Below are 72,089 nucleotides of genomic sequence, written 5' to 3'. Positions count from 1 at the left end.
GCTCTTCTTTCTGTAAAAACTATAATGATTCAGTTAAAGCCTTATATAAATAATTCCTGAGCTAGATATTTTTTTCTGGAGATTCCAGGGGGCCTAATTTTCATTTAATTGAATTGAATTGAATTGTGAAATAATTCTAATATATCTGCCACTTACTGTGCTGAACTCCCATTTGGGAACTCAATTGCTTCACAGGAAATCTAAATGAACAGCTAAAGATATCATTTGTTATCATTCTGCTGCAGAAGGAAACATACTGTAAACACACAGCTTTTCTACACAAATCTCACTGAATTGATCTGAGACAGCCTTAATAATAGGTAATGGGAAAAATACAATTTATTCATTTTTACAAAGTTTGGTAGCTATTCTTAAGTTCACTTTCAAGCTCCACAGTTCTTTTAGAACTTTCTCCTTTTTCATACTTTGTATTTTTAAAGAAGAGAGTGGGAACATTTTTAGGTAAAAGAAACCTGAACTATAGGTAATATAACGGTGATATCAAAAATATCACCAACTTTAAACATACGGTATATGTGAAAAACATTAATGCAAATAGCATCCTGAAAACAATATACACATGTATTTTGGGGATCAGCTACTTGCCAAGTGCCCCCTAAAATACAAAAGCAATCAAATGAATATTAAAATGAGTGCCAACACATGCTGTTAGGATAGATAGTTAGATACTACAACTTCAAAAGCTGGCACAGATTCCATGATGTTAGACTATTGAGCCATTTACTTCAGGTTCAGATTAGCTAGTTAATATGACACATGTACAACAGTGCATGAGTAAAACTGTAACAATCCTGTCAAATTACTATACATGTGTATGCCAAGATTCACAAAATTCAAAAATTGTTTCTTTAATACACAACTTTTCTGACTGACAGTGACATCTACTGGACAAAGCAAACCTTTAAATGTGAAGTTTTCATTTTTTCAACCAACAGACTAGCTGGAAAAGTGCATGCAGATGACCGAACAATGAGGATAAAAACATAGTGTGTTAATTTTTTCCCCACTTATTTAAGGAATGAAATATAACAACAAAAAATAACCCAATCGAATTAAAATAAAATACCATAGCAAGTACAAAATGTGTTGTGAGACAATCCAGGTAAAAAAACAGTACTCAACTCCCGCCCAACTTATTCATTACAACATGAGAGCCTATCAAGTAATTTATATAGAGTAAAACGGTACAGTATATAAAATGTAAGGGTTCAGCAGTAGTGCCCAGCATTTTTACTTCAGAATTTCATTAATGAGTTCTGGACAGATTCTGAAACAATTCTGTCCTGATAAAGAACATTTGATTTTTTTTCTTCCAATTCAAGATAACATTGCTAGCCCACTAAGTTATAGAAGGAGGGCTGAGATTTTTCCAGCTGAGCAAAATAAGACTTCTTTCATTTAGTGTGGCATAAATTGTTAGAACTGATGTTTCACAGCTCACCCATTTGGTATTACTCCAAATGTGCTGTTAAATCATTAGGACTGGTTTTAAATCTAAGGCTATCGTAAAGCATTCCAAAAACAGCTGAAGTGGTGATGCAGGCGCTTGATAATCACCTTGAGCCATTTACTTCAGCTTCAGATTTGCTAGGTTGGATCTTGTCCTGGATGCAATTTAGACAATTTTAGACTAGATGTATGTGAAAGGCGGCACGGTGGCGCAGTGGTAGCGCTGCTGCATCGCAGTGAGGAGACCCGGGTTCGCTTCCCGGGTCCTCCCTGCGTGGAGTTTGCATGTTCTCCCGTGTCTGCGTGGGTTTCCTCCGGGCGCTCCGGTTTCCTCCCACAATCCAAAGACATGCAGGTTAGGTGGATTGGCGGTTCTAAATTGGCCCTACTGTGTGCTGTTTGTGTGTGTCCTGCGGTGGGTTGGCACCCTGCCCAGGATTGGTTCCTGCCTTGTGCCCTGTGTTGGCTGGGATTGGCTCCAGCAGACCCCCGTGACCCTGTATTCGGATTCAGCGGGTTAGAAAATGGATGGATGTATGTGAAAGATGAACAATTTTAGTTAACTTATGGTGTGCTTGATGCATATTGAACTAGAATGTATTTTATAAATACCCAAATTCAATTACTTTTTTGAATTTTTAATTGAAAGATAGCTTTCCCATTGTTCCCTGGGATCATCAAGGCCTATGTTCCCTGAGATTGTTTTATATGGTGATAGTGTCAGAATCTTCATCCAAACCAGATAATAAAATATGAGAGATAGATATAGGTGAAAGAGCAGAGGGGTTGTGCAAGTTGTTTTTGATGATGTTTTAATTTTTTTTTTTATAGAATAAAAATTATATTTCTAGAAGAACAACTTGCATACTACTGCAGAACATTCAAGTACTTCATCAATAAAGAGGTGTCTAAATATCATAATCTCTAGTGATGTCTATAGGTTAAATACTATGTACGTTAAAGAAGGCTGAAGTAGGTAATTATCATTTACAGAAACAAAAGATAAGAGCTTCTCTGCCTTAAATCTGTTTTAAAATGTGTTTCCATGAGAACCCTAACTACAAAGAGGACTATTTCATTTATGTTAGGTATAATGCCCAGAGGGGACTGGGTGGTCCTATGGCCTGGAACCCCTGCAGATTTTTTTTTTTTCTCCAGCCGTCTGGAGTTTTTTTTTTCTTCTGTTTTTTCTGTCCACCCTGGCCATCGGACCTTACTCCTTTTCTAATTTAACTAATGTTGTATTATTTTAATTTCTTATTTTGTCTTTTATTTTTCTTTTCTTCATTATGTAAAGCACTTTGAGCTACTTTTTGTATGAAAATGTGCTATATAAATAAATGTTGTTGTTGTTGTTAAAATGATTCCATACCTTCAATAAATGTTGAACCACCAGACTTCTAGCAAATTCACAATAAGTAGTATTGAGTTAAGCAGAGACAAAAGTATACAGAAATGATTTTGAACAAGATTTTCTTTCCATAGCTGACATTCTAGGAGCACTTTCATCAACTTCTGACACTTTCCACTGTTTAAATGTTCACAAATTAGCACTAAAATTGAAAGTAAAATTGGCCTTTGGCCTTAGATGTTTGCAGAGTCACTTTTTAGTGCATGGCTGTTTTGAATTTTAGGTCAATGATGTTACAATTGAAGCTAACTTTAAAAAAAAAGATTTGTTGATATGTTTAGACATACTTTTAAAGAAATATATGAGCATTTTGGGGATATTTACTTTGACAATGCTGTTTCCCCTTGGCTAAGATAAAATAGTGGAATAGCCATCATTAACATGTTATTTTATATCTTTCATCATATTATCACAGTTGTGATTAATTAAATGGTTAGATTAACTTGTAATAATTATTCCCAGGTTTTTAAACTGGCCTGAAACAATCAAAAAATGTGATCTAGCTTGGTCTGGTGTGCAAGAAAATTATCTGGAATAAGCACACTTTAATTCAAATTAAATATGAATCTGGCAATCTTATGAAGTCTTCCTACATAATTTATTACTAAAGACAAAGATAGGCATGAGTCCAAAATATAAAGCGAGTAACCATGTCATCCATACTACTGAGAGACTACTAAGTTTCTGTTCACACCAGTCCCTTAGGAAACCTTTTACTTCTCTTTGCTTTGAGAGACGGATTACTAGAGGTTCAATAGCAATCACAAAAAACATTGATATAATGGATAACCTCCTCTGGTTCCACATTCTAATTTGAAATTATCAATATGGGCTGAGACTTCTGCACTAGTGTAAAGCAATTTAATCAGTAGATATATTGGGGCATACCCACATTTGTACAACATGATGCCTTTTTCTGCATTGAAAGATAGTACAGCCTCTGTAATAGAATACATTATACTGCATTGAGCAAGCATCAAAAATCGGATACTATGTAAAGAAATCCAATTTGGTATTGTGCTACTTCAGAGGAAAAACACTACTTGATTCATTTAGCTAAAAAATTAGAATCATCTTAATATCATTATTGAGTTGTGAAATTGATTTGTATTTTGCACTTTGTACTGTAGCAAATCTTTTGTCTTTGTAAAGAGACATGAATACTCATTCCTACTACAGTATTTGTGTTCAAAGAAATATTGCTGTTTTTAGACAGCATACTGTTATGCTGATCAGGTTAGTAATCACATTTACAGCCAACAGGTGGTGCTATCACTGCAGAATAGGGTCATGCAGAACCCTCAGTTACATAGGAGTAACCTTATAATCAGTTGTCCAGGCCTCAAAGAGGGAATAAGTTTGATCCTCACAAGTACACCTCTGAGGTGAGGGGTTGGTGATGTTAACTGAGACCCAGGAAAAGTTACTACATTACCATAAGTAGTCATAGGCCATAACTTTAAAGGCTTTCCCTCCTCTTGGTCCACAGAGCTTGAAATTGAGGGTTTAGCTGATGGCAAAAGCTCAGCTGGCAAGAACAAGGAAGACCAGAGTGAGTGACAGAGTTATTTTTGTTAAGGATCAGAGTGGATGACAGTGTTGTTGTGGAAGGTAAACAGAAAGAAACATTGGTATAAGAGGATAATAAGTGATTATATTTGTTAGAATATGCCTAAAAGACAGGTATTCATTGTTTTACCATTGTGTACACAGTGTCATTTATTTTGGTATTTAATACATTATATATTATTTAATACATACATCCTCCGCAGGGTGTCTGGGCATTTCCTTAAAGATAGGGTGAGAAGCTCAGTCATCCGTGAGGGGCTCAGAGTAGAGCCCCTGCTCCTCTGCATCGAGAGGAGTCAGACGAGGTGCCTCAGGCATCTGATCAGGATGCCTCCTGGACGCCTCCCTGGTGAGATGTTCCGGGCACGTCTAACCGGGAGGAGGCCCCGGGGAAGACCCAGGACACACTGGAGGGACTATGCCCTTGGGAAGAAGTGAAGAGCTGGAAGAAGTGGCTGGGGAGAGGGAAGTCTGGGTATCTCTGCTCAAGCTGCTGCCCCCGCGACCCACTCTCGGATAAGCAGAAGAGGATGGATGGATGGATGGATGGATTTAATACATTTGTGTTTATAGCGCAAAAAAGTAGCAATAGGAGTTGTAGCAGATGGACAATGTATTGGATGATGGTTGGACATGCAAATGAAAATTTCACTGCAATATGCACACAAGACAATACTACTACTTCTACCACTAGTACTGTATTATGCCTCATATTTAATAAGAAAGGGACATTTGCCTTCAGATCACATCATCTTAGCAGCCTGGTTGTTCACAACATTCAGAAAATTCTCAAATTCTTTAGATCCAACTGATAGACATGAAGAGGTCAGAGCTAGAGCTTATTTTATCAGCACCAGGTACAATACAAGTGGTTAAAGCTTTCGACTCCTGCTCCTGCTAATAACACTATGTGGCCTTGAGCATGTCAGTTCACCTGCTTGTGCCCCATTTAGAAAAGCAAAAAACAAACATAATATACCTCAAATGTTGTAAATTGTCTTGGATAAAGGTATTAGTCAAATAAGTAAATAATAATCCCTGGACAGCGTACAAGGTCATTGCCAAGTTTGTGCATACACAAACCCCCCATCATATGGGGTTAATTTTCGTAACCTGGACTTGTGAGACGGCAGTGCAAATGATTGTGTGGCCAAGGCACCCTGCCTTTTCATGTTGAAAAAACAAAGTCACCTCATAACTACCTTGCATTCACTCTATGAGAGCTAACCTATACACCACTATGCTTCTCTGTATGAAAAATATGCAATATTTAACTTTTTCTTAATTAAATGTATCTTTTAAATATTTAACTTCAAATGTAAGAACAATTATGTGTAACTGAAGGTTTTATATCATAAAGAATAATATTTTTCAATAGTCTGAAGTAGTGTCTTCTGACAAGAATTTTCCAGGGAAATGGGTGCCACAAGAATGGCATAGAGGAAAAGACTAGCAAGAAAACTACAGGGTACAGAGACAGAGAGAGAGAGAGAGAGCGAGGTGGAGAGAAACCCACACTGGCGTTAAGAGTAGTTGATTCTAGTGTAAAATGCAAGGAATGGTAGGGAAGGATGGCAATGAAGTCTGACCATCTTTTAACAGAGTGACGACAGAAAGGGCAGGCAATAGGTGGCAGCTTACAGTTTCTAACTGGAGAAAATTAGATCACACTCCCCTATCACTAAAACATGCTTCATAGGTTGGTTGGGGACTCCAAATTAGTTCTGCATGGTCGAAAGTGGGTGCCCTATAATGCTCCATTCATAGTTTGTTCCTGCCTTGCACCCAAAATATTCACACTACATTATACAGTAAAAAAAGAGTAATATTACAAGAAGTGACTTTTTATGGGCAGAGTGTGGATTTTCTAAGAGTGTGGTATGATTGTGTCATGAGGCCACTGACCAATGGTAATACTTGTAAGAAGTATTGTGTTATTAGAATAATATATACATTTTCCAAAATTGTCTGCATACAATAAAAGTATAAAGTAAATTCACCATATTGTATCCCCCAAAATGTTTATAGGTGTCAAAATGATTGGATCTTGTAAGTGTTCAGTTAACTTAACTTGAAAAGAAGGCGGTCTAACACAAATAAAAAATAGTTTGTTCTCCATCATCATGGGAAAGGCAAAGATTTGACCTATCAAAAAATATAAATTATCAGAAGTGATAAAACAGTTGTAACTAAAATATAGCCTAAATAGTGCAGTAACTGACAAAAATCCAAAGCACCTAAAACAGTAATTAGCTTTTAGCTTCTAAATAGCAAATACAGTAGCTGATAATGTCATAAATTTCAAGTTTAGGCAAAGAAAAAATAAAATAACAAAAATAAAAGCAAAAACACTAAGATTATTGTTTGAGTCTTAATAGAACCCCCATCTAAGGTGTGCACTCTTGATATATTCTTCAGGCTTAGCAGGTTGCTTTTAATAAAACTAACATGGTAATGCAAGAGCATGTATCCCTAGCAGGACCCCAAAATGCTTTGCTAGACCATACTGTGCCAGTGAAACACATACTGAAAAAATACACTCCAAGTCAATCATTTTTTAAATTTATTTAGTTGCCTGATGCCTTGATCCAAAGTGACTTAAAACATTTGAGATACAGTTGGTTACATTTCTTTTGTTTTTTCAATTGGAGCATAAGCAGGTGAGGTGACTTGCTCAGGCTCACGCAGTGTCAGTGGCAGAATTTGAACTCACAACCTCAGGGTTCGAAATCCAAAGCCTTAACCACCATGCCACACTGCCTATTTCATGTTTAGGTTTGGCATTAAAAAGGAGAAGCAGTGGTTGGCAGAGAATATGAAAAATGAAGGGTGGACTCTAAATTACCAGTTTGCACTTAAATATAAATGTCAGAGCTACCTCCTGTGACAAACCTTTTTAAATGTAAATCTCTAATGGGGAGACAGCCTTTACAGCCCGCTCATTAATTGCAATAATCTGTGCATTGATGATCCACAATTTTGCTCATACAGACAAGGCTGGTGCCACCATAAAGGCAAATTAGGCATTCACCTAGGGCCCAGATCATACGGGGATGAAAACCCAGCCGCATCAGTTAGCTACCAAACAGTCGGTTGGCAAATTAAAAAGCTTGGCTTAGAGTGCAAAACAACCTAGCACCGCCACTGCACACAGATATAACTAATTAAAATCTGTCATACTATAGCACATATAATTTCATAATGTTTAACCTTAAAACACTTGAAACTGTATTAAGTTCAGGTAAAATGACAAAATTGGAGGTATAACTGACCATACACCTGCGGTGGGTTGACACCCTGCTCAGGATTAAATCCTGCCTTGCTCCCTGTGTTGGCTGGGATTGGCTCCAGCATACCCCCGTGACCCTGTATTCGGATTCAGCGGGTTAGAAAATGGATGGATGGATGACCATACAGTGAATGGGAGAGGAACCTCTGATCATTTCCAGAGTATTGTGCAAACTGGAGAATATCCTTCTAAGGTGAATGGAAAAAAAATTATAGTACTGGTTCTCAGCTAGTGGGTTTCGGATGAGTCCCTGCTAGGTTCCTGTAATAAGTGCAAACTGCTCATTAAAATTTATGGGCAACAGAGAACTGCAGAGACCTCTACTGTCAGCATTGTGCAAAAAAGGTCAGCTTTACAGATTATTAACGCCAAGAACGTAATTCTAGTGCACATTTTAATTAATCTTTTTAAGTGTTATAAGAGAGATTTTTTATGGGACAATAACTTTAGGTTAATCATTTGTTCTAATTAGGCTTATCTAGCCTGCCTTCCTGCTATTACTTCATTATTGAAGACATAGTTAATTGAATTAAAACAATGAATCGTTTTTTTAAAAGGAGTAACCTTGTCACAGTACCTTTCAATTTATCGCAAATACCAGATGAAAAGTACATTGTGTGGAGTGTGTTGACGTCCAGCAAAGTAATCAGTTAAGCCCTACAAACTTGATCAGCATCTTTAGACTGAGCATTCAAAATGTGTTGGGAAACCAGTAGATTATTTATTTAGAAGCCTGGTCAGAAACAGCAGAGTAATACAGCATTGCTTTCTTCTGCTTTTAAAAACAATCTGAAATAAAGTTATCTTTCTGCTGCTCACATCAACAGTGGCAAAAAATGATTCAGCATTGGTAAAGAGCTAATTATATATTGGGCAATTATCATGCGCCAAAAAATATTAACAGAAAGCACTGCAAGTGAAATACTGTACAAGCCATTCCACTGGCAGTTCTACTGTTTAAGATAGTGGTGAGGCCTCACCTGGAGTCCTGTGTACAGTTTTGGTCGCCAGGCTACTAGGCTGGCAGTGTGGTGTGGTAGTTAAGGCTTTGGTTTTCAAACCCTGAGATGGTAGATTTGAATCCCACCACTGATACTGTTTAACCCACAGCAAGTCACTTCACCTGCTTGTGCTCCAACTAAAGAAACCAAAAAGAAATATAACCAATTGTATCTCAAATATTGTAAGTCACTTTGGTTAAAAGTGTCACCCAAATAAGTAATAATAATAATAATAATAATACATTTTATTTATATAACGCCTTTCCCATGCTCAAGGCACTTCACAGAGTTTAAGAAAGAACTGCAGGGTATACAGTATATAGCATTGTACTAAACCAGATAAATTAATAAAGAAGAGTAAGATAGTAAATTCAGAGAAAAAGCCTAACAGACAACGTAATTGATGGTCTAGCAGACACACAGGTTACATAAGCATCTTGACAGAGAGGTAAACTGGAAGAAGGGTAAGTCAGGTAGAGCTAAAAGCCTTCCTAAACAGATGAGTTTTGAGTTGTTTTTTAAAAGAATTCATTGAGTCAGCTGATCTAATTAATTTCGGTAGGTTATTCCAGAGTCTGGGCGCTATACAGCTGAAGACCCTGTCACCCATAGAGTGCAGATTAGTGTGGGGTAAAACAAGATTGCCATAATCAGAGGACCTTAGTGGGCGGACAGGCACATAGTGATGGAGAAGGTCAGTGATGTAGTTTGGCGCAAGGTCGTTTAAGGCTTTGTAGGTTATTAGTAGAATTTTATCTTCAATTCTGTAAGACACAGGGAGCCAGTGAAGGTGAAGCAGGATGGGTGTTATGTGCTCACTGCTGCTGGTCCATGTAAGGACTCTTGCAGCTGAGTTTCGAATAAGCTGGAGCTGTGAAACAGGGTTAGAGGGGGCACCTGCCAGTAGAGAATTACAATAATTGATGCGAGATCAATCAATCAACATTTATTTATATAGCACATATTCATACAAAAAATGTAGCTCAAAGTGCTTTACAAAATGAATAGAGTAATAGAAGACACAATAAAAGATAAACATAAGTCAACATTAATTAACATAGAATAAGAGTAAGGTCCGATGGCCAGGGTGGACAGAAAAACAAAAAACTCCAAAAGCTGGAGAAAAAATAAAATCTGTAGGGGTTCCAGACCAAGAGACCGCCCAGTCCCCTCTGGGCATTCTACCTAACATAAATCATCATATTTTCATGGAAGGACCTGATGATGATGGTCACGTAGACTTCTGGCTTTCAGTCCATCATTGTTGGAGCATCATGATGCTTTGAGTAGGTGGTGGTGGCGCAGGCCGCCACCACAAAGAAACCGGAAAAAGAAACAGAAGAGAGAGTAGGGGTCAGTACGGATTTTAGAGCCACCATGAATAGTTATTATGAAGAATTGAACATACAGAGTATCAGGATTATGTTAAAGTGAAGTTATAAAAAGGCCATGTTAAAGTAATGTGTTTTCAGCAGTGTTTTAAATTGCTCTACTGTATTTGCCTGGCGAATTCCTATCGGCAGGCTATTCCAGATTTTAGGTGCATAGCAGCAGAAGGCCGCCTCACCACTTCTTTTAAGTTTAGCTTTTGGAATTATAAGGAGACACTCATTTGAAGATCTAAGGTTACGATTTGGAATATAACATGTCAGGCATTCCGATATATAAGATGGAGCGAGATTATTTAAGGCTTTATAAACCATAAGCAGTATTTTAAAGTCAATCCTGAATGACACAGGCAACCAGTGTAGTGACATCAAAACTGGAGAAATGTGTTCGGATTTTCTTTTCCCAGTTAGGATTCTAGCAGCTGCATTCTGCACTCGTTGCAAATGATTTATGTCTTTTTTGGGTAGTCCTGAGAGGAGTGCGTTACAGTAATCTAGTCTACTGAAAACAAAAGCGTGAATTAATTTCTCAGCATCTTTCAATGATATAAGAGGTCTAACTTTAGCTATGTTTCTTAAATGAAAAAATGCTGTCCTAGTGGTCTGATGAATATGCGATTTAAAATTCAGATTACAGTCAACGGTTACCCCTAAATTTTTTACTTCCGTCTTAACTACTAATCCTAGTGCATTAAGTTTATTTCTGATAACCTCGCTGAATCCATTATTGCCAATTACCAAAATTTCAGTTTTCTCTTTATTTAGTTTGAGAAAATTACTATTCATCCATTCAGAAATACCAGTAAGACATTGTGTTAGTGTATCGAAAGAGTCGGAGTCATCAGGTGCTATAGATAAGTACAGCTGTGTGTCATCAGCATAGCTGTGGTAGCTCACATTGTAACCTGAGATAATCTGACCTAACGGAAGCATATAGATTGAGAATAACAGCGGACCCAGGATAGAGCCTTGTGGAACACCATATCGGATATCATGTGTCTTTGAGATTTGATTACCACAACTCACAAAGAATTTTCTCCCTGCCAGGTAGGATTCAAACCAATTTAAGACACTGCCAGAGAGGCCCACCCATTGACTAAGGCGATTTCTAAGAATATTATGATCAATGGTGTCAAATGCAGCACTCAGATCTAAGAGGATGAGAACAGATAAATGGCCTCTGTCTGCATTTATCCGCAAGTCATTTACTACTTTAACAAGTGCAGTTTCTGTACTGTGATTTGTTCACTGAGATGTGATAAAAGCATGGACAAGTTTCTCAGCGTTAGAAAAGGAGACGAAAAGGAGAGGAAGGAGCGAACACATGATATATTACAGAGGTGAAATTAAGAATGTTTCTTAATGTGATTTATGTGGGCGGAATAAGAAAGGGAGGAATCAAAAATGACACCAAGATACTTTGCAGTAGAGGCAGGTCTGATTAGATCACCGCCAAGATTGACTGGGAAGGAGCTCATTTTGTTAAGCTGCACTTTAGTCCCAATTTGCAGGAGTTCAGTTTTGTTGCAATTTAAATTTAAAGAGTTCTGCTTCATCCAGGTTTTAATTTCACTAAGGCAGGTTGTGAGCTGAGAAAGCTCTGATGAAGTTCCACTTTTAACATTGAAATAGAGTTGAGTATCATCTGCATAAAAATGATAACCCTGTCCAAAGCTACGAATAATATGGCCAAGGGGAAGCATATAAATACAGAAAAGCAGAGGACCGAGGACAGAGCCCTGTGGAACTCCTTGTATGACTGGCGCTGTGCTGGACCTGCTGTTGCCAAGACTAACAAACTCTTGTCTATCAGTCAGATAGGACTTGAACCACAGATACCCAGCATGTTCTCCATTCTGGACAGTAGAATGTCATGTCTGACAGTGTCAAATGCTGCACTGAGGTCTAACAGAATTAATATGCTGGTTTGTCCAGAGTCTGCTGTCATAAGCAAATCATTTGTTACCCATAGCAGAGCAGTTTCACAACTGTGCTGTGCTCTGAAACCAGACTGAAAGGGTTCCATCAAATTATTAATTAAGCAGTTGGTGAGATGGGAAGCTACAACACGCTCAAGAACTTTTTACAGAAAAGGTAAGTGAGAAATAGGGCGAAAATTGTTAAGACTGTCAACATCAAGACCAGACTTTTTTAACATTGGGGTTACAGAAGCGGTTTAAAAAGTGAACGGCACAAAGCCAGTGTCAAGGGATGAGTTTATTATTGTTGTAATAGTTGGGATTATGGCATGAAAGCAGGATTTAAGTATTGTGGTGGGGATGGGGTCCAGTACACAAGTAGTCAGCCTCATCTTACAGAGCAGGTGAAAGGTCATTAACAAAAGCAGATGTGACTGGTGAGAACTTAGAGAAGGAGCTGGATGGAGTGAGAAAACAGGGAAAGATATAAACAGATGATGTATTTATGTTAATTGAATTATTTAGATCTTTAATTTTGTTATGGAAAAAGTGGAGGAATTTCTCACAGACTTTAGTAGAAGAGGTAGTTGGGCCAGATGCAGGTTGGAGTAGTTTATTAAATACAGAGAACAAAACCCTTCAGTTATCGTGGCCACTTTCTATTATTCTGCCATAATGGGTGTTCTTGGCAGCAGTTAGTGCTTCTCTGTAAGCTCTTTGGTGGTCAGAGAAAGCCTGGATGTGCACGGTGAGGCCAGACTTACATGACATTCACTCAAGGTGTCGGCCAGCTGCTTTCATAGCAATTCTGAATTATACCTCCTTATGTTTTAAAGGAGCTATTTTATCTAATGCTGAATGAAGGGCTGTGTTATAGTGGTCAACAAGACTATCTAGTGTTGATGGAATAGGTGGAGACAGTAAAAGATCAGAAATGGATCCAGAAAGGATAGAGGGACAGATATTTTTAAGGTTTCTGTAAGAAATTTGTCATTTACAGGCAAGAGGAGGGAGAGATAATGAAACAGTGAAAAGTACTGCTTTATGGTCAGAGACTCCCAAATAATTGCTGTAAGTGTTTAAAACAGATAGTCCAGATGTACAAATCAGATCCAATATATGACCACCAGAGTGGGTGGGAAAGTCAGCATGTTGTGTCAAGTCAAAACAGTCCAGTAAGGATAGGAATTCATTTCTCAGTTTAGATGTGGGGATGTCAATATGAATGTTGACATCTCCAAGAAGAATGACTCTCTGGGAAAAGGAATTTAAGTGGGTTAATAGTTCAGTCAGATCAGATAAGAAGGATGTGTTGTATTCTGGAGGACGATAAAGAACAATGAGTAAGACAGGACCTGATTCCATTAATAGTTTAAGTGTAAGTGCTTAAGTATTTAAGTGTTTAGTAAATGTACAAAAAAGACACAGCAGTACTGAAAAAAGTCCACAGAAGAGTGACTAGCCTGATTCCAGGGCTGCAGGGAATGAATTATGAGAAAAAATCAAAAGAGTTTAGCCTTTTTAGTTTAAGAAGATGAAGAGGAGACATGACTACAGCATTTAGAAATATGAAGGAAATTTAATACAGTTGATCGAGACTATTATTTTAAAATGAATTCATCAAAAATATGGTGACACAGTTGGAGACTTAAGGGTAAATTTTCCACAAAGATTAGGAAGTTTTCCTTTACACTGAGAACCATAGACACATATAAAAAGTTACCAAGTATTGTGGTAGGCAGTAGGACTTTAGGGACTTTTAAAACTAGACTTGATGCTATTTTAGAAGAATTAAGTGGATAGGACTAGTTATCTTTGTTGGGCTGAATGGCCCGTTCTCATCTAGATTGTTTTAATGTTCTAAATGTTCTAATATAACTGTTAGACGATGAATTGTTTGTTAACATGAGTGAGGACATTGAAATACAACTTTTGGATTGTGTAACATTGAGCCACCTTACTGCTATCCAAACTGACTAATCAACTCATGTTTCAAAAACTGCATTGCTACTTATGTTTGTGCAGTGCAACTGGGAAGGTGTAACACATGACAATTTATTAATGCGCAAACAACTCCTGATACGGATCACAGCAAAGGAGGTTTTCCATTCCTGTGACATTTACTTGATAGATAGATAGATAGATAGATAGATAGATAGATAGATAGATAGATAGATAGATAGATAGATAGATAGATAGATACTTTATTAATCCCAAAGGGAAATTCATAGAGAACAGACTGGATTGGAACAACTGTGTTGGTGTCTGATGATGTGGCCCGTAAGATGGAAAAACATAGTGGGGTGGTCTGAAAAAAATTGGAGAGAGCACCTGAAGTAACAAGGCACCACTGCTTTTCACAATGTGAATGAATACCTGGCAGCCAAGGAGAGGTAAACAACGGTGAACACATTGCTGTTAAAAAGATATAGTGATAAGTTAGATAACATAGTGAGAAATAATGGCTTTGATTCTCAATGATTTTCATTTTTTGTGACCACTTTCAATCAGAACGTATTTACTGCTTACGTCACAGGGAAATTATATGGCTGTCATGAGGAAAAAAAATAAATTTAAATTGTGAAAACAGATATTTACATTCCATGAACAGAAGCAAACAGTCTCTACTTACAAAGCACTATATAGACACTGAATTTATTGGCAAACTGGCATACATGACAGACATCTTTGACCATCGAAATACTGTAAGTTAAATCTAGCCTTTCAAGGGAGAAACAGCTGTGTGTTTTTGACAGCTGACAAAATCGAGGCATTCAAGTGGAAACTTGTGATTTGAGAGAAAAAGGTCAGGGAAGGCTTTGTTAACATGTTTTAAACCCTTGTTATTTATTTTGCAGAAGTTTCCCACAAAAGCATCAGACTGCATAAAGTTGTCAGGGAGCATTTTATCTATAAAAGTTTTTGATTATTTCCCCAATAGCTGAGGTATCAGAAACACATGGATTTGCATTCCCTTTTCAGTGGACCTAAGTCCACAACATTTGTGAGAACAAATCTTAGCAAATCAGGATTTTCAACTGTAACAGCAACAAAAACAAAGAGTAGAATTAGACAGACAACAGCAAGCTTGTGTTTGACTCTGTCAGTCATCATTCCCCCAGTTTCACTGCAACTAGATATCATAATATCTGTAAAGCAGTCACAAGTATCACATTGATATAAGTAACAGGTTTCTGTTCTTAATTAGAAATACAATGTTTCAAAATGATCAGGTGTAAAATGATGAATGTACACATTTTTTATTCTGTATGTTGAGGGGGTTGTGATTGATGTACTCATATAAAAAGTGGTCTGTAGTGGGCAAAAGATTGAGATTCAAAGATTTATTCCATTCCTCGTATATCGCCCCGGTCCTTGGTTAACTATCTTCATTTGCTCACAAGCCTTGGAGTAATAATCTGAAGTAAAATTTAATTCCCAAACCTAAACAAAAATTGTCAATGAAAAATAAACTGTTGTCCACTATCTGAAACAACTGAAGCAAAAAAACCATGTGCGCTAATTATCTCATATATGAGTATCTTCGCCAGCTCTAGGGCTGAAGGAACTTTTCTTAAAGGGATGAAGTAGACGGCTTTTAAAATTCTATCAACTAGAGCTGTGGTATTCTTTTGAGAGGGTAGGAAAAATATGTTATAAAAACAACAGAAAAATGTTTCCATAGTCTAGCTGGAAAAGGCAAAGTTTGGAGTGAATCAGCTAAACAACATTTAGGTAATTTTTCTCTATTTCACTTTCACATAACATGTGAAACATAGTTTTCAATGTCTTGATTAATAGTTGCTTACTAAAAACTCCTAGCAGTTCTAAATTCTTTTCCAGTTCTTATGCCTCTGATATGCGCTGAGAAAAATCATCAATCCCAAACAGAACTTATATGTGAACAATATTGGAAACATTTCAGAAGCCATAAGGAAGTCTTTGATGTATTAATGTAGTTTCATACGCCTTTAATAGTAATCCTTCAAAATGTGTTAAATTATGAGAATTTACTACTGCTACAAATTTAATCTGCTTCGTGAAACGCCACCTTATCATGGTGGATCTATGTTGTCTGGGGCAATTGCCCCTGGTAGGGTCACCCAATGCAAATTGATGCTGGTGAGGTACCAGATTAAATGATTTTGAATTATTCCTTATAAAAATTCAAATCAAGGACCCAGTTACCTTACACAGAAAAGGGAGACCGGCGCCTTGCTGGGCCAAAGCGGGGAGCTTGTCAGCGAGTGCCTTGTGTTTGGGCCTTTGCCCATGGGATCCGGCCGGGCGCTGCCCAAAAAAACAAATGGCCCTGTCCTCCAATGGGCCAACCACCTTCAGGAGGAGCCATAAGGGTCTGATACATTGTGACCTGGGTGGTAGTCAAAGGCAGGTGCCTTGGTGGACCAATCTCTGGCTACTGAAACTGACAATAAGGACATGGAATGTGACCTCTCTAGTGGAAAGGAACCCAAGCTAATGCAGAAGGTAGAGAGGCACTGTCTATGCATAGTTGGCCTCACTTCAATGCCTTCCTTTGAGGAAGCAGAGTCAGTGGACTAGGAAGACAACTCACACATCACTGGAATCAGTGAGGTAGTTAAAAAACTCAGCAGCAAGGCTTCAGGAATGGATGATATTTGCCCTGAGTTCTTAGAGGCTCAGCATTGCATGGAAGTCAGGGACAGCGTCTATGGATTAGTAAACTAGGGTGGTGATCCCCAACTATAAAAAGGGGACCACAGGGTGTGTTCCAATTTTAGGTAGATCATACTCCTCAGCCTGTCTGGGAAGGTAAATGCCAGGGTTCTGGAAAAAAAGAGTACGACTGTTGGTCAAGCCTCAGATTCAGGAGGAACAATGAGGATTTCATCCTAAGTGCGGAACACTGGACCAGCAGTTGATGGACCAAGAGATGGAGGGATAAACATTTCACAGCTGGAATGACAACATTATGTTTTTCCTGTTCTGAAATCTGAAGTTGAACAGGTAATATTCCTTCCCACAGGTCAATATGAAATGATGAAACCGAAGCAGCTGGAAAATAAGGCCATTATGGCCTGATTAGTATTGCATATTTTACCATTCAAAAGGGTATTGACCAGGGGCCTCATGCATTACACCGTGCATAGAATTAACACTAAAACATGGCATATGGACAAAAGTTGATATGTGCGTATGCACAAAAAAATTCAGATGAAGAAAAACGTGCATAAGCCAACTTCCACGCACTTCCGCTACATAAATCCAGGTCTGTGTGAAATGTAACGCTCGTGCACGCGCCTGCCACCCCTCCCAGACTCCTCCCATAATTACACCTCTTTTATTATGCAAATTAATGTAAATATTCCCTTAAGTTCAATGTTCTGTGAAAAGACAATGGCAAAAGTACGGGGAAAAAAGAATATCAGGGAATGCCAAGTGGAGGCAAGGAAAAATGTACTATTTGTTGTTTTAAGCAGTTGTATAAACAACAAAAGGAAGTTGATCAAAAGTTCAAGTTCAGGAAGTTGCACAGTGCCCGACATAAAAAAGAAGTGGTCAGATATCAAAGTCGCTGTGAAATAAAATCTTTTAATTTAATAGTTTCTCAAATCCCATTGTGACTAAAGTAGCACATTAAATACTTTGAATTCTATGTGTTCTTCTATGTGCGTGAATCACTAATTGCTTCTTAAATGGGCTTTCTCTTATGCCGACAGGACACAGAATACATTACATTCATGATATTACAACTCTCTAAACAATTTAAATACTTAGATGTATACTTGATATCATTTTCATGATGAAATGAATTAAAGCATGTATTAAACATAGGGCCACAGTGGTGCAGTGGTAGCGACAAGCTGGCACCCCATCCAGAGATTGTTCCTGCCTCCTGCAAGATGCTTTCTGCGTCATGCGTGAACTTCGATTAAATAATTTATTGCAGCAGTACTGTCTCTTTCAAACGTACTAACCCCCAGTTCCTGTCCTTCATTTCTTTCTACAAGTAACGAATCGACACATAATCAGCCCATTAATAAATGTCAAGCCATCTATAAGCTTAGAATGCTGATTCTTCAAAATTTTTGAGGAACACTGAAATATTTTCATAGTACATGTTTAATTATTCCATCCATCTATCCATCCAGGGTCGCGCCAGTCCCAGCTAGCATACAGCACGAGGCAGGAACAATCCCTGAAAGGGCCACCAGTTCATCGCTACCGCTGTCCACAAGTTATTTAAATGAAGTTAAAAAATTACCTGTATAATGTAATATATATACTTTACTGAATTTCATCTAAAAAATGATATCAAGGGCTCCAAGAAGATAGTGCCTAGAAATCTAAATCAACTTAGAAACCAGTGGTCATCATCTGTAAATACTCTTCTATTGAATTGAATTGAATTCCTTTGTTATTGTATGGTACAATGAGATTCAATATGCAAATCCTCCATAAACTTATTTTCTTATAAAAGGTAAAATAACAACAAAAGCAATAATAATAATACGTAAAAAAATGAAAAATATATAATATGAAAGCATAAGTGGCTCAGTTTGTGCAATATTACAACTGTAATGCAAGTTTACAATGAGGTAGTTGTACTTAAAAGTACAATCAGTTCTACCAGCAGCACTTAATGGACTGATTTAGTGCGTTTATATCTCTTGGGATGAAATTATTTCTGAACCTTGAGGTTTGTGCAGGAAAGGCTCTGAAGCATTTGTCGAATGGGAGAAGTTCAAATGGATTTTGCGCATGGCTGAGACAGCATGTGCTTGAAGCAGTACCCCGATAATTCTCTCTGCTCTTGACACAATCTGCTGTAGAGCTTTCTGATCAGCTGCTGTAGAGCTGTGATTCCACACTCAGATACAGTGGGGTAAAATACTCAGTGGAGTACCCGAGAGTAACAACACTAAAGCAGCTATAGTATTTGGAATAGTTTGGCCATTCCGTGAACCATTATATGGTTACAGGATGATTACAATCAGATGCCTTAAACCAAAAAACGATATGTGGTTCATGTCAGTGTCGAAAACGTGCGTAAGCTATGGTTTGACCTGGCGTGAGAATGTGCGTGGCTTTAGTTTAGTTTAGTTTGTATACATCACGATGTGAGCGTGGAAATGGGCGTACACAACATTTTTGTGCGTACACACCGTTTATACATGAGGCCCCAGGAGACTGATCTTGGGCACCTGCTTCAGATATCCATGCAGTAGGAGTTACTCTTAAAAGCAAGCCTCGTTCATTTTCTGTAATAAATCAGTGTTTTTGGCTTCTTGAGATTCTGTGTGTTTCATTTTTGGAATTTTTTTAAGTTGGTTTTTGTTTTGAATTTATGAATATTGTTTAAATATCATTTTGTATTTTATTTGTTGAATGGTCATAACTATTCTGCATACTGTATGCCACACAGCTATATTGTTACCATTGCTGTCTATGTTGCTGATCACATGACACAGAGGATATTATATCATAACTGTGCTGAACAGAATGTGGTCATTACTTCTAAAAGTGTAGGGCAGGAATGTCTGAAGCTTCTGGCCTCCTAGGGAGACATGAAACTTACAAAAAGCAAAATAATGGGGGGATAGCTGAAAATGTTACCTATTAAAATGGGACAGTCTGTCTAGTAATGTGTTCTATGTATTCCTCTGACAATAATGTCAAAATAGATAAAGTTTTATCAAACTGTAAACTGGGTAATTTAAACATAACCTTATAACAGTAGTAAGTTTGTTTTATTCAGTAAAAAACTCAAGCAAGGTAAATACCTTCCATTATTTTAGCTGAAAAGTATGACAACACACTGGCAGGTTCATTCCATCTTACAGAGTCACAATAGTATTTTACTTTACCATTCTTTAATGTCCTGTGAGATTCAATGCTACATTTTACAGTATTTATAATAGTAAAATTTGCTGAAACATATTAGACTTTATCAGGAGACATACACTCAGCAATCACTGAAAGACATTTTATTGAACTTTTCAGTAGCAAAAATCCTTTCATTTTTACAATTTTTGATCTTGGAACTCTTGGATGTGTGAATCTTTACTTTTAGTGCTATCATGTACTGAAGAGAGGTGCATTACAGCTTTAGTCATGTAGGACCAAATTTGTTCTTTTATGGCATACTTTTATTGCTTTTTAAATGCAATAATATACTTGCAGTATAAGAGACAGTGTCAGTCAGTCAAATATCTTGACATATTTAATTCAATTCAGTTTATTTTTTATAGTGCTTTTCACTAAGTACAGGTGCAAAGTGTATAGATTTTACAAATTACTAAATACAGAATTTCTACACATTAAGACACAGACTTTTTAAAAAACATGAAATACAAAGCAGAAACTGTTTAAAAGGAACCTATCATATCTGTCTAGTAATTAATTGCTGAACTATGGCTAGTTAATAAATAAAACTCGAACATTATTTGATTTTAGATCACTTTTCCACCTGTTGTGAATGATATCTGATTTCATTCTTTAAAAATAGCACATGATAAATGATGAGTCAGACCATAAATTACTAAAAATACTAAACATATACTTTATTTTGAAGCAAGCGAAAGGTAGCTGGAGTTCATTTCTCATCAATGACAACAGAAAATAACTCCCAAGAAAGATTTTCAATTTGCTATTTTAAAGGGTTACAAATTTTTAAGAGGCTTTTCAAAAGTGTAAGCATTTATTTTATTCATCAACACCTAGCCTAGTGCTGACCTAGGTATAGCCTCCAACATTACAGGAGATGGCACCAAAACAGTGAGGTGTTGCTAAAAAAAAAGATTCACATTTACAAAGCAGAAAAAAATTAAGAGACTTAAAATTTATTTTATTAGTTTTCCTGTTTTGCACCTTATCTGATAGCACTAAAAAACTGTGAGCATCTTTACCTCAAAGTGCCTCTGAATATTGTATTAATTGAAGGCACCTTCAGTTTCTTTGTAAATAAAATGAATAGCTTTTTCTTTCACCTAAATAAAAAGTATTTCCTCTGCTATGTTTCTATCATGTCAGATTACAGTTTTACATTTTGTTAAAGATAGATAATTGTGTAGTACTAGCAGTTGTACTAAATAAGAATAACAAGCTGAGAGATGTGTTCCGAGAACCTCTCCTCTTGGCATAAACCACCACCCAACCTGCAGCATATAAAATTTTCTGGAGCTCCTTGAGTGAACCAATAGAAAATGGTACATCTCACTGCGTACAGAAAAGATGTGAAACATGTGCTCACATTTACACCTCAGATCAGATAGTTATACAACACTACCAACAAGAACATATAAAGCAGGGGTGGGCAAAGTCAGTCTTGGAGGACCACAGTGGCTACAGGTTTTAGTTCCAACCCAGTTGCTTAATTAGAAAACAATCCTTGCCAATAAGCTAATTCCATGGCTTGTTAGTGCTTTAACTCTGCCATGTCAGGTCATTCGCATATCCTTGAAATTTGTACTCCTTTCTAAGGATATCATCTGAATAATTTGAAGCTTAAAACATGAGAAATTCTCAGTCGTTCACTATTTTCTCTTCAGTTACCTTCCAAGTATTTAATTAACCCAAATTGTGCATGATAAATATGTACAGGTGCAATTGGAAACAAGCTAAATGGAAAACTGCTGGTTTCTTTTGTCATTTGCATCTTTTTGCTAATAAGGAGCAATTAAAAACTCAGAATACAGCCGTTTAAGACTAAAATAACTAATAAGGGTTCAAAATCTTAAACAACTAAAATGGAGCAGAAGCGTTACTTGCACAATAAGCACTTCTTTATTAATCAATTGGGTTGGAACAAAAACCTGCAGCCACTTCAGCCCTCCAGGAACAATTTTGCCCACCCCTGGGATGAAGGGATTATTTTCCATGCAAATTGTCTAATGTGGTATGTGGTCTGCCTAATTCAGTGCATGAAATGTCCCTACACTGAACACTATGTGGGAGAAACTGGACAAACACTGCATCAAAAAATGAATTTACACAGGTTTCACATTAACCATGACAATACAGATGTTCATGTAGGAACTCACTTCAGCAGCAATGGACAATGTAAGAATTATTTTAAAAGGCACATAGATAGATAGATAGATAGATAGATAGATACTTTATTAATCTCAAGGGGAAATTCACATAATCCAGCAGCAGTATACTGATACAAAAAACAATATTAAATTTAATAGTAATAAAAATACATGTAAAAAGCAGACAATAACTTTAAATAATGTTAGCATTTACTCCCCCGGATGGAGTTGAAGAGTCGCATAGTGTGGGGGAGGAACGATCTCCTCAGTCTGTCAGTGGAGCAAGACAGTGACAAAAGTCTGTCACTGAAGCTACTCCTCTGCCTGGAAATGACACTGTTCAGTGGATGCAGTGGATTCTTCATGATTGACAGGAGTTTGCTTAATGCCCGTCGCTCTGCCACAGATGTTAAACTGTCCAACTTTACTCCTACAATAGAGCCTGCCTTCTTAACAAGTTTGTCCAGGCGTGAGGCGTCTTTCATCTTTATGCTTCCTCCCCAGCACACCACCGCGTAAAAGAGGACACTCGCCACAACTGTCTGGTAGAACATCTGCAGCATCTTATTGCAGATGTTGAAGGATGCCAACCTTCTAAGAAAGTATAGTCGGCTCTGACCTTTCTTACACAGAGCATCAATATTGGCAGTCCAGTCCAATTTGTCATCCAGCTGCACTCCCAGGTATTTATAGGTCTGTACCCTCTGCACACAGTCACCTCTGATGATCACAGGGTCCATGAGGGGCCTGGGCCTCCTAAAATCCACAACCAGCTCCTTGGTTTTGCTGGTGTTAAGGTGTAAGTGGTTTGAGTCGCACCATTTAACAAAGTCTTTGATTAGCCTCCTGTACTCCTCCTGCCCACTCCTGATGCAGCCCACAATAGCAATGTCATCAGCGAACTTTTGCACGTGGCAGGACTCCGAGTCATTTTGGAAGTTTGATGTATATAGATTGAACAGGACCAGAGAATGTACTGTCCCCTGCGGTGCCCCTGTGTTGCTGACCACAATGTCAGACCTGCAGTTCCCAAGACGCACATATTGAGGTCTGTCTGTAAGATAGTCCACGATCCATGCCACCAGGTGTGAGTCTACTCCCATCTCAGTCAGCTTGTCTCTAAGGAGCAGAGGTTGGATGGTGTTGAAGGCGCTAGAGAAGTCCAAAAACATAATTCTTACAGCACCACTGCCTCTGTCCAAGTGGGAGAGGGATCGGTGTAGCATATAGATGATGGCATCCTCCGCTCCCACCTTCTCCTGGTATGCGAACTGCAGAGGGTCGAGGGTGTGGCGGACCTGTGGCCTCAGGTGGTGAAGCAGCAGCCGCTCCATGGTCTTCATCAGATGTGACGTCAGAGCAACAGGCCGGAAGTCATTCAGCTCACTAGGACGTGATACCTTTGGGATTGGGGTGATACAAGATGTTTTCCAAAGCCTTGGGACTCTCCCCTGTTCCAAGCTCAGGTTGAAGATGCGCTGTAGAGGACTTCCCAGTTCCAACGCACAGGCCTTCAGCACCTTATGGACAGCTTCAAGACACAGCAGGAGAGAAAGGAATGGGAAGTTAAACTGATGCTAAGATTTAACACATTACAACATGGATTGAATAGAGACATCAGTGACAAGACATGACCAGATATGAGGACTATTTACTCCGAGTGACCCAATAGACTTGATTACAGATCCACATTGTTATGAAAAACTCATCAAAAACTTCCACTTTGTTGGACAGTTATCTTATCAGATGATCTTGATCGTACATTGTTGTCCTATCTTACGTTGGAAAGGTCTGTTAATATTCAACACTAAAGATGTCTCACACTAGGTTTTTAGAATTGTGTTTGTTTCCTGGTGTGTATATAGCACTAGGGTGTTTTACCACGTTAGCCATTATGAAAGCAGTGAAAAGTCAAGCCAAATGACACCTTTTATTGGTTAACTAAAAAGATTACAATATGCAAGCTTTCGAGGGGCCTGAATTGCCTCGAAAGCTTGCATATTGTAATCTTTTTAGTTAGCCAATAAAAAGGTGTCATTTTGCTTGACTTTTCACTACTGGTGTATATACAAACACAGGTAACTCCAGTTTCAGCATTAAATCTGAAGAAGGGCCTGGGCTGCCTTGAAAGCCTGCATACTGTAATCTATTTACAGTTAGCCAATGAAAGGTGACATTTTGTCACTTCTTATTGCATAACTAATTCTGAAAAATTCATTAGCTGCCAAACAATAAGGAGATGCAAAATGAGCCAAAACATGACCAGCAAACCATCAATATCTGAAAATAAAAAAAGATGAAGGTCTCAGGAATGTTGATCTCCTAGGGTCCCTAAAACAGTGCTCTTAGAAAAGAGAAAATCAACAATTTCAGAAATGTATGCTATTGCACAATGAGAGAATCGACAAGACATGGAATTAAAAAAATAGGTTTAACAAACAACAAGACTCAGTGTCTAATTAAGCAACTGGTTGGAGTGAAATTGGTTGGAGTTTGAGGCCCTGACTTAGTTGGTCTTCTGTTGGCTGTTTGGGTGCCATTTAAGGAAAGAAATGAAGCAATTCAGGGGAATGATGAAGAAATTCTGGGGAACAAATCTTAAAAAAAAGTCAATCAAAATTAATTCAAAAGAAGTTAATTTGCAGCAAAAACGGGTCACTAATTAAGAAAACTGGTAGAATGAAAACCTGTAGCCACTGTGGCCCTCCAGGACAAGAGATGGGGACCCCTGGGCTAGGCTTGTAGGACTGGAGCGCTTGTTCTCATGGAAGTTTTTCTAATATTGACACCCACTGCATGCCCAGCCTACCAGGAAAGGTGTCTCTGAATTGCCTTCCCAAGGTTTCTTCCATTTTTTTTCCCCTACAAGGATTTTTTTTGGAATTTGAATTGTGACTAGCAAAAAAAAAAAAAAAGAAAATTGTTATTTTGTAGGTATATTTTCCAGATACGCGATTCTGTTGAGTGTGGATAAAGCAAACTAGTTACAGGCTACATACACATTTACGATATGTTGAAAAATAAGTTTATAAAATAATGGATTATTAATGTTGTTTTTAGACCTAAAACGAATATTTTTCTACCATTTGCCTATATAATAAAAGCAATTATACTTTCCCGATTGCCCCGTTCGTAAAATGCAAGCGTTTAAAGCGACCGTCCGCTTCCAGCCGATTTGTAAACAAACAAACTTACTGAATTATTTATGAAGTTGGTGTGAATAATTGCGAGAGGCGGGGTTGTTTTTTCAAATTCTGTGAGTCGACGTAAGAGCAAAGATGGCGGCGCTGAGCTCCGTCGAGTCCTCGGTCAGGCCGAAGGCCGTGAGGCGAGGACGTAGAGCCGGCGGCGCCGCCCGCGAGCTCACGCTAGAAGAGGCAATTTGTCCGGTATGTCTGGAGATATTCCTAGAGCCCGTCACCATGCCCTGTAGGCACTCAGTGTGTCTACCATGCTTTCAGCGTACCGTGGAGTTAAGCAGCCTACGCTGCCCACTCTGTCGGCTGCGGGTGTCCAGCTGGGCGCGGCGGCGGACCCGGGACAGGACTTTAATCAATGCCGAGCTTTGGGAACTGGTGCGTCGCAGCCACCCGGAGCGATGTCGTCGGAGGATGGAAGGCCAGGGTGGCGAGGCCGTTAAAGAAGGTGAGCGCAGAGCGCATAAGGTGAAATGTACGTGTTTAGATGTACTCCTGTATGTTATATAATGATGCGAAGAAGTACGTGAACGCGAAGACGCTCCGCTGGCCACTGTGCGACTGCTAGCGGCACCTGACAAAGCCGAGAAAAGTTTGGAGGCGGTTTCACTCCACCTTACCTAGGGTCGCACCGCACCACCCCGCTCGGCATACACCAGCAGTAAAGGGGCGCCAGTAGCCCCTGATGCCTTTTTACACCTGCTTCTGTGGGGTTTGGGTAGCCCCGGGAGCTTCGTTGTTTGTGAATGAAATGAAATCAGACTGTCCAGATTGCTTCATTGCTGTTAGGTTTGTGGCCACATCGCGCAGGATATCTAATTGCAACTTATTTACGAACTGTGCTTATATACAGTTAAAATGCTTACGCCATGAACTCAATAGGGTCTCTGGCGCTGTCACTGACCGCGGGTCTTTTCAACAGCGTAACGCGCTCGCCGCCTTGTCAGTTTAATGGAAGGGGCAGAGCAGAGTTCGTGTTATCGGGTGTTTGTGACTCCCTCCGACGAATGTTGACCGGACTCGACCGTCGTAAGGCTCAAAGTTGTGAGGAACGGACAGAATTTAACAATAAGTAAGTGTCGCCTAAAACAGGGGTGCCCAACTGCGAATCTGGAGTGACACAGTAGCTACATGTTTTCATTCTAATGCCAGGGGTGGGCAGTCTCAGTCCTGGAGGGCCTTAGTGGCTGTAGGTTTTCGTTTCAACCCAATTGCTTAATTGGAAACCACTCCTTACCAATTTCAGACCTTAATTTTATGGCTAGTTAGGTTCTTTATATCATAGGGTTTTTCCTTTCATAGATATCATCCAAATGATCTTAAGCCTTAAGTGGATAATTTTCAGTTTGTTATATTTTTCTATTAAGTGTTTTATTAAACCAAATGGTACATGATGAATCCACACAGGTGTAAATGGAAACCCGTTAGTTGGATAACTGGGCTCTTATTTGCATCTTATTGTTAATAAGGAGCCATTAGAACAGTGAATGTAACTATTTAAGACTGAAATAAGCAATTAAGGGTGGAGAACCTTAACAAGTGAGACCATCATCAGCAATGATTGACTTCTCATTAAGAAACTGGTTTGGAATAAAAACTTGCAGCCCCAAAGGCCCTTCAGAACAGACATTGCCCACCCTTGAACCATTTTCTTAATTAGTGACCAGTTTTGGCAGCTAGTTAACTATTTAATTGATTTGCTATTTAAGACTCCAGAGTACGCAGTGTTAGTACTGGAGGGCTGTAATGGCCACAGGTTTTTGATGTAACCCAACTGCTTCATGAGAAGTCATTTATTGCTGGTGAAGCACTTATTGCTCAAGTGACATTTTTCTGCTTCATTTTCATTGTCTCGCTTGTTAAGCTTTTGAACCCTTAATTGCTTATTTTATAGTCTTAAACAACTGCATTCACTGTTTTAATTGCGACTTATTAGCAAGAAGATGCAAATGACAAAAGTTTTCTCTATCCAGCTTGTTTCCATTTATACCCATGTATTCAGTTTGCACTTTTTCATTTATTGACATACTCGGAAGACAACTGAAGAGAAAGTGATGAACTGAACATTAAGTGTCTGTTTTAAGCTTCAAATCATTAGAAAGGGAAAAAAAATCTTTGATTTAAGAACAATCTGACATTGCAGAGTTAAAACGCTAACAAAAATGGCCTCATTGGTAAGATTGTTTTCTAGTTAAGCAACTGGTTGGAACAAAATCCTGCAGCCACTATGACCCTCCAGGACTGCTGTTGATCACCCTTTAATTTAAAGATTGAGACAGAAAAGGTAGGAGAAATAAAGGTGAACATTTATGGTCTGGGTGAGGTTCCAAGCTGACAGTCAGAAATTGGAAGGGTCCTATATGACAGTATTATACTAAATAACAGCCAGCATGGGTTTATGAAAGGAAGATCCTGCTAAACCAATCTTTCAGATTTTTTTTGAACAGGCAACTGGAATAGTTGACAAAAGCAAATCATAAGACATAATTTAGTTACACTTTGTAAAAATCTTTGATATAGTCCCTCGCCAAAATTGTTTTTTTTTTTTTTCTGAAAGCAGAAGCTGCAGGCATTAGAGGTGACTGGCATTCATGTGGTTTCCACTTTGACGTGTGCCACCTACCTAAAGATTATTGGAGGCAACATACACCACTTTATGACAGTGATATTCCCTGATGACATTGGACTCTTTCAGTAGGGTAATGTTCCCTGCAATGAATGCAAACATTGTTCAGGAATGGTTTGAGGAGCATGAAAAAGAGTTCAAGGTGTTGACTTTGCCTCCAAATTATCTATATCTCAATCTGCTTGAGCATCTGTGGGATGTCCTGGAAAAACAAGTCAAATCATGGAGGCGCTGCCTTGTAACTTACAATATGTAAAGTATCTGCTGCTAATGTCTTGGTGCCAGATACTACAGGACACCTTCAGAGGATTCGTTGAGTCCATACCTCAGTGGGTTTCAGCTCTTTTGGTGGCATGAGGGAGACCTGCACAATATTTACTTAATCTGATATGCTTAGCTAATCTCAGAAGGGAAATTGTCTTTTCACATGACCTGTAGGGGTGAGAGTACAGGGTCAGCCATTGTACATACAGCATCCCAGAGCAATTTTTCAGTTTAGGGGCCTTGTTCAAGGGCCCAATGGAGTAGGATCCCTTCTGGCAGTAATTAGATTTGAACCAGTACCGTTCCAGATACCAGCACAGATCCTTAGGCAGGTGGTTTTAATATTGTGGATGAATAGTGTATGTTCTTACCCAGGTAAGATTTTCGCTGGAGACTATGGATGAGTCAGTATATTTGGGAACGTATTAGAGTGCTTGTTTAAATCAATTATCTTTGTGTGGTGCACAATTTTGTGGACAGTTAAATGCCTTATTTTAACACTTTATCTGGCCCTCTGTCTACTCAACATCTGTTTTAAGTAACTGGTTCCAAATGATTGTATATTAGTGCATCGGGTTAAAAGATGCCCAGTAAAGATATTACTAATTTTAAACCCTCAATAAATGAGAGTGTGGCTTCAAACAAACTGCTCATAATTATAACAAATGGATTGAAATCTTGTTTTAATTTAATAATACATTTTATAAACTAGTATTAATAATACAGCTCTAATAAATGCACTTGGTAAAGGACTAAGTTTTCCATGTAGATTTATTCCTCAATTAAGAAGCAAATTTTAAATATATACAGGATAAAATGTAATTACACAACTCACTTCAATGGCTTTTCCCAGATGATGCTCCTTAACCGTTACCACTACTGCACAGATTCCTATATCCATATATAGTTTGGGGGGGAAATCCCAATGTATAGATGGTATACCATAAAGAAAATTTTGCATCCCACTGTTGCCTTGGTTTCCAAATCCATTCCTGGTAGACCCCAGTAGCTACAAACCTTTATCCTATCCAACTTCTACTTTTAATTTTGCTGTTGCCTTAATGAAAATATAAGTTTATTTTTTCATGTTGAAGTTATTTCTTCACAATCATGGTGTAGATTAGTTTACCACATGAAATTGTGTTCTAAATTGGAGCATATTTTATAAATTAAAAAAAATAACTATCATGCCCTTGTTTTATACGGGGCTCATTAGAACCAGGGTCCCAATGTGGTGAAAAGCCTTAAAACGTAACGAATATAGTACAGAGAGTACAGATTTACATCTTGTGATTACACATACTTTGCAATACAGTTTATGTATATTATTTTAAGAAGGCTTTACTTCACTACACATCTCTCTTCTTGTATACCATGATTGTGAAGAAATAACTGACTTGAAAAATAACGTAAACTTTAACTTATCCTTTTAGCAGGCCATTCTTTACAATATTAATTCTGTATAACTCACATTCAGGAAAAAATTATATCAGACTTGACTGACACCCACAAAGATACTTCCATCAGTAATGGCAGAATTGCGCATTCTCATCTTTAATACCTCACTTTGCTAAAGGTGTAAATAACAAAATAAATTAATGGTTATTGTCAACAGTCAATCCTGTTTTCTGCATGCTGGAGAACACTTTGAGTCGCTAGATATTAAATGTCAATGTCTTTACATTGACATGCTTAAGTTCAGTTACAAAAGATGCTATATGTATATATACTGTGTAAAATATATATTAATAGGACTATTCGTCTCCAGGGGAAACTTTGGCTTTTTACAGAAGCTCAATATAAACATACACACATACTACAGTGTGAACACACACCGGAATGCCAAAAAGGAACGAAACTAAAAAGGAAAAATTTCTGTCTTGTCAGTTATGGTCACAGACATTATTCAGGTGTATTGCTGTTGGTATAGTAGCGTTCTGCTGAATAATTTGTTGGCTGAAAATACTCTGTTAGTGTATCAGAGTATATTCAGCATTGTTCATAATTTCACCTATTTTATTTTAATTCTCTCCTTTGCTACCACTTCATGGGATCCAGAGTGTGTCTCATAACCAAGCCTGAACTTTTAATTAGCTTGTTGATTTAGTGTCCATCTCTTGAAGTAATAGAAAATCGTACTGGCCATTATTAAGTTGTAGAATATGTGAAAGTTGTCATTACCCACATTTAACAAATGCCATCTCCCAAGATAAAAGAGCCTCCTCTGCCACTTCTTATATAATTCCTCTGTTTTATGAGACCAGCTCAGCCTGTCATTGATGTGGACCACTAAGTACTTGTAGCATTGGACCACCTCTCATCCATTCCCTGAATGGTGATCAGACATAGAGGCTTTTTGGTGTGGTGAAAGTCAATAAGCAGCCAGAGGTGTACTGAGTGAAGGGTAAAGGAGACAGGACTGTTCATTGTAGTGCTCCAGTGTTGCTCACATCCATGTCGGAGACACAGTCCATGAGCCTCACATACTGTGTTCTGCCAGACATTCTGATCCAGGACACCATAGGCTCATCTATCTGCTTATCTCAGAACTTGCCAGGGATAGCTGGATGATATTGAAGGCTCTGGAGAAATTAAAAAACATAATCCTCACAGTACTGTTTGCTTTGTCTAGGTGAGAGTAACTCTTGTGGAACAGATAGATAGATAAATGCATCCTAAACTCCAATCTGTGTCCAAAAGGCAAACTGCAGTGGCTCCAGGTGATCTCCTACAAGTAGACTCATATAGTCCTTGACAGGCCCCTTGAAGGTCTTCATGAGATGAGATGTAAGTGCTACTAGTCTGTAGTTATTAGGTGAAGAGGCTCCTATGATCTTTGGGATTGAAACAATGCAGGATGTTTTCCACAGCAGCTGCACTTTTTGGAGCTCTAGGGGAAAGACTGAATAGGTAACAGAGGATACCAGAAAGCCTGTTGGCACAGGCCTTAAGAACTTGAGGATTGACTCCATCTGGTCCTATAGGATTTCCTGTGTGTAGTTTCCTCAGTTGTCTACTCATTTGGTCTTCATTTATGGACAGTTCATATTGATGGTCAGAGGTGGCTTTTTCACTGGCCATTCCAATTGAAACAATAGAAGTTGTTGATATAGTAAGGATTCTGTGAGGGTAAATGGTCACTGGAAGAAGGTGGCAGTGGGAGGAAAAATCTATTTAAAAAAATGGTTCAGGTCATTAGCTTTGTCCGCATCCCCTTCTAGCACCTGAGCCCTGGATTGCATGAGTCCAGTAATTATTCCCAGTCCATTCAATATGTCTTGTGTTAATCTAATTATTTTTTCCTCTTCTGTTTTAGCTTTTTAAGCTTACTTTCACTCAGCTTTTTCTTTAGCACTCACTGTACATTCTTCTGATCCTCATTGTCGCCATATTTGAGAGGTTTCTTTATCTCATTCAGGACACTCTTTAGCTCCTTAGTGTGTTGCTTTCTAAACAAACATCATGCCCTGGATTACTGTCTTGAGTGTACCAGAGTGTCAACACAAGCATTAATATAGTCTGTGATGCGGTGATTGAGTCCCTCAATATCGTCCACCTGTGTCTTGCACATCCATTTCCCAGTTTGTTATTTGTAAGCATTCATTCAGAGCCATTTCAGACTCTGGGCTCCACTTCCTTACTATCTTGGTGGTAACAGGTTGTGGCTGGGAATAGGATGAATCGGGTTTTGGTCAGTTCTAACCCAAGTTTGCAAAGCCATTTGGCTTGTTTTTACTCTCGAAGGAATGGCTTTGTACTTACACCGATCCACAATCCACAGGTCTTTATGAAAATATTGTAACAGGGTCCCCATGGTTTCTGGCAGTTCTGTGCTGACAGCAGTGCTGGATATCTTCCAGTTTCAAAGGAAAGCAAGGTTAAGGCATTTTCTGTTGACTACATGGATGGTGCATGAGGGAAAAACCATTTTGTCTCAAAATTTCTAGTTGGTAGAGACCTTTGGTTCAACTTATACATTATTTCATTGACATTGATCATTTGGACCTGTTTGTTGTATTTGCTTTGTCAAACACTGGATTATATGTTTACAAATATCTCATGCTTTTAATTGAAAAGTGCTTTATTACTATGTTAGTTTTTTAAGTCATTCAAAAATATTATAGCTTCACTTGCAAAAGGAATGTTTTATGCTCCAAAAATGCTCCTTTTTATTTATTCATTTATCCAGAAGGCATACAATAACAGTGTAATACACATTTTTGTGAAGTATCTATAACTAAGACTTTTGAACAGTATTGTATACAGTGTAATACATGTACATATTTGTGTGTATGTATATACATGCTTTATGTTTTACAGCTTTTGTAATGGTTAAAACCTTTGCACTTACATATACAGTACATTCTTTTTCTTGTCTGTAACAGTCTGCGTGATCTCTGTGTATATCAATTTTTTAACATCAACTACCATACAAACTAGCTAAGACCTGTTTATGCGGTGTGCAGCTTTGTTCATCTTTACCAGTTCCAGAAAGCACTCTTTAATGGCAGTTGGGCTTCCTCTGCAGTCTTGATCTGCTGCTACAGAGCTAAACCTGACATATATTCTCGCCATACTAAATAAACACTAAGGTGAGATCATCTATGGATGATCCCGTGCTGAATGCATATTGTAACTGTCTTTAGGGCAAATTCTATGTTATTCTCATTCATTTCTTCTTTAGTTGACTAATTTTAAATTGGGTGTAAACAATAAGCAGGCCGGTATCTTAGCTTAATATATTGAACAACAGGGTTGTTTTTATATTTGCAAGTATTTTGCATGAAATAGTAGTCTCAAAACTACCTCTGGCTTGGGAATGCTTTGTGGTGATATAGTGTTGCTGACCTTCCATTGAAAACACAAACTTATGGGAATTAGGTGGACAGAATGCACAGGCAGTCTTGGCTAGAAGAGTCACTCTGGTAAAGGGTGATTTGTAGATCCCCCCCATAAATAAATAAATATTAAATAGTGATATGTACTGTAATATACAATGACAAATGGATTATGTCCTTTAATACAAAGATGGCTTTTCAATTAAAATACAATCCCAGGTAATGCACAGGCAATCTAAAAAAGTTCCAAGGTTTGTATTTTTATTTTCAGCAAACAAATGAAAATTAATGCACACATAAATGAACTATCAATTTTGAATACAAAATGATGCAATATTCGTATACTTGTTTTTATCCTTAGCAGTATTTCACTTAACATTTTTTGCAAAAAAAAAAAGTTGAATGCTGTTTCTTATCTATCTATGAAATGCTATTATTAAAATAAACTCTTTTTTTGTTTTGAATGTTCAGCCACTGTCACTTTCTGGCTGGGCTCATTGTTCCAAGAATCCAGAATGTGAATTATCATGCCTATTAATTACCTGATACACGAATTACACTGATACTAATTAACGTCCACTCAGTTGGTTTTATTTCTTCATGAGCCAATATAACCACGTCAGCTCTTCACTAGTTTTGGCTGTGCCTGTCTTTCACTAGAATTTCTATTAGCCACCTCTGGCTGTATGAGCACGTGGACTGAAGTAGAGACCTGCCTTCTCACTGAACTCAACTTAATTATTTGCAACATGGGTCATGAAGGTGAGGAATAAAATTTAGGATCAAAGTAATCTGAGTATATGACTCGACTTGTACACTTTGTTTTCAAAATACAGCTTGCTATTTAAGATAGACTCTGCCAGCATTTGAGCCAATGAGAGTGAAGATAGCAGGATACACCTGAAGCACACCTGCCTTTTGGAGTTGTGTGAATTGTCAAAATCAACAAAAAAGTGGCCAAAACAATAAATAATTTCAAATAATAATTTTTAACTCTATTAAAATTAAAAAGTAAAATTTATCATATGGCAGTTCTTGTGAATGTTCATAGATAATTGAAGAAATGGTCTTCCATTTGTTTGCTGTGACCTCTCTCTCTCTCTCTCTCTCTCTCTCTCTCTCTATATATATATATCTATCTATATATATCTATCTATATATATATATATATATATATATATATATATATATATATATATATATATATATATATATATATATATATATATAAACTGCTCAAAAAATTAAAGGAACACTTTGAAAACACATCAGATCTCAATGGGAAAAAGAAATCCTCCTGGATATCTATACTGATATAGACTGGGTAATGTGTTAGGAACAAAAGGATGCCACATCGCTTGATGGAAATGAAAATGATCAACCTACAGAGCCCTGAATTCAAAGACGCCCCAAAAATCAGAGTGAAAAAATTATGTGGCAGGCTAGTCCATTTTGCCAAAATTTAATTGCAGCAACTCAAAATTGTACGCAGCACTTTGTATGGCCCCTGTGTTCTTGTATACATGCCTGACAACATCGGTGCATGCTTCTAATGAGATGACAGATGGTGTTGTGGGGGATCTCCTCCCAGATCTGGACCAGGGCATCACTGAGCTCCTGGACAGTCTGAGGTGCAACCTGGTGGCATTGATGGACCAAAACATAATGTCCCAGAGGTGTTCTATTGGATTTAGGTCAGGAAAGTGTGGTGGCCAGTCAATGGTATCAATTCCTTCATCCTCCAGGAACTGCCTGCATACTCTCACCACATGAGGCCAGGAATTGTCGTGCACCAGGAGCCACTGTACCAGCATAGGGTCTGACAATGGGTCCAAGGATTTCATCCTGATACCTAATGGCAGCCAAGGTGCCTTTGTCAAGCCTGTAGCGGTCTGTGTGACCCTCCATGGATATGCCTCCCCAGACAATCATTAACCCACCACCAAACTGCTCATGCTGAATGATGTTACAGGCAGCATAATGTTCTCCATGGCTTCTCCAGACCCTTTCACTTCTGTCACGTGCTCAGGGTGAACCTGCTCTCATCTGTAAAGCACAGGGCACCAGTGGTGCATCTGCCAATTCTGGTATTCTATGGCGAATGCCAATCGAGCTGCATGCTGCTGGGCAGTGAGCTCAGGGCCCATTAGAGGACATGGGGCCCTTGGGTCACCCTCATGAAGTCTTTCTGGTTGTTTGGTCAGAGACATTCACACCAGTGGCCTGCTGGAGGTCATTTTGTAGGGCTCTGGCAGTGCTCATCCTGTTCCTCCTTGCCCAAAGGAGCAGATACTGGTCCTGCTGATGGGTTATGGACCTTCTATGGCCCTCTCCAGCTCTCCTAGAGTAACTGCTTGTCTCCTAGAATCTCCTCCATGCCCTTGAGACTGTGCAGGGAGACACAGCAAACCTTCTGGCAATGACATGTATTGATGTGCCATCCTGGAGAAGTTGGACTACCTGTGCAACCTCTGTAGGGTCCAGGTATCCTCATGCTACCAGTAGTGACACTGACTGTAGCCAAATGCAAAACTAGTGAAGAAACAGTCAGAAAAGATGAGGAGGGAAAATGTCAGTGGCCTCCACCTGTTAAACCATTCCTGTTTTGGGGTCATCTCATTGTTGCCCTCTAGTGCATCTGTTGTTAATTTCATTAACACCACAGCAGCTGAAACTGATTAACAACCCCTCTGCTACTTAACTGACCAGATTAATATCCCATAAGTTTCATTGACTTTATGCTATACTCTGATTAAAAGTGTTCCTTTAATTCTTTTGAGCAGTATATATATATATATATATATATATATATATATATATATATATATATATATATATATATATATATATATATATATATATAAAATCCTGGCATGGAAAGCAAGACGACGAAGTTCGCAAAAGATATTTTAAAGACCTGCGAGACAAAAAAGACTGGCCACGGAGCGTCTCGTGGGGACCGTAAACATGAGACGATTGTCCCAGGGCAGTCTCGTGGGGACGTGGAACATAAGATTCTTGCAAGACACGGCCTTCTTATCAAATAAGAGCATGGACAGCCAGCAAAACATTCAGTCATGTAAAGTCACGTGGCAGGCACACACCGATCCTGTGCTCTCAGCAACGAAGAAAGAGCAGCACGAAGAAAAGAGACCCAAGGCGCGATACATATGTAGAGAAAGGTACAGCATATGAAAGCAGTAACAGTCGAAAGTATTGTAGCGTCCCAGCCAAGCTGAAGCCTTTTTTGTTTTAATTGACTGTTGGGTCCGATCGAGGAGGGCAGAGTACATCACCGAAGACTGTTAGTTGGGTACTGATTGATGTGGTAAGGGGGAGGTGAGACCCGTGTGGGGTGGGAGGTGTTTTTAGTAGCTGGGTGCTGATGGATGCGGCAAGGGGGAGGCGAGACCCGTGGTAGGAGGGGTTGGAGAGGGTGCTAGAAAGTTGTGTTTGGGGTTACGCAGTCAGCGATTGTTAAAGTAGAACTTTTGTGACACTTTATTACGTCAGTCGCTACAGTATCAAGAAAAAGATATTACAGATTGCATTGATACAAACAAAAGGAAATTAGTTTAAGTCAGAGAATTTCTAAAACGGAGTTTAACCTGCATGCATTTATTGGTTACTTTGCAAAAAAAAATTATTAACTGCCGATGGTGTGGATTGTTTTGTCTGTGCTGAAATTCTAAACGGAGAAACCTGTCCTAAATTATGGTACAAAGTCATTAAACACAAATCTCACAGACCTCATTTAAATGATTCAGCATATTGTGATACAAAAGATTCCAAATATTGTTTTTACAGAAGTTCTGAAATAACTAAATCTAATGAAACAGCAACAATTCAAATAAAAAAAAAAAAATCTTACTAGTGTGTATCCGGAAAACCAAACAGGGGGGTTGGCGCGCGAAACAAGTAGGGGGCAAAGCCCTCTAGTGCTTTTTTAAAATAAAGTTTTAGCATGCAGTAGGCTGTTACTAGGCTACTTCAGTTGTGTTTCACAGTAAAAGGACAACTAAGTTGACATGTATAATAAATACAAAAATGACAGGTGAATTAAAAATCTATAATAAACAAATATTTGGATTTTGTTAGGATATAGCTGCATACAACCAGGCTGAAATACCACAGATTTTGCACAGTCTATTTTAATAATTCATTGATTGAGAGAAAATTTTGATGCAGTGGACCTGAGGATAAAAGCATTACAACACTTGCAGCAGTGGGTGAAACCAAAAAAAAGACCAATGCAGCTCTCAACTGAAAAAATCATTATCAACCTAAATGACCACTCCATAAATATAATTTTCAATGAGTTTAAAATATTTGACAATTTCCATTATAATTTTATCTCTTAAAAAGTGAGCCTATTTTGTAGGAAAGTAGAAATGATCAGTGTCTGCACTTGCGTCCTCATGGATTTCCATTTTCATTCTACTTTAAGCTGTGGAAGAAGTGTTATGTCTGGTTAGTCAAGTTGTTAACATGTTTTTCTTTTCTACATTTTGACCATTTAGTCTCAGTGCAGTTTTATATAAGAATAACCACTTAATGGCTGATAGAGTCAGATTAAGGTGATGATGTCTAATAGACACTGGAGGGTTTGAGTCAGTGGAGTATGTATGGGTGAAGAGTGGAAAACGTCTTAGAAATTCTAAACCATTCTGAGGTGCTTTGTGGAAATGTTGCTCTTAGCAACTAGTTTATTAGTCGTTTTAGTGGTCTGTGTTAATGTTTTTAGTTACTCTGTTGTGGACTTAGACAGTAAATACACAAACCAAGCAGACTTTTTTCAGATGTATGTAGGAGTTAGAGATTAGAGGTAAAGGAACAGAGCTTTGTAGGGGCATAGTTGATCATGAACTGAGATTTAATCTAAATCCTATCACCAATGTGAGGTTAGTGGAGTGGACAAAGCAAACAAGTAGTGTGGAGAACATGGGATGAGAATACTTCATCAGCTTTTTGAGTGAAACTGAGAAGTTACATTGAATTTGCCGAGAGTCCTCAGTAAATGGTCTATCCTATATGGAAAATTAATCTGATCAAGGAGTTAAGCGGCATAGATTGTGGCCTTATAGAATGGGGTCACTGCAGAAATATGTTGATTTGAAGGAGTTTTCCAAAAACATGCTGATGTTTTTACAAGTACCTGGTGATTTAAAGGGTGGAATTATAAAGTATAGTACTTAGGGAGGTTGAGAGAAAATGATCAGTAGTAGCCTAAGTTAGGTACAATGGTTAAGTTTAAGATAGTGATAATTTATCTGTTAATAAAATGGGGAAAGAGGTCTGTGCTTACACCTGAGCATTAAAACAAAGTTAATGAGTGACTTCATGAGATGTAAGTGGTGGAACAGATCTTAAGAAAAGAACAGAGTGCTTAGAACGGTCCCTTAATGCAGATTTGAAGAATGCTTACATGGAATTGAGAATAAGATCTCAAAACCTTGAAGGGCCAGTCAGTAAGGTAGGACACCGGCTAGTCCATCACAGTATTCATGATTTCAAATTGATGGCAGAAAATTACATAAGGAGTGAATGACATCAATAAGAGAGTTGCAATTACAAGAATATAGGAGATGAAATTTCCGAAGTGTAGCCAAGTGCATAAATCGCTAAAAGAGGAGTACTCCCAGTAGAATGACCTATATGAAAACAGTATTGAAGAGAATTTTGCATTTGTTTCTGCAAAAGAAACCAGAAGTGTTATTGTTGAACATTGCTGTCCCGTGTTTTTAACTGAAATCCCAGAAGGAATTTTGGATGATATTCTTTTGTGTGGAACCAGTTAAAATGAAAGTAATTGATGTATGGAAGTTTTGATGTATTTTGTAGAGTGGGTCTTCTGTTGCAAGAGAAAAAAAGGTAGAAAGAGAAGAAACATCAGAAGAGTTTTGAACTGTTTTGGAATATAAGCTACTCTTAAATTTAATTTAAATTGATTAGGAGAAATGGATGATTAGGTTTGAATAGCTTGATGACTCTGGAGAGGAATTAATGGCTGGGAAGAGGTGAGGAAGATTCAGTTGTGAAGATATAATAATTTCCTTGCCAACAGTTAAGGTGATGAAAAGCAAGAAATGGGAGAATAGTACTTTTTTGGAAGGGAGCATTCTTTTTTTTTTTCTCTCTCTCTCTTTAATCCTTTTGTTATCATAAGATATCCAATATTGGAAGTAGTATCCAGTTATAAGTTTATTTTGAGCTGTTCTTTAAGTATTTAGTAGGACAGGGACAATTACAGAGATACAGAACATAACCTTGATCAAACTATTTGAGCCCTTCTTATAAAAATCCAGATTTAAAAATGTAACCAAACTAAGTTACATTTTTTAAAGAATGCAGAAGATCTCATTCTCCTCAGATTGTGGACTCGCATGGAACAATGGTTTAGATATCTGGTATTGCCAGTGCTTGTAAAGCAACAAATAAGTGTTCAAATGAAAACCTCTTAAGTTATGACTTTAAACTGCTTTTCTTACATTTGTGAGAATCTGGGCTAGAGAACTTCTTTCTTTTTCATTTTCCTAATGGATTATGCTATATAATTACTTGACATAATACAAAGCAGCTTTGCTTTGTGCAACATTAAAAAGAAACTCATAAAAAAGGCTACAGAAGTGTGCAGCTGAATTCACAAAAAACTGTTTTAGTGTAGTTTTCTATTGTAGTTTTCATTTTGTATGACTGAAATTGGTCTTTTGTTAATCAGATTTGGAATTGGTGTATTGTTAATGCTATTTTCTTTTGATTAGTTATTTTAGCAGAAATGATACTCAACTCAGCATTTTTTCCCCCTCCAGAGCTTATATTCCGTGCCCCTGTACACATTAGTAAACCTGGAGAGATGCGGCAAGAATATGAAAAACAAATTAAAAAGGTAAAGTAACTTGCTGTCTTTTTTTAATTGATCTAATTACACAGTATATGTTTGGCTCAGGTAAATGTATTTTATTTTGTTATAGACTGTTATTGTCAGTAATATAAATTTGTGTTTGAAAGTAACAGTAACATTTATAACAAATTGAGTGTTTAACAGGAAAAATTTGGTTTGACTTACTACAGCTCTGTTTAAAGGGTAAAAGGCAACACCCAGTTCCTACATGCACAGGCATGTATCAGCAGTGCTTTATGTATGAGCACAACTCAGTCTAAGGTGCTTTGTACTAGTCTCTTAACAGTTGTGAGATTCAGCCTCTCAAGTCACTTGTCGGAATGACAGAATGTCAAGCTTGTGTCTGTTTGGTAAGTCATCTATAAAAAAAAATATATATATATATATATTACCTGTAAATAGGGATGCACCGATACAGTAATTTTGGGCTGATGCCGATATTCGATAATGTCTATGTACTTGTCTGCCAATGCCGATATAGATGCCGATATACATGTTTATAAGATACAGAGAAAAATCAGATTTGATCTGTCTGGACAATAATTACAAAGTGAACATTTATATAACAATTTTGCACACCACATTCAATCATTAAAAACAAATGATATCTGCCATATTTGGCTGGCTACCTGTTGGTTATATGGGAGACAGTTTTGCACGTTGTTGCTTTAAATAACTTTTCTCTTTTTGATGGAACAAATACAACAAATTCAACAATAATCGAAAAGATGAAAACTGAAAAAAATGGTAAAATGTACAATGACAATGAAATAAGCAATACCACTTAAGAATAACAACTTTTGCAGATTTACAGTCATTAAAATGGCTTCTGCTCAACCACATTTGACTGGCTAGCTGATCCTTTGTTTTACAGTCTGCAGTATTAAATACTACATAATACATTTTTTCTTTCTTTTTGATGGAATAAATCTAACCAAGGGCAGCTTCCAGTGTCCTCTCTGCGTGGAGTTTGCATGTTCTCCCTGTGTCTGTGTGGGTTTCCTCCCACACTCCAAAAACATGCAGGTTAGGTGCATTGGCGATTCTAGATTGTCCCTAGTGTATGTGTATATATATATATGTGTGTGTGTGTGTGTGCACCCTGTGGTGGGCTGGGGCCCTGCCCGGGGTTTGTTTCCTGCCTTGCGCCCTGTGTTGGCTGGGATTGGCTCCAGCAGACCCCTGTGACCCTGTAGTTGGGATATATAGCAGGTTGGAAAATGGATGGCTGGATGGATGAAAAGCGTATAACGGTAAAGAAATACATTTTTTTTCTGGAGGCTTATCATTCTTTTCTATTTTTATGTGCTATCTACTTAAAAAAAATATGGTAACAATATTGAACATATTATTTTTAAGCGGTTTTTAAGGCTTGATTTTTTTTTAGAAGAATTTACTTGAATAAATCATGAAAAAATCCTAAATTATTTAGCCAGATGCATATTATTTTTAAGTAGTATTTACGGCTTGATTTTTTTCCCTAGCAGAATCTACTTGAATAAATCATGTAAAACATCCTAAATTATTTAGCCAGAGACATGATGATTTTAACATTATTAGTGGAATAATCGTTTTTAGTTTAAGCAGATAAAACAAAATGTACTCATATGTATTAAGGAAAATTACTTAATAATATAAAAAACATTTTATAATGAAATGAATACATAATGCATTTTGGTGTTAAACATGCTTTTATTCCATGTTACACTGGTATCAAAATATTAAACACTTTGTAAAATAGTGTATATAACATTTACAGCAGTTTTAAGAAAAAACAAAAACAATTTGTAAAACAGTTTGTAACTGACCATTTATGTCATTGAAATCAACTGTTTAGCATCAAACCAGATAACCTGTTGTAGAACAAGCTGCAGAACAGTCTCAAACCTCAACCTGGGTATTTTCACCAAAACTTGGTAACAATGGAATGTGTCTCTCACAATCTAACACACAATTTTTTTTTTGAGAGATCCAGTTCCAAGAAGATCTTCTGAAAGGCCTGACGCATGTTCCTCAGTTGTTTGGGATAGGTGAGGTTTAGTGCATATGTGAATTCAAGAAGAATTGTGCAGGCTCTGGTCAGATTTCCCAAGCCAGTCATGACTTGCACACCCTCCAAGACAATGCTAAAGTCCTCCTGGTCATCCTTCTTGCAGACAGCAATTTTCATTACATGCTGCAGTAGACTTTGCTGCACATCCTCATTGTCACACTGTAAAACAAACATAACATATTTTATTATGAAGATATGTTATTTATGTAGTTAATTTGTGTAAGATGTTCAAACAAGCTTTTCCTCATAAGAACTTAAAATGCAGATACCTCAAGGAAGTATAGTAAACCATTTCTAGGTTCATATCTTTGTAACATTGTAAAACACTAACTCCCCAAAACTACAACAAACTCAGTTTTCAGAAATGTTGACATTGTTTAATTTATTTCATTTGTATTGCTGACACTAGTGCAAGACTTTTTTTACATGAGGAACGTATTTATGTTTAAGATGTATTTCTGTTTTTGTAAAGGAAAACAAATGCTAAATGCAGTTTTCTGAAAACAATAAATATCTGAAATAGTTTTAGACACTTGCATTGTACTCCTGGATGAGGTCTTCCTCCTTTTCACCCAAGTAATTGACCAAGCAACGGAGGACAACATCTCTTGTCTGTTCTATGTTTTGATGTGAGGTCTAAGGCACCAAAAATGTAGAAATTAGCAACATTACCCGATAATAATGAAGCAAATATCCATTAAATAATAATAAAAAATACCAATTAAATAACTGCTGTATGGCACCCATTTTCTTCTTCAAAATCTGTCCGAGTGCTCCTCCTTTGCAGGAAAATATTGTGAAAAGTTTAGGAGTGTAGTAATCCAACATCTTAATAAATGTTGGCTCAAGGTGCAGAGTAGTAATTCTCCTAAACTCTTCATTAATCTAAAAAATGAAACACACAAACACTGATTATAATTATGTTCAGTTGACAACCACGTTATTATCTGTGATGGTATTTAATGACAAAATGTAAAATCCCTACCTGGAGAATGTCAAACGGAGCAGGCCAGCGATCTTTAAACTCTGCAACAGTCGGGCACAATTCAACCACCTCATATCTTCGGAGAGCAAAGGTTTTTAACATTTTTTCTTTCACCACAACTGCATTGTCCCTCTTGTCAAATGAATGCTGTGTGGACTTGCTTATCACAAGCACCTCTGCCTTAAGATCATTGGAAGAATGGGGATTGTGTTTTCTACTTTTGTGACTCACAAAAGTCCCATAAACATTTGTCTTAAAATCGCATCCAGAAAAAACACATTCTACTGTTTCATAACTCCTAAGATGTTGACCTAAATGTTGAAAATAGTTCTTTTCGGAAGAATGTGGTGTATTACAAATTTTACAGTTAAAGGAAAGCACTGTTCCTGACTCCAGAGTTTCCTCAGCTAAATGATTTCTACTCATATGTGTGCGAAGGGCACCATGTGTTTTGAAAGAGCATGGACATCTGTAATGTGGACAAGGTGTAGTATGGCTGTGTGTAAATGGCCCATGCTGTAGTCTATAGTGCCTTGAAAGACCCGCTTTTGAAGATGATGTCCACTGGCAAACCTTACACCGCCATAGCATGATCTCAAGCTATCTTTTCACATTCTTAAATGCAGCATGCTTAAACTGAAAATGTAGCTATAAGATAGTAGAAAAATACCACTTCTGTTGAAAACTCAAATGCTTTTAAAGATGGTGCATCAACGACTCTCACGATGATCTGTAAAAAAAAAAAAAATATATAATAAAAAACTGAATCAGATTTGTAAAAAATCATTCACTTGACAAAACTGCATCAGGTAAAATCAGTTGTATAATATATTTTAAAATTTTAAGCATAGACACTGACATAATTTAGTTTAAGTAGTTACTTGCACCACAAGCTTCATTGTCATCTCCGAAGTTGCTGTTAAAATTATTATTCATAAGGAAAAGTAGTTATAAGGGTTTACATTTAATGTAAGGTTTGTTGAATATTTTTATTACATATTTTTAATCACAAAAATCATGAAATTGGAATGGTTTAAGCCTAGAAACCCAATACTGCTAAACAAGTCTAAACATTTTTAAATATCGTTAAAGACTAATTTTAAATAAATTTGCATTATAGTAATTAAATCTCAAATGTGTTCAAATAACTTCACTCAGGTCGAATTTTACATAGATTAATCAAAGAGAAAATGTAAATTGCTATAGATATATCTTACTCTTTGTGGAGACTGATAATGCCTTAATTATTGCAAAGATGTTTGTATTCTTCAACTAGTCAAAAGCATGGGTATGTCCATATCGATTCCTGGAACGTCATCGTGTTGCTTCTATGGTGTTTGTGACTTGTTCTGTTTAAGAGGGCGCCCTCTAACGTCGAGGATGAATGAAAAAAATGCATATATTGCGTGAAATGATTAAATGCTAATTTAATACATCTTTACAATTTGAAGCAAATATATAAACACATCAACACTCTTAAAAGTTTTTAAGTATAATCATAGAAACTGCCCCATCTATCAAGCTCGATACATAGCCATAATTATTTTTGCTTTAGCGACCAACATGTCCATTCTAGCCTCAGCACATGCATGTGAGGAGTTATGACTAATGAGCTCGAGTTCAGATTTTCACATCAAATAACATTGCATAATTGTAAACCTTTATTTTAAAACACCTGGTTCAACATAGTCACTGTTTCACATGCCAAAATGATCACTGTCGTTCAGATTCAAAAATCAGTGTAAAACAATTCCTGTACTAGCGTGAATAAGCGGTGTCCTGAGGAGTTTATTTAAGAAATCAAAATAAAATGTAAAAATTAGTAAGGGGCTTAACTTGCCTCTTAATATTTTCCACTGTTCGTCTGCTCCTTCAAAACGCCGTCTGATCACTGCCGTTGTTGAGATTCAAATGAAGGTGACTCAATCAAACCCGGATAATTGGACCAATTCTCTTAAAATAAATATGAAGCCTTTTTTCCTCAAAGTTTTAGCCTAAATGGTTCCTCAAAGTAAGCCTAAAAATTGCACTCATTTCCTAAAAAAATAGGTAAAATTTATTTCTTAATTTTATTAGTGAAATGTTCTCAATATATTATAAGAAATGCAGAAAACCTATTTTTTTAATTAAATATGCACATTATTTTTAATGAAAATTACAAGCCTCATGATTCATTTTTTTACAGTGCAGAGCATCTCTGCTTTGTCGCAGGAAATTTTGTTTCTCTTTTCATTGATCACATTAGAAGCCAAACTGAATAATCTCTCGCTGTCCACACTAGTACATAGAGCTGACAGGAACTTGAATGCTACTTTGGCAATGGTAGAAAACCGATGCCAGTTGTTCTAGTATTTCAGTGGATTTTCATTCCTCGGGATTCGTGCTTCAGAAAGAAATCCCTGCACCTGCTGAGTAGCATGCATACATATACAGCATTATATTCTGTGTCATTTTTCATATCTAAAAGATAGATCTGCATTTTGGCTTTTACCAGGGCTGTCAGATTAAGATTAGAATCCTTACAATAAAAATAAGTATATGGCATTTGAATTGAATGCATGTCTGTATTGTATTTGCTGTTTTTTGAAACATTTTATTATTCATATTTTTGCTTTTCACTGTAGATCATGATCTGCTTACAAGTTGCTCATTATTGCTTAAGAGACTCGGGTGAAAACAGTGGCTTCCACAAATGTGATTGGCTCTCCCACAAAAAGCAACGCAAAGAGAAATAAGACGCGCACCGCACTGGCACTTTCTAACGACAATGTTCAAAAGAAAAACAAACAAAATTGGCAGTGATTGTTCAAACAAAGTAAATGCAGTCATTTTTTTTTCTTTTTTTTCCTAGAGGTCAGAGGACCTTATATCCCTGTCTTTTTTTTTTTTTTATTTATTTTTTTTTAACAGTAAATAAACTGAAGCATTGTGACCCTTTACGTGTTTTACAAATGAAACAAGTGTATTAAATGTTACTTTGTGGTGGTGTTTTTTAAATATTTTGGGTATTACAATCAATTATTTAGCAGACAGCATTTTTCAAAGTAAGAAAAAAAAATGTAAATTGAGTGTGTTTATTTACAAAACTATTTAGTTAACACGTACCAAACAAAAATATGAAGCAAAGAAGCATAGGCTATAGTTGGCTCAGTTGCTTGATGAAAACTAGCGATCTTTAAAATTGGTGTGTTTAACACAGAAGATGCTCACCGTTTAACTAATGACTAATAACAATATGGGTTAATAATTCAGAAACACGTATAGGCTGATCCTAAAAAGTTATGTGCAAAAACAGGTCTGTTAAATCCCACAATATTGTCCAGCACGTCTTAAGCAACATGAAGCCAAAGTTAGTGCGAGGTAAAACCAACAACTGCTCATTTACATTCGATTGCCGTTTTTCTTTCTTGCCTTCCAAATTTTTTTTTATATATTCTAATTATATTAGCCCTAGTTATTTACCTAAAGCAATGTTGTAAAGATCTCCACAGATTTATTTATATATATATATATATATATATATATATCTATATATATATATATATATATATATATATATATATATATATATATATATATATATATATATATATATATATATATAAATAAATAAACTCACCTCTGTTGTCATCTGGCTGTTTTCCTGAGGCATAAATGTGTTCTCCAAGAATTTCGTACATTTCGAAGAGTGTGCATGCCATCTCGTCATTTACAGTATCTTGGCCCTTTTCTGTTGTGGACAATCTGTCTGTGATTCACTCGTTTGAATTTTTTTAGATGCAAGTTCCTTCTTCATAAGAATGGAGCGTGAGATCGACAGGCGGATCGGTGCGGCATCCGCAGTGATGCCGGCTCTGCATCGGTCTGTCGTGGTGAAAAAGGAGCTGAGCCGTAAGGCAAAGCTCTCAATTTACCAGTCGATCTACGCTCCTACCCTCACCTATGGTCATGAGCTATGGGTAGTGACCGAAAGAACGAGATCGCGAATACAAGCGGCTGAAATGAGTTTCCTCCGCAGGGTGTCTGGGCTTTCCCTTAAAGATAGGGTGAGAAGCTCAGTCATCCGGGAGGGGCTCAGAGTAGAGCCGCTGCTCCTCCGCATCGAGAGGAGTCAGATGAGGTGGCTCGGGCATCTGATCAGGATGCCTCCTGGACGCCTCCCTGGTGAGGTGTTCGGCACGCCCAACTGGGAGGAGGCCCGGGGAAGACCCAGGACACGCTGGAGGGACTATGTCTCCCGGCTGGCCTGGGAACGCCTTGGGATTCTCCCGGAAGAGCTGGAAGAAGTGGCTGGGGAGAGGGAAGTCTGGGCCTTTCTGCTTAAGCTGCTGCCCCCGCGACCCAACCTCGGATAAGCGGAATAGGATGGATGGATGGATGGATGGAAGTTCCATCTGCGCTTGCAACATTTTGAGTGCCTGTGAATTTAATTCTGCATCGAAATAGCGGTCTTTGTATCTCGGGTCTACAATAGTTGCAACACATTACATGGGTTCTGTGTAAATCTCAATGAAACTATTGTTTACAGCCTCCAAGAGAGCACTTTTACTGGTTTTGACTCTGAAGTCGGTATGAGTGCTTTTAGTCAACGGTCATTTTAAAGCATTAACTGAGGGAACGTTAGAAGCCAAGGCTTCAGACTGGCAATTTTTTTTTTGTCAGTTGTTCAAATGGAGCAAGGAGTGTGATTGTTCTCTATCAGACCCCACTGATTAGGCTTTAGAGTTGCAGGTAACTCAAAATTGGAGGCATAAGCCCCAAGGGCTCTTATCTGCTCCAGCAAGCTTTGCAGCATATAGAATGTGCTGTTCCATCTAGTCGAAATGTCTTATTAAAGCATTTTTGGTTGCAAATGAAGTTCAGTTTATATAGTTCTGAGATGCGAGTTGGCTAATTGTGAATGCTTAAAGTGACCGACTATTTTTCTGCTGATCGCTTTTGTATCCAAGACACTGCGCTCACACAGTACACTGTTGTTCACAGCAAGCTGCAAAGTATGAGCCATACATAGCAAACTTGGGATCCTGCATTCCTCCATAGCCTTTGCAACGCCGAGTGCGTTGTCTTGTAATACTACTTGAACATCCTCTTTGGGTATTTTCCATGTTTTAAATGCCACAGAGTGCAGCACCCGTGTGTGATCCAGAACATTCTTGGGCGTGCAAGATTGCTTTTTGCAATTCAAACTTGCGGTCAATCCACTGAGCAAATAAACTAAGCATACTAATAGCACTCGTATGAGATGTCCATGTATGGTAAAGCTTATGGCTGTGACATCTTCAGCAAGGAGTTTGTGCACATGACTTTCCACAATCTTATGTAACTCTGGAAGCGCTATGTCAGTAAAATAACGGCGACTGTGTATCTGGTAACGGGGTTCAAGATGCTCAAGCAGCCTTCAAAATCCCATATCTTCTACAACAGAAAATGGCTGATCGTCTAGAGCAATAAATTCCATCACCTTTGTAGTAATTGTTTGAACTTTAAGGTTATCTTTATCAAATTTCTTTGATTTTTCAAGTAACTGTTCAACAGGTTGAGCAACTGCAGTTTTTGATTTTGTGCACGGTGGCGCAGGATTCTCCTTTTGCTCTGAGGAATTCTGTATATTTGTCAGGATGGCGTGTCTTCAAGTGTGTAGTTTAAGTTGATGGCATTGAAATTTCGCACTTTTGTCCCAAAACTTTACTTGAACAAGTGTTGCAAATTGCATATTTTATGTCGTTCTCACTCACTTTGAAAAACTTCCACACCACAGACATTTTCTCACAGTAGCCCAGCGTCGCCTAAACGTCTGGCACATCCGGAACACAGTGAATGTGTCATCCAATATTGGTCCGAATTATCTGTCAAATTTAGTCATCGGTCCGATACCGATATAATTTTAACCCATTATCTGCCAATACAGAGAGAAATCCGATATTATCGTGCATCCCTAACTGTAAATAGGAATAGGAAGTAAACTGTGCTTTTCACTCAGTATTCAGTTTTTTAATTTGGTCATTTTTAAGATGCAATATGTAAACATTTTTCTTTGACTTGCATTTTTTTTAAATGTGCATGTCATTATAGTAGAATGCATATGTTAATTTTTTTTAAGACTTTTGAAAAAGCATTTTTATCCTATTTTACATCTTGTATTTTGTAACTTCACTATGCAACATTTAAATCTGATCAGTTGTCCACAAAAGTACTTTTGACTAAGTATTTTAAAGCTTGACTGTTAATGACGATAAGTCTTTTTTGATATTAATGTTGTGATAAATTAAAATAACATCAATAAAACTCAGACCTTAATGCTTTTTATCTTGGCATTCTCAAATTTGCTTAACATAGTGTCATATGAAGTTTTTTTCCTAAAATTATCCAAAGACTGAGGAAGAACCATGCCAGGATGGAGTACCCATCAATTCCAAGCCCTAGTCATACGTACCTCCACACTTCTAACTAAGCCAATGTACTCTCCAGTTAATTAAACCAGCATATCTTTATAAATAAAGAAGGAAACCCTAAGCAGAAATGGGGAGAACATTCAGACTTCCCCCACACAGTGATTACATACAAGAATTGAACCAGGGATGGTAGATTCAAGAGGCATCATGACCAACCATTGGTCCTCTGTGTTGCCTCAATTACCTCTACAAAGCAATGTTGTATGAGTTACCAACATTATGCCAACATTCTTAGCACACATTATGCAAGCAAAACATGACAAGTGGCATACATTTTAGAAATTTTGATGAAGATACTTAATCTGTTGTTAAAAGCAGAAATTATACTAAGTCTCTACTAGCAAGTGAGCAAAACTAAAACTTTTACTGTGCTGCTTCTAAGTTAAAATGTGACCCTCTAGGTTTTCAGTTTTGAAAGCTAATTTTATACATGAATATACAAAGTGTTCTATTATTTTGGGAATAATTCAGCTGTGAGTTTCACTGGATTTGGAATTTTATGATTTTCAGGAAGTCCTTTGACAGCTTATCTACTCTGCTGTGTATTCCAACTATATCCTTTATATTATTAGTACTTCTAATTAGTACTTCTTGGCAATCAATACTTTCAACTCGGACTGAAAAACTTAATTTCCACCTTCTCTGTAAAATTGCTGCTGTTAACTCACAGGGGGGTTTTCATCGTAGTTGAGAGTTGGGGTAAAGAGGCTATGCTCAGTGCAGACTTGGGTGAAAGTTTAACATCTTTTTCTCAAAGGGAGAGAGGGAAAGGGTTGGATGATGTGGAGATAGTTAATCAAGAAGTACAGCAGATTAGCAAGGAGGAAGTGAGGACAGCTATGAAGAGGATGAAGAATGGGAAAGCTGTTGGTCCAACTGACATACCTGTGGAAGCATGGAGGTGTTTAGGAGAGATGGCAGTGGAGTTTTTAACCATATTGTTTAATGCAATCTTGAAAAGTGAGAGGATTCTTGAGGAGTGGCAAAAAAGTGTACTGGTAGTGATTTTTAAGAATAAGGGTGATGTATAGAACTGTAGTAATTAGAGGGATAAAATTGATCAGCCACAGAATGAAGTTTTGAGAGAGAGTAGTGGAAGCTAGATTAAGAAGGAAGGTAATGATTAGTGAGCTGCAGTATCGTTTGTTGCCAGGAATGCATTACAGATGCGATGTTTGCTCTGAGGGTGTTGATGGAGAATTATAGAGAATGCGAAAAGGAGTTGCATTGTGTCTTTATGGACCTAGAGAAATCATATGACTGGGTGCCTACAGAGGAGTTTGTGGTATTGTAGAAGTCAGGAGTGGCAGCGAAATATGTAAGAGTGGTTGGTACAGGATATGTATGAAGGAAGTGAGACAGTGGTGAGGTCTGTGATAGAAGTGACTGATGCATTTATATTTGAGGTGGGATTACATCATTGATCTGCTCTGAGCCCTTTCTTATTTGCACTGGTGATTGACAGTTTGGCCCTGTGGACAATGATTTATTTGGGTGATGTTGTGATCTGTAATGTGAGGAAGGGGCAGGTTGAGGAGACACTGGGGAGGTGGAGATATTTTCTAGAGAGGAAAGGAAGATGGTCAGTAGGACCAAGACAGAATACGTGTATGTGAATGAGAAGGATGTCGGAGGAATGGTGAGGATGTAAGGAATAGACATGGTGAAGGTGGATGAGTTTAAATACTTGGGATCAACAGTACAGTATAATGGGAAGACAGGAGAAAGAGCTGGAGGTGACAGAGTTAAAGATATTAAAATTCGCATTTAGTGTGACGAGGATGGACAGGATTAGGAACGAGTACGTTTGAGGGTCAGCTCAGGTTGGAAACTTTGGAGACAAAGCCAGAGAGATGAGAATTGCTTTAGTTTTGGCATCTGCAGGCGAGAGGTGTTTACTATATTGAGAGAAGGATAATAGGGATGGAGCTGCCAGGCAAGAGGAAAAAAGGAAGATCCTTCTGATCTCTTGGTTTCCTGTTGATGTTGTGTTTTTTTTTTTTATTTATTTATTTTTTTTAACTTGTAAGCATTTCCTCTCGAGTTAATTAACTACAAGATATCTCGAATACATACAAAAATCTAAAAAAACAACACTGCCAGCGGAGCACTGTTTCATATGTCCAACTAGACTGATGAATATTCAAAACATAATCCAAAATGCTTGTTGAATTCAATTCAAGATGGTTGGTGTCTTGGAAGGCCATGCTTTACTTTTCTTGAGGCGAATGATTTTCTTTTCCTTCTGCAGTTTATTCTGTGGATAACTGCATAATTGTCAAATTGACCATTTCCTTTCAATTAAGCCTCTGACTCTCTTTTTGTGCACACAGTCATCCTGTCCCCACTTAATGTAAAATGTCTGTTAGTCTATTCTCTTTGGAATTCCTTTTAGCATTTGAGCAATGTTAAAGCACAATTTCCAACCAATACTTGTTTAATACTGATTAAGTATGTTGGTGAATTTTTTTTATAAGCATACATAAATTTCTTTATTTTTAAAGCTATCATTTAATTGGGTGGCAATGCATTAAAGCACTAACTGTAAATACTTCATGCAAGATATTTTTCATTATAAGTGTATAGGGCGGTATGGTTTTTAAGTCTTCTGCTGCCTGTTTATCTCTTTATTGTTCATGAAGTGAAGTGTTCTGCCCTTCCAGGTACTTACAATAGTGGTAAACATTCTGAGCCACCTTCTGTTGAATATAATGTTACAGTTTTTTAACCATTGTTTTAGTTTAGTGTGATAACTGACTATTCAAAATGCAATTGGTATTATACTGTTTTTAACCCATCATGTAAAATATTCAGAGGTCTGGCTTTTTTTTTTTTTTTTTTTTTTTTAATTTTCATTTTTTAGCATGAAACAGCTTTATGATGTCTCATACTTGTAATCCTTTACTGGATCTTTCCTCTACATTTCTTATACATGGTGAAAGCAAAATATAAACAGCAAAAATTCAACAGAAGATGTGACGAATGTGTAGTCATTTTTGCCCTGTGCAGCAGCTAAAAATGAAATAGTGGAAGAAATACTTCACAAACAATACAGTGCATCCAGAAAGTATTCACAGCGCATCACTTTTTCACATTTTGTTATGTTACAGCCTTATTCCAAAAAGGATTCAATTTATTGTTTTTCCACAGAATTCTACACACAACACCCCATAATGACAACATGAAAAACGTTTACCTGAGAATTTTGCAAATTTGTTAAAAATTAATAAATTGAGAAAGCACATGTACATAAGTATTCACAGCCTTTGCCATGAAGCTCAAAATTGAGCTCAGGTGCATCCTGTTTGCCCTGATCATCCTTGAGCTGTTTCTGCAGCTTAATTGGAGTCCACCTGTTGGTAAATTCAGTTGATTGGACATGATTTAGAAAGGCACACACCTGTCTATATAATGTTCCACAGTTGACAGTTCATGTCAGAGCACAAACCAAGCATGAAGTCAAAGGAATTGTCTGTAGACCTCTGAGACAGGATTGTCTCGAGGCACAAATCTGGGGAAGGTTACAGAAAAATTTCTGCTGCGCTGAAGGTCCCAATGAGCACAGTGGCCTCCATCATCCGTAAGTGGAAGAAGTTCAAAACCACCAGGACTCTTCCTAGAGCTGGCCGGCCATCTAAACTGAGCGATCGGGGGAGAAGGGCCTTAGTCAGGAAGGTGACCAAGAACCCGATAGTCACTCTGTCAGAGCTCTGTGGAGAGAGGAGAGCCTTCCAGAAGGACAACCATCTCTGCAGCAATCCACCAATCAGGCCTGTATGGTAGAGTGGCCAGACGGATGCCACTCTTTAGTAAAAGGCACATGGCAACCCGCCTGGAGTTTCCCAAAAGGCACCTGAGGAACTCTCAGACCATGAGAAACAAAATTCTCTGGTCTGATGAGGAAAAGATTGAACTCTTTGGTATGAATGGCAGGCGTCACGTTTGGAGGAAACCAGGCACTGCTCATCACCAGGCCAATACCATCCCTTACAGTGAATCATGGTGGTGGCAGCATCATGCTGTGGGGATGTTTTTCAGCGGCAGGAACTGGGAGACTAGTCAGGATAAAGGGTAAGATGACTGCAGCAATGTACAGAGACATTCTGGATGAAAACCTGCTCCAGAGCGCTCTTGACCTCAGACTGGGGCAACGGTTCATCTTTCAGCAGGACAACGACCCTAAGCACACAGCCAAGATATCAAAGGAGTGGCTTCAGGACAACTCCGAATGTCCTTGAGTGGCCCAGCCGGAGCCCAGACTTGAATCCAATTGAACATCTCTGGAGAGATCTTAAAATGGCTGTGCACCGACGCTTCCCATCCAACCTGATGGAGCTTGAGAGGTGCTGCAAAGAGGAATGGGCGAAACTAGCCAAGGATAGGTGTGCCAAGCTTGTGGCATCATATTCAAAAAGACTTGAGGCTGTAATTGCTGCCAAAGGTGCATCGACAAAGTATTGAGCAAAGGCTGTGAATACTTATGTACGTGTGATTTCTCAGTTTTTATTTTTAATAAATTTGCAAAAACCTCAAGTAAACTTTTTTCACGTCATTATGGGGTGTTGTGTGTAGAATTCAGAGGAAAAAAATGAATTTAATCCATTTTGGAATAAGGCTGTAACATAACAAAATGTGGAAAAAGTGATATGCTGTGAATACTTTCCGGATGCACTGTATTTATTCGAGTGTACAGCTTTTGTACTTTTTTGTACTAGTAGCTCTGTAAAATAAGTATAAACAAAGAAATTTTAACTGCAATACAAACCCACAAATTGTTTTATTTTTTTAGCTGGAGGAAGAGAAACAAGAAGATCGTGCTTCAGAAGAATTGATTCAGAAAATTCTAGAAGATGACAGAAGACATTTAGATAAAGTACGTTACCATCAGATCCTGCAAAGAAAGGAGGAATGGGATTATCTCCAGAATTCCCATGAGCCTGTAAGCCTTTTTTTCTTGTGTTCCTGGAACATACTTGGTTCTTTAAGCCAATGACACATTGTAACAAATTTTAGTATTTTTTTCTGTTGCCCTGATACTGATAACATTTTTTGTAAAGTAGTTTTTGCAAGTATTGATAAGTAAAATTATCAGTTAATGTGTAAATATGAATGGCTTTAAAGGATAAGTTTGGTGTTTTTGAAGATCAAAGTTTTCTTTCACTTTTACAGCATACATTTTTTTGTGTTATTTAGGTGTTTTTAAATAAAGTTTCCTGAGCAAGTGAATGTATGCCATGACTGTGGCAAAGTAACTATTACTTCAAAAATACCAAGCTTATACTGTTATAAAGTGATTTTAAAGGTATGAAAGTATCCATTCTTTCAGTAAATTTATTTTAAGCCCTCCTGTGGTATTCTCTTAATTAGTCTTAAAACTGTGTCTTTTACAAATGTGGTTTAAGTGTATTATGTAAATAAACATGTTGCTGAGTTAGTGTCCGCTGATAGGTCTGCATGTTAATGTCTATTTGAATATAATGTAAGTAACACTTATTATTTCCTCAGTAATAAAAATTTTAATTCATGTGGCCAAAAATTCTGTTGAACTTTTAAGGTATGTGTAGTTTTATCAGACTCTGAGAATGAAGAACCGGTTGGTGGAAAGGGGAGACATCTGTCCGCTTTTGTGCGAAAAGTTAGAAGTCCATCTTCCTCTGGCAAAAGGTAAATTTCTTCCACAAATGCTGATTTTTGAAGAAAAATATATTTTATATATTTAAAATGTATCGTATACAGAATATTTCAAAAAAGCAATAACGTGTCAGCACAGCATGAATCAACAGAGTAGGTTAGGAGAATAAATTAATTTTCTCTCTGGCTTTTCAGTGTTATAAAGAGAATGACACTCTTGATTGATTTGCAACATTGGGATAGTGGTGGTTTTACAGCAAAACATAAATCAATTTTCTAAGCAGATTTCATCCATTGCAGATGTGTATAGAGCCTAAGTTAGCTCCTACAAATTGTTTAAAGGCAGAAAAACATGGTTTGGAATTCATTCCATCATGGAGAATACTTATATTATGTAGACTTTATTATTCTGAAGCGAAATTGGTGTTCAGTAGGAAAGTACAAGCATAGGACATTTGTAAACAGATACAATAAAATAATCCTAGAGAAAACCTACCACAACCATTGTTTTAATCGGTACTCTCGCCCGTAAGATTTCCTAAAAAAATAAGGTTAACTTTAACAGTACCAAATAATAGTTTCAAGTTCTGAATGGTCTCTGTAAAAGTTAGAATTCATATTTCTTACAGCTCAGAGGATAACAGTTTCTTAAATCTTTTACTCTTGACCCTTGAGAATCTCTGCAGCCTGATGGCAATAAATGAAACTTAGGAAATGCAGAATAGCTGCTGCCTAACGTGAATATAAGCATCACTCACTTATAATGGGCCAGTCATTAACTACCTTACACAAAGAAAAAAAATTGAATTTTGAAAGAATGTGCACGCTTCATACAGACAGTGATTGGGATCTGTGTTAAGCCTTGGTCTCTACAGCTGTATGGCAGCGCAATTTAAAAAAAATAATGGGCATAACAAAAAAATCTGAATTGGCATTTGCCAAAAGTTATGCAATACGTTTTTGGAATTACTAATAAGGTTTTCAAATCTTTTTTTTTTTTTTTTATTTGGTAAGCAGTGCAGTTGCATATTTTGTAGTATTTGATTTCAGGGTTTTGTAAGTCACTTAATGTAAATTGCCTTTTGTAAGTTAATTATTCTCAAAATAATTGTACAACTAACATACAGCCAGGCTAATGTCATAGTTGCACAGAAGTATTTAAGGTTTCTTTATTTAGTCATACATGTATTTACACAAGAAAACATGAAATGTGCCTTCTCAGTTGCATCTAATAACAGACAGAATGAAATAAAACAGTCAAATAGAAACAAGAAAGGTTAAGGTAAAGCAGTTGGATTGGTCTGTAGTCATTTAAACAGCTTGGCCTAGAAACCTTAGATACAGGAGTAATGATTGATTGTTTCCACAGATTAGGTACTATACCACAGGTCAGAGACCAGTTAAAAAGCAAATGAAAAAACTGGAGAGAGCTGCTTAGAGCAAGACTTGGAGCCGATCTGATATACCGTCTGGTCACACTGCACTGTTTGTTTTGGCCTGCCACAGGCCTTTCTCCACTTCAGTTAAACTGAACCCCATCACAGCAGAATTCCTGGTGTTTTTATAAAGCATCTCCTTTATTTCTGAATTTTGAGTGCTGAAATCACTTGTTTCAAATCTGGCAAAATCCATGGCTTACTGTTTGGGTACAACTTGACAGTTTTTTCCTTAATGATCATAGACTCACAGAATTTCATATATTCGCTGACAGCGTAAGTGGCCTCATTCAGTGACTGTGAGGATGTCAGCACATCCCAATTTGTACTGGAGAAGTATTCCTGCAGTTCCTGTAAACTGTCCTTGCACCATTTTTGTGTTATTCGTATGGCTGTTTTTTCTTGTTTCAGTTTGTTTGTACTTCGGGAGTAGGTGAACTAAGTGGAGTCTCTCTAAAAGATTTCACAGTGACAACATACATATTTAATATGTGTTTGAGGTATTTGAGTAATATTTTGTTAAATGGTACAAGTTTTGTTATCTAATGACATGAGGGCTTACAAAAGAACTGTTTGTTTTGTGGAATGAGTAATTTATTCTAATGGGTAAACAACACCTACTGCTTCATAACTTTGAAGCCTTTACTGGGATCCCAATATACACTATATTGCCAAAAGTATAGGGAAGCCTGCCTTTAGACACACATGAACATTAATGACATCCCATTAATATGGAGTTGGCCCACCCTTTGCAGCAATAACAGCTTCATCTCTTCTGGGAAAGCTTTACACAAGGTTTAGGAGTTTGTTTATGGGAGAGTATAAACTCAAGGCATTGTTTGAGTGAAATACTAATACATGTTTCTTTTGTAATAGCCTTCTAAGTCGTATATTATTCTGAATCAGTTTGCTGCAATGTAACCTCATTTTCACTTGCTGAACTACAGCAGACATAGAAGCAGGGTGAAATGGCTAGAACAGGATTGTGGTTTTTTAAACTGACACAGCAATAGTTTCCAGTGATTTTTTATTTATTTATTTTTTTTAAAAAAGCTTATGTAATTTGCGGTCTGTCTGGTGGAGCAAGTGTCACTGTGAGAATTCTTTTAGTCTGTTGCCACAGCAGGGCTGATTTGCTTTTGTAGCAGTTTGTTACAGCTCATTTCACAAATGTTTAAAGCCTTCATTCCAAACATTTTCAATGTTTCTTCAGTAGGTGGACTATCATAGTAGCCCAGTTTACAAGGGATCACATTCTATGCCTCATGACCTTGAAAGCAAGCTATCTCAATTTCTGTTTTCTGCATAGTTTTACATATTTACCAGCCACTTGAATTGTATTCTTTTCTAAATGTTAGATATAAGAGTGAATCGCCTTAACAGTTGGCTGCAGGCACATAGTGTGTCTGACCTTGAACTTGTATTTTTTATTTCTTTTTCCTAGCTAGATAGTCATTCCAAACTGATTTAGTATAATGTAAGCAATAAAAAAGTCTATATACTATAAAATCTAACATGCTGTCCCAAGTTTTTTTTTCCTTTTGATATTTATGTATGTTTGTTGTAGTTAAACATGTGTGTTTTGCTTATTTAAGGAATTTCCTGCAGTGACCCTTTTGTTTCCTATGGAAGCTCCATATAAAACTATCCAGAAAAGTACAGTTACAAAAAAATGCTACTGGTACCAATTGAGCTGATTCACTTTTACATTTGGTAATACTGGCAAGGTTATCTTGTGGTATTTTCTTGTACGATATTACACCTGCAAAAGATTGCCAACATTTTTGTGTGTTAATGTGGTAAAGCAAGCCTCTGACTTGTAAACATTAACTGTATTATTCAGAACACCTGTTCAATTTCTCATTAATGCAATTATCTAATCAACCAATCACATTGGCAGTTGCTTCAATGCATTTAGGGGTGTGGTCCTGGTCAAGACAATCTCCTGAACTCCAAACTGAATGTCAGAATGGGAAAGAAAGGTGATTTTAAGCAATTTTGAGCGTGGCATGGTTGTTGGTGCCAGACGGACCGGTCTGAGTATTTCACAATCTGCTCAGTTACTGGGATTTTCACGCACAACCATTTCTAGGGTTTACAAAGAATGGTGCGAAAAGGGAAAAACATCCAGTATGCGGCAGTCCTGTGGGCGAAAATGCCTTGTTGATGCTACAGGTCAGAGGAGAATGGGCCGACTGATTCAAGCTGATAGAAAAGCAACTTTGACTGAAATAACCACTCATTACAACCGAGGTATGCAGCAAAGCATTTGTGAAGCCACAACACGCACAACCTTGAGGCGGATGGGCTACAACAGCAGAAGACCCCACCGGGTACCACTCATCTTAACTACAAATAGGAAAAAGAGGCTACAATTTGCACGAGCTTAGCAAAATTGGACAGTTGAAGACTGGAAAAATGTTGCCTGGTCTGATGAGTCTCGATTTCTGTTGAGACATTCAAATGATAGAGTCAGAATTTGGCGTAAACAGAATGAGAACATGGATCCATCATGCCTTGTTACCACTGTGCAGGGTGGTGGTGGTGTAATGGTGTGGGGGTTGTTTTCTTGGCACACTTTAGGCCCCTTAGTGCCAATTGAACATCGTTTAAATGCCACGGGCTACCTGCGCATTGTTTCTGACCATGTCCATCCCTTCATGGCCACCATGTACCCATCCTCTGATGGCTACTTCCAGCAGGATAATGCACCATGTCACAAAGCTCGAATCATTTCAAATTGGTTTCTTGAACATGACAATGAGTTCACTGCACTAAAATGGCCCCCACAGTCACCAGATCTCAACCCAATAGAGCATCTTTGGGATGTGGTGAAACGGGAGCTTCGTGCCCTGGATGTGCATCCCACAAATACCCATCAACTGCAAGAGGCTATCCTATCAATATGGACCAACATTTTCTAAAGAATGCTTTCAGCACCTTGTTGAATCAATGCCACGTAGAATTAAGGCAGTTCTGAAGGGGAAAGGGGGTCAAACACCGTATTAGTATGGTGTTCCTAATAATCCTTTAGGTGAGTGTATATTGCAAGACTTCCAAAAGGCAAATCATTAATAAGAAATTATTTGACATTATTCTATCCTACTGCATGGAGTTCTCAGTTGTCCCTTGTTTTCCGTGAAGCCAAGAAAATATTAGTGTAGGATAACTGGCATGTATAATCCATCCATTCTCTTCTCTTCCGCTTATCCGAGATCCTGATCAGATGCCTGAGCAACCTCATCTGACTCCTTTTGATGCAGAGGAGCAGCGGCTCTACTCTGAGCCCCTCCCGGATGACTGAGCTTCTTACCCTGACTTTAAGGGAAAGCCCACACGCCCTGTGGAGGAAACTCATTTCAGCCGCTTGTATTCGCAATCTCGTTCTTTCGGTCACTATCCATAACTCATGACCATAGGTGAGGGTAGGAACATAGACCGACTGGTAAATTGAGAGCTTTGGCTCATGGCTCAGCTCTTTTTTCACCACGACAGACCGATGCAGAGCCCGCATCACTGTGGATACCGCACCGATCTATCTGTCGATCGATCTCACGCTCCATTCTTCCCTCACTTGTGAACAAGACCCCGAGATACTTGAACTCCTCCACTTGGGGCAGGATCCTGCTCCCAACCCTGAGAGGGCACTCCACCATTTTCCGGCTGAGGACCACGGTCTCAGATTGGAAGGTGCTGATTCCCATCCCAGCCGCTTCACACTCCGCTGCCAACCGATCCAGAGAGAGCTGAAGATCACGGCCTGATGAAGCAAACATTACAACATCATCTGCAAAAAGCCGTGACCTAATCCTGAGTCCACAAAACCGGACCCCCTCAACACCCTGGCTGTGCCTAGAAATTCTGTCCATAAAAGTTATGACCAGAATCGGAGACAAAGGGCAGCCCTGGCAGAGTCCAGCTCTCACTTTAAACGGGTTTGAATTACTGCTGGCAATGCGGACCAAGCTCTGACACCGGTTGTACAGGGACCGAACAGCCCTTATCAGGGAGTCCGGTACCCCATACTCCCGGAGCAAACCCATAGGATTCCCCGAGTGACACGGTTGAACGCCTTTTCCAAGTCCACAAAACACATGTAGACTGGTTGGGCAAACTCCCATGCACCCTCCAGGACCTTTTTAAGGTAGTAGAGCTGGTCCACTGTTCTGCGACCAGAACGAAAGCCACACTGTTCCTCCTGAATCCGAGGTTCGACTACCGATGGACCCTCCTCTCCAGGACCCCTGTATAGACTTTTCCAGGGATGTTGTGGAGTGTGATCCCTCTGTAGTTGGAACACACCTTCCGGTCCCCCTTCTTAAAGAGGAGGACCACCACCCCGGTCTGCCAGTCCAGAGGCACTGTCCCTGATGTCCATGCGATGTTGCAGAGACGTGTCAACCAGGACAGTCGTACAACATCCAGAGACCTTGAGGAACTCTGGGCGTATCTCATCCACCTCTGGGGCCCAGCCACCAAGGAGGTTTTTGACCACCTCAGTGACCTCAGTCCCAGAGATGGGGGAGGCCACCTCTGAGTCCCCAGGCTCTGCTTCCTCATTGGAGGGCATGTTAGTGGGATTGAGGAAGTCTTCAAAGTACTCCCCCCACCGACCCACAATGTCCCAAGTCGAGTTCAGCAGCGCACCATCCCTACTATATACAGTGTTGACACTGCACTGCTTCCCTCTCCTGAAATGCCGGATGGTGGACCAGAATTTCCTCGAAGCCGTCTGAAAGTCGTTCTCCATGGCCTCCCCAAACTCCTCCCATGCCCGAGTTTTTGCCTCAGTAACCACCGAAGCTACATTCTGCTTGGCCTGCCGGTAACTATTAGCTGCCTCCAGAGTCCCACAGGACAAAAGGGTCCCATAGGACTTCTTTAGCTTGATGGCATTCCTCACTGCCGGTGTCCACCAATGGGTTCGGGGGAATGCTGCCACAACAGGCACCGCCCACCTTACGACCACAGCTCCGGTCAGCTGCCTCAACAATAGAGGCACAGAACATGGCCCATTCGGACTCAATGCCCCCCCACCTCCCTCGGGATGTGGTTGGAGGTGGGAGTTGAAGCTACTTCTGACAGGGGACTCTGCCAGACATTCTCAGCAGACCATTACAATATGTTTGGGTCTACCAGGCCTGACCGGCATCCTCCCCCACCATCGAAGCCTACTCACCACCAGGTGGTGATCATTTGACAGCTCCACCCCTCTCTTCACCCAAGTGTCCAAGACATGTGGCCGCAAGTCCGTCGACACAACCACAAAGTTGATCAACGAACTGAGGCCTAGGGTGTCCTGGTGTCAAGTGCACATATGAACACCCCTATGCTTGAACATGGTGTTCGTTATGGACAAACCGTGACAAACACAGAAGTCCAATAACAAAACACCGCTTGGGTTCAGATCGGATGCCATTCCTCCCAATCACGCCCTTCCAGGTCTCGCTGTCATTGCCCACGTGAGCATTGAAGTCTCACAGCAGTACGAGGTAGTCCCCAGAAGGTATGACCTCTAGTACCTTCTCCAGGGACTCCAAAAAGTGTGGGTACTCCAAACTGCTGTTCGGTGCATACACACAAACAACTGTTAAGACCCTAAACCCCCCCCCCCACCTTCCGAAGGCGGAGGGAGGCTACCCTCTCGTCCACCGGGGTAGACCCCAATGGACATGCTCCAAGTTGGGGGCCAATAAGTATGCCCACACCCGCCCGGCGCTTCTCACCGGGTGCAACTCCAGAGTGGTACAGAGTCCATCCCCTAGAATGAAGTAAGCCTACTTCCATACTGAATAATATAAACCGTTCAGTAATAAAGTTTTAGAATGTCATTAATTTGCCTAGTTGCTGGCAAGTTTAACAATTGAGCAAAGTACAAGATTTGTTACTTTTATTCAAGTATTCTTGTTTAAAAATGTTTTGTGAATCAGTTGAAAAAAATTGCTGATGACAGAAAACTTAAAGGATAAATATACTTTTTAATAGTATATCTCCACTGGAAAAATGACACTTCTGTGCTTTTGTGTAAAGTTCATGTAATTTCTGAATAACTATCCTGTGGCAATTTTTTGTACATTTCTACCAAGTACTGCATGCAGAATCTGGCAGATTTCTTAGTGTTCTATATTGTGTATTTATTACATTTTATTTAGATGTGTCTTTTCTCTGTTCAGATAAACTATTTTTTTGCCCACTTTGTGTTTTTATGCCATGTTGAAAAAGAGAATTGTTAAGCAATGCATTACTCACTAACTTACACATCATTCTTGTAGACTTCAGAGATATGATATCCAAAGAAGTCAGAGCTGCACAGACTCGGAGGAAGTGGGCAAAGCAAAGAATAGATTTCCTTTACATGCAACACCTGCAGCAAAGGTATTTTTGCCAAATAACATTTTTGTCAAATAACATTTTTGTATTCCTTTTTATGTACACTGACATTATTACATCAGTTGTGTTAAGTAGGTGTATAGCAGTTTTATTTTGAAAGATGCAGCTTTTTTACAAGCTGAAATTATAGTGTCTAACATAATGAAAGTTTAAAGCTATATTTTTAAATGAAAGGCAATGCCATTGTCTTCACTCACTTTATTGAAAATCTTTATAGATTATCCTCAATGATTTGTTTTTAAATTGATTGAATTTGATGATTTTTTTTTTGCTTATCAAGAAATAACCAGCAAACTTTTGGTTTTTGTTTATATATGCCTTCTCTTTAGTGACAACTACCCTTTTATTTAGGATTTAAATACATCGTATGTTTTATATTTATGCTCCTTGAAACCCATCATTCTTTTTTTTTTTTTTTAATTTTGTACTTCAGTAATTAATGAAACTGCTAATGAGAGAAAAGTGGAGAAAATTAAGTTATATCTTACACAGTTTTTAGCACTGAATCTTAATTTTTTTTATTTTATTTTTTATTTTTTAGCAAATTGTAACAGAAGAAAAACCACACATATTCTGAAAAATTGTTATTTTTCTATCTGAGTTATGGCGTTTTTTTTGTTTTTTTCTTCTCCACTCCTGCATACTATATTTCAAATGATACATAACATACATTAGTTTTTAAAATTTATGTTTAACATGTTGGTATTACTTTTAAAGTGCCCTTAGTCGAATAAGCTAGCCCAAATGCTTTGTTTTCTTTCTTTAAAAAAAAAAAATCACAATTTTAAGTGTTTAAAGAGATACAATATTCCGATATTCTCACGTGTGTGTGTGTTATAAAATTAATTGGAGAAGTAAAGTCTCTGTTACAATACATTCTTTCAGTAGCAATCATTCTGGCATTACTATTAAATAAATTATTGATGATACCATATAGGTTTATGATTTAAATTCATCAAGTAAATGTATTTTTTGTGGTCGTTATTTTGTTGAAATTATCTGTTAAAAAATTAACAAGTGCTGCTTAAACAATAATAGAGTTAAATTATTTTTAACATGGAACCAACAATCCACGCAACCCTATGACTAAACATTCAAGTGACAAGTATCCGGGGTCGGGTCGCGGGGGAGCAGCTTAAGCAGAGAGGCCCAGACTTCCCTCTCCCCGGCCACTTCTTCCAGCTCTTCTGGGAGAATCCCAAGGCTCTTCTGGGAGAATCCCAAGGCGTTCCCAGGCCAGCCGGGAGACATAGTCCCTCCAGTGTGTCCTGGGTCTTCTCCGGGAGGAGGCCCCGGGGAAGTAAAAATTAAACATTTGTTCACACATTATAAATGACTGTTACTTGTTTTTCCATTTATTTTAAAAAATGTATAAACTTTTCCATTCCACTTAGGTTAGGTAGTTTCCGTGCATTATGGTTATGTACTGGCTGCTTTGTTGTATACATTAATACATGGGAATAGAAAATGGTACAAAAAATATGGACTTGAGTTTCATGTAACCTGTGTGGATTAACCTATGACTAGAAGAATGTTTGCTTCAACGCGTATCTGTGACGATGCGAGTTCGGCTCCATGCTCCCATCTGCTATTCGGGAGCCCTTGAACCCAACACCATCGGTAATGTCACCGATGAGCTAGACAGTGAGACAACAATTGAGCAAGGGATGGTAAAAATGTGCAAAAGTGCTTTTATTTAAAAGACAATCAAAAACAATCAAAGTGTTCAATAAATAGTGCAGTGATCCAAATCTTCATTAAATAAATAATCCAATAAGAAAATGTGGAGGTTAAAAACCAATAAATAGAAAAAAAAACCAGTCCTTTAAAATCAGAGGTTAAAACGTTCATGTAGGAAGCAATTTTTAAAAACAACAGGCTCGGTGCTTCTTTTAACTGGTGACTCCCCTACTTCTCCCTGTCCAGGCTTCGCAACAGGGGAGCCACTCTCTCTGCAGCTGCCCTTTTCCATTCACACGCATGAGACTGGAGACCTCCCGATCCCTGGCATCGGTCTGGCACTCATCCCAGCCTCAAGACTTGGTTCAATCCAATGGCCAGGACGCTCACATTGGACATTCCCCGACCAAGCCTCCCGACTCCCGCTGCCTTTCTGGCCTTCCGCGGCCAGTCGTCTTCCCCTAGTCACTCCCGCTACCTGATCGCTCAGCGGGAGCAACAACAACTCCAACCCCTGGGTGTAGGCCCAACACCCAGGCTCTCACAGCTGCCCGCGAGCGCTCGTTCGCTCGCTCACCCACACGCTCTTCGTGGCTGTCACTCTTTTACTGACATGCTTCCCTATAACCTCCGTCTCCTTCTTCTCTTTTTTCCTCTCCTAACCGACTCGCGCTTCTTTTATACAGCGAGGGGCCATAGCAGCTGCAGCACATTAGCCACGGGAACAATCACGGCTGTGGGCAGTCCCTCACCTGTACACTAGGTGAGAAACGCCCACAACGCAGATCGCCCCGTGGCTTGCCACGGCCACTACGCCCCCTCATGAAGCCGCCTTGAGTGCGGTGATTATTTATTTAAAAAGAAACGGCCTTTGCTCAGCGAGCTGTGGACCCATAACACCACAGTATCACGCTACTTACATTTTCTCAGTTGTGATTATATTGTAATTCTAACAAATCACATTGATTGCTACTGTTAAAGAGTCAACAAAAGTAGTAAATTTATATGGTAAAAAATACATCTTAAGGTGTATGCAGTATTTCTGTGATATAGATAAACTAACAGATAATTTTTTTTTTTTTTCCCCCATTTCACAGAGTCTTGTATCGTTTACCCCCAACAGTGGCATATTGTTATCTTCTGAAAACAGTCGTTCTTTTTCTGCCCCTAACCTGACTTCTGATAAGAGGAACAGCTGGCGATCTGGTAGTTGTGGTTCTGGTGTTGTGGCAACACCCCTGCTTAAAACGGAGAGATCCATTAGTCCAGAAAGCAATGACAGTATATCTGAGGAGCTAAATCACTTCAAACCAATTGTATGCTCTCCTTGCACCCCTCCAAAGAGATTGCCAGATGGGAGGGTGGTAGAGCCAACCATTGTAAAGTCAACCCCACGAAATCTTACTCGTAGCTTACAGAAGCACACAAGTTATGAAGCCAGTCCTTCCATACTTCAGAAGTGGAGACAGATTGAACAGGATCGTCTCAGTAAAAGGGCCTCCTCCAAAGGGACAACAACCAGTATGCCAGCTGAGGAATTTTCCAAGGACAAACATTGCACAAGGGAGTCTGTCTCTTTACTGCCCGATACTGAGAAACAAAGTGTATCAGGTTGCGTTAAATTAGACAATGGCCTGTCAAAGAGAAGCAGTAATTATTCTGAACTGCTTGAAAGCCATAATTTGTCTTGCAAAGGTCGTCAGACCCAGTTTTGTAAAACACAAAGACTTATAATTGATCACTCTGCTGAAGGCCATGCTAATGTATTGCATAACACAGAGAAAGACCAGTTACTGGTGAAGTTTAATCCCGTTCAGGTGACGTGTGAATCATCTTTCTCTCATAGTGGTCCTCAGATTCCCCGTAGTAAACGGTTGGATACCAAAAATCTAGTTCTGCTAACAGCTGAAGACAATTCTAAAAATCAAAGCTGTGAGAAAGATTCTCATGCAACTTTAATTAGTCGCAAACTGTTTGATCCAGTTGAAAGAACGGATTACTTGGATAGTTCCGATGTTAGTAATACAAAGCACAAACCTACAAAAAGAAGCCAAAAAACAAAGCACTTAGAAGGAGGAGAAAAAGCAAAAAGACTTCGAACTTCCACTCGTGAAGGAGTTGGCTCAGAATGTCAGTCAAACAGTTTTGATGGATTTTGGCTGCAAAAAGAGGACGAAGATCGCAAATTGGCCATAAAGCTACAACAACAGTTTGATTTAGAGTATAGAACTGTTGAAAGACAGAAAGGTACTCCTGACAATTATTTACTCCGGTCTTGGGCCACTTCCAACAGCCAATTGGGGCACTCCCCTCGACGATCAGGAAGAAATCTAAAGAAGACTTAGCACTTTACCTGAACCTTTTAAAAGGGTTGGTTTGCTTTATGACATACAAATGTATATTATCGTATTTGGAGTAATGATTTTACTTCCAGGTCCATTAAGCCGCCTTCAAGAATATGGCTTTGTTGTAAGAAAAATGGTTTACGATCAAAGTGATTCGTAGATGCATTTTGCGATCAGTATGTAATTCAGGGCAGTGTCCATGAATGATCGATTAAGTACTTCGCCCCAAACGCTCAGCGAATCAACACTTTAACAAACTGCTTGTAATCTGCAGCTTTAATTTCATTTTCCTGACAAAAGTGTTTCCAATTAATACCTTTCATGTAGTTTTTATAATATTTTCACTTTGGTGTGGCATTGGAAAAAAGGTTACTATAATATTTTATATCTGAAATAGGAACAAATTAGGATTAAAAACAAATATATGCCCTCTTAAAAGTATTTAGCCCTCATCTTTCAGTCTCGGGGTCTGGAATTTTGAGGCAGATTTGTTGTGTGAAAAAAATATAAAATATTAAAATACTGACCCTGTGAGTCAGTACTTTGTTGAATGTCCTCCAGCAACTAGAGCAGCTGCTCAAGTTTTTACATCATTAACTTTGCACATTGTGATGAAGCAATATTTCCCCTCTTCCTCCATCCCTCGTTTTGTGTAAACTGTTAAATGTTTTTGACATTTTTCACTTATTTGCTGTAGTGTGTACAATTTTGTGAATAACTGAGGGAAAATATTAATTTTGTGTAGTTCAAATTCAAAATTTGATACACATGTGTTGGAGGGTGATTACATTTGCATTGGACTCAGTTAATCAGCTACTCTTTTAGTTTGGGCCTACAGTAAAATGCCAGTGATGTGCACAATGCTTGGTGAAATCTTTGAAAAATAAGCCAGTGTTACTTGGAATAAGCTCCATATTTATTTGCTTCTGCTCATGGACAATATTTTCAGGAAAGTGTCTACCTGTGAGTCAATATTTCAGACCATAATATACTAAAGAATTATTTTTGAGAGTGTCTGTGAAAATTACTAGAAGTTTAATTCTATTGGTGACCCTGAGGCATGATTAGTGATAAAATTAAGTGTATACTCCTTATTCATATACTGAAACATTTCAATAGCTAACTACATAGAAATGTGGTATTTTAAAGATTTTTGCCACAGTTGTGTGCTTCAAAATTTCTCGTGAAATGAAAGAAATGTTTTGGGTTTTTTTTTTTTTTAAATATGTAACATTTGATTTTTTTTGGACTGCTAGAGAAGGCAGCTACACATTCTGCTGAATGCATTCAGGTTAAGGATATAAACGTACAAACAGTTACATGATTGAATATTATTATTTGTAATGCAGCTGATTTAAGGCTAGTAAATCAGGAACTGATTTCCATAAATCTCAAACTATGACCTATGTGCAATGTCACTGATAGTACTATCTCCCAGAGTGTTAGCACATTTTTTTTCCAGTTTATCCAGTTTTCATATTTTTATTTCAGTGTACAAGAATGTAAATGAATTCCACATTTTTTAGGTGTTCTACTAAATTAACTAACTCCCTTTTTTTCTGTAATGGAATAAAGATTTTACATTTTTGGTACGTTTTTATAATTGACTGGCATGTTAAGTATGCATCAGCATAAACTATAGTTGTGTTCCCATACATAATGTGACTTTAGGTCTTTACAATACAGGAAACCATTATACTATTCTATTTTTCAGCATACACATTCTCATTTTTATAGTACTTTACAAACACTGGTTTATAAATGACTGGAGAAACAGCTGGAAAAAAGTAATGCAAAAGGTGTCTGACTGCACACAGGCCAATAGATTAACAATACATATTACATGTGTTGAAGCTGCATAAAAGTATACTGAATAAAGCCATACTTTTAGATGAGGTGTAAAACTGCTTTCACTAGTTTTGGCCTTGAGTAGTTTATCTTGGCATGCAGTGCAAACAAGAATGACACCCATCAAGGTTCTATGCATCACCTTAGATAGCGCAAGGAGCACCGGAGCAACAGACCAACTGACAGTTGGGCCATGAGGTTTTGTTTGGAAACAGCCTTTGTAAATCAGCATTGTCTCTCTCCTTTCATCACCATCTTTTTCCCTAACTCATCATTGACATAGTCGATAACAAAGTGAAGTACAACTTGATGAGCCATGTTTGTCTTCCAAGAGGATGATGTGGCTGGTTTTACCCAGCTAGTGATGTTAATCTAGCCTTTTGTAAGGGAGGCTTAAGGGTGTCTTTTTTTTGTTTTTAAGGGTGTCAGAACTGGGGTTTTGTGCACTTGGCATAGCTGCGAGTTGAAGTTGTACTGGGTAGCAGAGTGTCTAGTGCATGGGTGTCGAACTCCAGTCCTGTAGAGCCACAGTGGCTGCAGGTTTTCATTCTAACCATCTTCTTCATTAGTGACCAGTTTTTGCTGCTAATTAAATTCTTTTGTCTTAGTTTGAATTAACTTGACTCAGGCCCCTTTGTTGTCTCTCCTTCCTTAATTAGCAGCGAAACAATAATGAGACACAAAACAAGCCGCCACATGACCAGCTCACCTGTGCCCATCACACAGTATCTGAAAATAGAGAAAGGTGATGGTCTCAGTAAGGTTGATCTCTCAGATCACCAACACATTTTGACTGTGCTCTTAGGAAAAAACAGAAAAATCCACATTTTTGGAAATGTCTGCTGTGACAGAATGAGAGCAACAACAAGCCATGGAATTAAATAACGAGTTTAATTAACAGCAAGAATCAGCTTTTCATTAAGCGATTGGTTGGAGTTTGAAATCCCAGTCATTTAATGAAGAAATGAAGAAATTCAGAGGACTGAATTGTTAAAACAAGGCTACTAACATAAAAGGAAAATAAGTTAATTAGCAGTGAAAACTGGTCACTGATTAGGCAAAGGGTTAGAATGAAAGCCTGCAGCCACTGTGGCCCTCCAAGCCCGGAGTTTGACACATCTGGTCTAGTGGCACAGAGGGCATGTCCAGCACAGTGGAGTCTGCAGTGTCGTGGCTTCAGTGCTTGAACACTCAGTAGGCTGTTAGTTGCACAACCAGATGCCAAGCAAAAGTGATTTTGGCATGTTGGGTCTGTTTTGTTGAAGATATGTCTGAATTTCTACAATAGGTTTTTTTTTCTTCTAGTTTCAATAACAAGTAATATACAGGAAATAAAGCTTAATTGTGCCTGAAGCAGTTTGTTTTTTACAATACCATAAATTAATGTAGCTTAATGGCAAGAGTCTCGGTAATCATTCTAATTCTTGTATAACTACACTGTAATTTGTTTATCCTTATTAAAAACCTTTGTTCATAAGCCATATCCATAACTATACTTTTCCATATAAACACAATAATGATTCAGGAAACTATCACTGACCCTGAGTAATGTATGGACAAAATAAAGGTACACAGCAGTTTCCAAATGGATTTTTATTTTTCACTATTGTGGTCAGATGGACTGTGAAAGTTATTTCACCTGGTTTTCCTTAAATGAAATATTTTTTTGTAACTAGAGATGGCCTGTAAAAATTTTTTTTTTTTTTTTTAAATATGATGAACAAAGTAAAAAGAACCAAAAACATCAAGTCTAATTTTTCATTTTCGGTTTAGCATGGGTCATATAATAAAGGTCCAAGTATTTGATATGGGAAATAAATATATTGTTATGGTTTTCTAATGATCAAATTGTAATGTACAGACATCATGGAAAAATAATTTGTGTGATAAACTATTTTTATACTGAAAGCGAATTGTTTGATGTGTAAAAGCCCAAACTGACAAAGCGGATGACATTGGGGGGGCTAGGGGAATGGGGGTGGGCGGTTTGGATTTTTCTGTTTTGCTAAGTGGGTTAAAGCGTTATTTGCACATATAAAGCATCACCTTCTCATCTTTTCTAGTTATTGCCTACAGTACACATAGTGCATCAACACATCTTGCCTGTTACATGAATCTGAATTTCTTTTCTAAAGTAATAAAGCTTTATTCTGTAAGTGGGTTGAGAGTACACAATGGTGGTAATCCTAGTTCACATAACCATTCTGCTGATCGTGTTAGACACTGCGACTTGTAAAGCTGAATGGATGATTGTGGCGAGTTAGCATGTAGCAAAACCAGGCGTAATAAAGTAAAGATTGTCAACTGAACACTTTGTGAGAGATGCCCATGCAAAGCCTTAAAATAAAGTATTCAAGAGGTTTACATAAGTGATTTACTTGGAAAAGGTTTATAATGTATAAATAGGTATGGAAAGGAATGGATAGCCCAGATGCACTTCTTCTTAATATGCTGGTAACTTGATTTTTATTTGGATAAAGGGTTCTTTGAAATGATAGCAACTTTTAATTTGTGTGCATCAATAAAGGCCTTACGATTATGTGTACATGGTCATTGATCTTTCATCAAATTGTGTGGAGATTTTTTTCTTGTTTGTTTTTTTTAAATAAAGACCAAGTTCTCCTGACATTTTCTGAGTGGTGATATTGTAGCAAGATAGTGAAATAACAAACATGCATAGTCTTTTGACATGGTTCAGGCCTCAATCCAGACAAAAAAGGATCTATGTGGGCTTCATAATAATTCTTATACAAAAAAATAATAATAATAATAAAGTCAAAATGCAATTCTAGACTGTTGCTGTACTCTGGGCAGCCCACTTCTCCACTCTCCCGCTAGGTCTAAAGTGCATTATTAAACATTTGTCACTTTAGAAAGAAAGGTTTGCTTCATGATAAAGTTTTGGATGTAAGTAAAGAACAATAAATCTGTTTTACACTTGATATTTTCCTGTGAGGTGACAATTATGATATACTTTTTCATAACTGTAATATGCAACATTTACTCTCTTTTTTTTTAAACCAGTGTCATCTTGTTATACCATTTTGGGCCAAGTAACCGCGATTGTAGCCTTAAGTTTTTGAAAAAAGTTATTTTTATTTTGTATGAAAATGTTACACAATGAGTATCCAGTGCAGCATTTAAAGGTTGGCTGATTTTTATTAAATTTTATGCAAGCTATGCATATTGAAAACTAATAATTTAAATGAAACCTCACACACAAGTGTTATACACATGCCAATTAAATGTGGTGATTGTATCAGTGTTTTTCATTTTTATTTACTGATTATTTTTAGTCTGCTTTTTAGTGAAATAACAACAAATATGAAGTTTTCCTGTACATTTTACAAGTAATGGGAGTGTTGTTACTTTGTAAAATC

At 38.1% G+C, this 72,089-nt stretch overlaps 1 protein-coding gene across 2 annotated transcripts; it reads left to right on the top strand.

Annotated features, from left to right (window-relative positions):
- Positions 1–25,185: 25,185 nt before the first annotated feature.
- On the top strand, positions 25,186–68,691 carry rnf169 (ring finger protein 169). Of its 2 annotated transcripts, XM_039745630.1 has the most exons (6): positions 25,186–25,708; positions 39,798–39,874; positions 54,169–54,318; positions 54,934–55,043; positions 62,719–62,821; positions 65,614–68,691. In XM_039745630.1, exons 1-6 carry the CDS (start codon positions 25,342–25,344, stop codon positions 66,859–66,861), a joined length of 2,055 nt encoding a protein of 684 aa, XP_039601564.1. In that variant the 5' UTR covers positions 25,186–25,341; the 3' UTR covers positions 66,862–68,691. The 2 variants fall into 2 exon arrangements, with proteins under 2 accessions (XP_039601564.1, XP_039601565.1); XM_039745631.1 differs by lacking the exons at positions 25,186–25,708; positions 39,798–39,874 and adding an exon at positions 45,611–45,742.
- Positions 68,692–72,089: the final 3,398 nt, after the last annotated feature.

This window comes from Polypterus senegalus, chromosome 2 (genome assembly GCF_016835505.1).
Source record: "Polypterus senegalus isolate Bchr_013 chromosome 2, ASM1683550v1, whole genome shotgun sequence".
In the NCBI taxonomy this organism is placed as follows: Eukaryota; Metazoa; Chordata; class Cladistia; order Polypteriformes; family Polypteridae; genus Polypterus; species Polypterus senegalus.
Note: the sequence above shows the minus strand (reverse complement) of the source record. Positions and strands in the feature narration are given on the sequence as shown.

What these genes read in the sequence shown, in the direction of transcription:
- rnf169 (XM_039745630.1), top strand. Translation starts at nt 25,342, where the DNA reads ATGGCGGCGCTGAGCTCCGTCGAGTCCTCGGTCAGGCCGAAGGCCGTG. An exon ending in TGGCGAGGCCGTTAAAGAAG is followed by an intron (nt 25,709 to 39,797) that starts GTGAGCGCAGAG and finishes TTCCCCCTCCAG; the next exon opens with AGCTTATATTCCGTGCCCCT. An exon ending in ATGAAAAACAAATTAAAAAG is followed by an intron (nt 39,875 to 54,168) that starts GTAAAGTAACTT and finishes TTATTTTTTTAG; the next exon opens with CTGGAGGAAGAGAAACAAGA.